The 72,089-nt window shown below is 32.5% G+C and overlaps 5 protein-coding genes, 1 long non-coding RNA gene and 1 other non-coding gene across 7 annotated transcripts; 5 read left to right on the top strand and 2 right to left on the bottom strand.

The window, feature by feature from the left end:
* Nucleotides 1-2,962: 2,962 nt before the first annotated feature.
* On the bottom strand, nt 2,963-4,002 carry LOC115714492 (extensin). Its single transcript, XM_030643213.2, has one exon. It carries the CDS (start codon nt 3,577-3,579, stop codon nt 3,187-3,189), a length of 393 nt encoding a protein of 130 aa, XP_030499073.2. The 5' UTR covers nt 3,580-4,002; the 3' UTR covers nt 2,963-3,186.
* A 3,221-nt stretch (nt 4,003-7,223) lies between these two features.
* Nucleotides 7,224-10,517, top strand: LOC133036718 (uncharacterized). Its single transcript, XR_009687297.1, has 3 exons — nt 7,224-7,644; nt 7,754-7,866; nt 10,170-10,517. It is a non-coding gene; the product is annotated as an uncharacterized LOC133036718 (long non-coding RNA).
* Nucleotides 10,518-27,755: 17,238 nt separating this feature from the next.
* On the top strand, nt 27,756-29,006 carry LOC133036873 (uncharacterized). Its single transcript, XM_061113638.1, has one exon. The coding sequence runs from the start codon at nt 27,756-27,758 to the stop codon at nt 29,004-29,006; it is 1,251 nt and encodes a 416-aa protein (XP_060969621.1).
* Nucleotides 29,007-29,083: 77 nt separating this feature from the next.
* On the top strand, nt 29,084-31,133 carry LOC115720063 (uncharacterized). Its single transcript, XM_061113637.1, has 4 exons — nt 29,084-29,757; nt 29,856-30,236; nt 30,316-30,421; nt 30,507-31,133. The coding sequence occupies exons 1-4, from the start codon at nt 29,084-29,086 to the stop codon at nt 31,131-31,133; spliced, it is 1,788 nt and encodes a 595-aa protein (XP_060969620.1).
* Nucleotides 31,003-32,081, top strand: LOC115720064 (uncharacterized). Its single transcript, XM_030649227.2, has 3 exons — nt 31,003-31,154; nt 31,248-31,606; nt 31,689-32,081. The coding sequence occupies exons 2-3, from the start codon at nt 31,259-31,261 to the stop codon at nt 31,758-31,760; spliced, it is 420 nt and encodes a 139-aa protein (XP_030505087.2). The 5' UTR covers nt 31,003-31,154; nt 31,248-31,258; the 3' UTR covers nt 31,761-32,081.
* A 24,159-nt stretch (nt 32,082-56,240) lies between these two features.
* LOC133036872 (uncharacterized) lies at nt 56,241-56,651 on the bottom strand. Its single transcript, XM_061113636.1, has one exon. It carries the CDS (start codon nt 56,649-56,651, stop codon nt 56,241-56,243), a length of 411 nt encoding a protein of 136 aa, XP_060969619.1.
* Nucleotides 56,652-60,723: 4,072 nt separating this feature from the next.
* On the top strand, nt 60,724-60,830 carry LOC115696048 (small nucleolar RNA R71). The gene has a single exon (XR_004007648.2). It is a non-coding gene; the product is annotated as a small nucleolar RNA R71 (small nucleolar RNA).
* Nucleotides 60,831-72,089: the final 11,259 nt, after the last annotated feature.

Raw genomic sequence — 72,089 nt, 5'->3', positions numbered from 1 at the left:
TTTGGCTAAGCTTAACTCTTGCTGAAATAAATTGCTAGGTGTCACTTTCTTAGGGCAGCCACCTATCCTTCAATAAAGGAAATGACTAAAATGCCCTCCTACTTAAAACTTAAGTGCTTCACCAACCTAGGGGTAAAATGGTCAAATCCCATAACACCACTCAAACCCGATAATTTATTTTCTCTAAAATATTTTCAACTAAGAAATAAAGTTCTAAACTTACCCATGTGATCAATCTAGCCATCCATCGCATTTTCCGTTGTCGCCAGACAAAAATTACAAAAATAACATATTTCACATATAAGCTAAATAATACCTCCAGAGTTTAATAAAATCTCCGGAATTGAGAAATTATAACTCTAATATCTATTTCTAAGTATTGGGGTCCACATTTAAAATTAATTCACAGATAATAATAAAATAATAAAAATTAGTGCTAATTGCCTTTACTAATCCATATTACTAGAGCGGTCATTACAAGCCACCATTAGCAGGTCCTCTTCTTAAGTAGAATTTCGAAGCCTTGCTAATGGTGTTGCTAAAGTAACTTGGGTCCAGTCTCTGCTTCATGAATTGCACATTCCTCAAGCTGCTATTCCCTCTGTGTGGTGCGATAACCAGAGCACAGTTCTTCTTGCTGCTAATCATGTTCTTCATGCTCGTCTAAAGCACATAGAGGTTGATCTATACTTTGTTCGAGATAAAGTTCTACAGCAGCATATTCATGTCAAACATGTTCCAGTTACTACTCAAATTCCTGACTGCCTAACTAAGTCAATCTCGAGCACCAAGTTTTCAGAGCTTAGAACCAAACTGTGTGTTGTTTCTAAAACCACAATCAGTTGGAAAGGGGCTATCAAGGGAGTAGATTAGTTACAACAGTTAGTTAACACTGTTAACTAAACTACACTTACTTTTCTGTTAGAGTTAGTTGAGTTATTGTTGATTATTCATTGTATATATATACCTCTTTGTAACTCAACTTGATTAATCAATAATAACAGAACACTCTATTCTTTCTTCTCTTTCTCTTCTTGAAACATCACAGGAGAATAATTCCATAAAATGCATGAAATTAAGATGTAACATTATAGATGAACACTTTTGTTAGCGAGCTAGTTGAAATAATACTGTATGGCAGTCCTCGTTTGATTATATTTTATGTATGAATATATATATATATATATATATATATATATATATATATACAAAGTTAAAATGCTGATCTCAATCTGCTAGTTTTCTTTTTCATTCTTCTTCTTTTATAAGGAAATACGCTTTGGAAAGTGGTTATCAATTTAGTATATATTTACATTATAGGTTGTCCCTTTTTCTTATCTTTTCAATTACACCAAATTATTGGTTGACAAATCATATACATCTTCTAGTGGACCATCCTTTTGGCGTGGTCAGTAATCCAGAACTCTAACTAATAATAACTATGGGGTGTTTGGTAGGCAGCATGGAGGTTTGGGTTCGTAAAAATGGGTGTGTAAAATCAAATATAGGTTCGATATACATTTTATAGACTATGATTAAGTGAGACCCCCATTTTTTAATTTATTTTTGAGGTAATCTCAATCGTTTTGAATACTTCAATTTGAGATTGTCATAATTTCAAATCCTCTCAACTAAAACTCAAGTAATATTCTTACACCAAATACTTTATTATAATTGTATAATAGACGTGTAAGATTAATCCATCATCCATCAAATACATTATCTGTGAAAAAAATCCAAAAAGTAAAACAAAATGAAGAATCAAGTTAGGTTGTGCTGAGTAGTCGCCTAGAACCATCTTCTTCTTCTCATATATTTTTTTTTCCAAAATCCTACGTGTCCCACTAGTTACAGTATTTTATATAATTTTATGATCATGGATTGAAAAAAATAAATCAAAAAAGAAAAAAGGAAAAGTAATAAGAGGTAATCTAGTTGTAGTGGGGACCTTTTTTATAGGTTTGGTGAAACCGAAGATGATCATCTTAGGCACTGACATCTGACACCGTATCATTATGGAATTAGCTCTGAAATCAAGATCAGGTGCTTTGGTTCGAATGATCTTCAATTTTTGGCCTTGGTGGTACAATCTCTCAGATCACAAAGTAGCCATGTGGGTACACTACACCTTTTATGTAACTGGGGTCACTTATTAAAACGTGTCACTCCCTTTTATATTATTGAAGAGCCAAATTTTTTATATTGAATTCATAAATGGGACCCCATTGAATCTTTATAACCATCTTCTTTTTGTACTTCTTTTTTTTTTTTTCTTGTTTCTCCTTTCCCTATTAAACTGCGATTGAACAGTTGTACAGTCTCGTTGTGTCGCAATTTGTAATTAGAAGCACTTATCTTTACAGCAAATATTAATTGACGCATCTTTTATATGTGTACATATATATCAAAATATAAATTGATAGTGTTAGTTTTTTTGAAATGAAAATTGGTAAAGATTAAGAAAAAGATATTGTTTAGGCTTGTAGTTGATAGAAATTACTTGATATAATTATCATGGCCCATTGGCCCTGTTATATTAGCTAGTGCACCATCGAATGTAGAAGTGATTAGTGGCAACAAACGTGTACAAATGTGATCGTCTCTTTTTCACGTCACTTACTAATAAGAGTGGAATGGGTCCATATATAATAATAGAATAACAATAGACTTTTAATTAAGACGTTAGTGGACACAAAATGTTAACACATTTAGTCATCAATATGTCATAGCTAACTAGATAGGAACCCAATATAATATAATGTATACAATACATATTAATGTTCCATACCATAAATTTTCACTCATTTTATCTTTTTGCAATAAGCTGAAATCCCCAAAATCCGAATTAGAACAATTTTCTTTTTTCTTTTCGTTACAATAACAACAAAATTATTAAAGGTAACAAAAAGTACTAAAAAAGTTAGATCCACTCCACATCTTTATCCACATAAAAGAAAGAAAGTTCGATACGAATTCCGATTAGATTGATCATTAACAAGATAAAATTGAGAAAGAAAAGTTCATTCACGAACAATTGATGATCAAATAAAACAAGTCCCCCCAATATAAGAACTTTTTTTCTTTAATAATTGGGTACAAAATTTCTCTTCTTCTATTTTGAATCGTGATCTTATTATCCCATGATCCCTTAACATCTACAATTTGTTATTTTTTTTTCTTCTGTTTTTACCATAAAGCTAGAACAGCCAACAATCCACTACCAATCAAAACTGGTAACCTTGCCTCAATTAAACTAATACTCTTACCAGCATCATTGGTGTAGTCCGGATCGATTGGATAAAGCTCTCCTGGAGGACCAGTTATGTACAGCAACGAAGCCGGCGGTGGAGGACAGTATGGGGTTGCCGGAGAGGGCGGCTTCTTTGGCGACGGTGGTGGTGATGGAGGAGGAGGGGACGGTGGAGGTGGCGGCGGGTATTGGGTGCAGGGAGTGCACTTTTCATCCCCTGCTGGAACAGTAGTTGGGGTTTCATCAAGCTTCCGTGATTCCAATCCATTGACCATATGAAGAGCTGAAACAGCTGATATTACTAGCATGATTTTAATGAGACGATCCATTTTTTTGATGGGTTTTTGGGCAAAGGACTTTTGGTTTTGGTTTTGCTTTTTTCAAAGTGAGGACTTTTTTTTTCTGTTTTGTGGGGTGAGAGCTATATAGCTTTGAATATAATGAAAGAAAACTATGGAAAGTGTTTATATTGATGAGTGCGGTTCTTCTACGTTATTTAGGTGCATGGGAACTGTAAATGACTAAAAAGGGTTTGTGGGTTCGGGTGATTTTAGGCAGCTTGATGAGTTGTAATGGAAAAATATTTTTGAGTGAAAGAGTAAGGAGACGTATTCTTATGGTCTTTTGTGTGGTAGTATAGGTAAAGTAGTACTTGTGTAATGGACTAATATAATATTGTGTCTTTATAATCAAGGGAATCTCCTTGGCAATGCATGTGGATGGTCCAAATAGCGGGACCCCATTCTCTATTTACACTACATTATAAATGAATATCTACACAAATTATGCATTAATCATTGTACAATTTAGTGTCTAATTATATAATTTATTTTATTGGCCCTTTTCTCTGATAATTATTTAGGCAGCCCCATAGATTAATATCTTTATGTTATTCGCTTCATTTTTATATATCTTTGTTTCTTAATTTTTTTTTTTTCAGTTTGATTATTTGATTATTTAGGATTTGTTAGTTTCAAATTAACTCATGTTTTTTTTAATATTTGATCTTTTTTAGGAGAATTACCCCCTATATTATTTTAATTCCTTTTTAAAATTTACGATTTGGGTTGCTCCAGAGTCTGGTGGCTTCTATATAGGTTGTTATACGAATTTTGGTTGAGATTTAAGTTGTTCTGTTAATTGCTATAAATTTTTTTATGTGAAATTCCGTAAAAATGTAAAAATAAAAACTATTTTAAAATGTTAAAATGAAAAAACTACTTTCTTTTATTTATTTATTTATCTTTTTAGAGAAAAAAAAAAACAAGCACCAATTTAAAGAGAAAGAGAAAACATCTCTTTCATTTAATAAAATTCATTACCTATCCTAAAGGCACAACAATAAAGTTACGACTAACAAGTGAGATGTTTCAGGAAAGCTAGCTAGAAAATAAAATTTTAATATTTAAAAAAAAAAAACACTTTGAGCCCATCTTAATCGTACCAACAATGCAAAAAGTTGCGCTTGAAAAATTGATCCTTAGACAAAAACCACAAAATAAACAAATTTAGTGACTTCATAATAAAATATTGAAATAAGTAATATTAAAATTATGGAAAGTAAATTAATAATATATTAAATTTTTAAGAAATATAATTAATAAAATTTATATTCTTGAAGTTTTAGTATTCGGAAATAACAAAATGAGTCAAATAAAAATACATTTATAAAGGATAAATATATAAAATTTAATTTACACGCTATTTAATAATAACATTAAATGACAATTTTTATTTAAATATTGAAAAACAATACAAAATATTATTTTATGAAGAAAAATTTATTTATGATATCTTTGTAGTGGAGACTGTAACTGCAATTTTATACCATTCTCGAAATGAACTCAAAACAAACTTAAACAAGCAACCATACAGCAAAAACTATTATATATGGTAACAAACAAAATACATCGAAGACTAAACCAAACTATCGCACATGGAACAAAACAAACCATACATATTGAGGAAACTAATGACAGTTATGACTAAATGTGTGTTAGTTAAAGGTTGTTATAAGTTTAGTTGTGTAGTAAGTTAGGTTGTTAGATTCTAGTTCTTGCTCTGTATGGGGGTCTTATATATATACCTCTAAATTGTACACTTTAATGTAAGAAAAACTATTTACAGAAAATTACTGGTCTCTTCTTTTGTTTCTTTCTTTCAATTTCTCTTAGTTAGAAAGATCAACTTTTTATTAGAGCTTTTTGAAGTCCCAAGATAATAGAGCTTGCTTCAACTTGTCATACCAAGCTCTTGGGGCTTGCTTAAGTCCATACACGGCTTTATTTAACTTGCACACATGATTAATTAGGATATTTAGGGATTTTCAAATCCTTTTGGTTAAACCATGTAGACTGTTTCTTTCAAGTGACCATTTCGTCCAGCAACAGATCTCAACCTTTCCACTTTCACCAGTCATCTGGAAATACTGCTAGTGTGTCTGAGTCTATAAATCAATGTCATCATAAATATTGTACTAAAAATCAACTAATTGTAAATCTCTGGCATAAAAGATTAAGCCACCCCAATAAAGTTATGTTGAATAAAATCTTACATCATTTACATGTTGCTACTACTGATCCTTACTTTTGTCATGCATGTCAATATGGAAACTCCATCAAATACATTTTCTCGTCTCAACATAAATCCACATCACTATTTGAAATCATTCACACAAACCTGAAGGGTACAAATATTTTCTACACTTTCTTGATGACTGCACAAAGTACACATGGATATTTCCTTTAAAAGCCAAATCTTACTCACCACTACAACATTCTTACAATTCAACTCTTATGTTGAAAGACAATTCTCAACTAAAATCAAGTCTGTCCAGTCAGATTGGGGAGGTGAATATCGCCCTCTTGCACCCATTCTTAACAAGCTTGGCATTGTGTTTAGACAACCTTGTCCTCACACCCACAAACAACAAGGAAGAGTTGAAAGAAAGCATAGACATGTGATTGAAACGGGTCTCACCTCACTTTGCTTGCACAAGCCCAACTACCTCTCACTTATTGGTGGGATGCATTCACTGCTGCAACCTATTTGATGAATAGACTTCCTGTTCAAAAAAAAAAATTATGCAACTCCCTTTGAACGGTTGTTCTTTAAGAAACATGACTATAACTTTCTAAAGGTGTTTAGTTGTGCTTGCTTTTCCCTTCTAAGACCATATCAAACTCAAATGTTCAATTTCAAAAAAAGTACATGCATATTTTTTGGGCTACAACCCTTCCCACAAAGGGTACAAGTGCCTTCATCTATCTGGCCGCATCTACATAACTGGTAGTGTGTCCTTTGATGAAAATAATTTTCCTTACTCAAAATTATTCTCACCATCTCAGAAACCATAACAAAACTCTTCTCCACCTTGTCTGTATCTACCTTTTTCGACATTACCACAACCACTCACTCGAGTACATCCTCCAATTCAACACTCTAATAATTCTAAAACTCACATAATGACACCAGTTCGTGTTGGAAATTATTTTACCAGGATCTTAGATCTACTCACAAGTATGTTGATTAACACCCTAAATATGAACTTTCTAAAACGATGAAATAAACACATATAAAGTTTAGGAAACCTTACATTGGGTGCAGCGGAACATAATGACTCCTTCCGTTCAGATATCTAGCCCTTGATTCCTTTCTGTAGCAGAGCATTATCAATATCTGAACCTGGATCTCTTTCTCTGAATCATTGATGCTGAAACTCCTTCTTGCTGAAAGTCTTTCTTCACGATCTTCCTCACTATGATTGAGGTATCACTTGTTGTGTGTGGGCACTACTCTTACACTAAGAATTTCGAAATCTCAATGAGGAAGAGAGAGAGAGTGGGTTCGGCCAAAGATAGGGAGAGAGAAGGCTCAGTTTTTTCTGAATGAAAAAGTAGAAAATTTAAGTGTAAATTTCCTGAAGCCTTCACTATCTATTTATCACTACAACAAAAGGCTAAATTCGCGACAGTCTCAAAAACGCTTTTTTTTGGGGCCCGTCGCTAAAAAATTTATGTAAGTGTTAAAAACCGTCGCCTATAATTTATTATAGGCGACGGTTTTTAACACTCGTATAAATTAGGCGACGGTTTGTAAATGTAGAGAAAAAATTTGAAAAAAAAAATAATACACTATTCGCGACAGTTTAGAACTGTTGGGCAAACCGCGATCAGTACTTTGCCCGACGGTTCAAAACCGTCGGGGAAGGGGAAGCCCCTTTATAATAAAACTCTCATCTCTCATCAATACAAATTCATATCACGCTCACCCTCTCTCTCACGCCCCAAACCCTCTCGTTCTTCGCCTCCAGCCACCGTTTCAGATCGTTGTTCATCATCGACGAGCCCCAAACCCTCTCATTCTTCGCCCCGCGAGCAGCAAGTTTCTCTCCGGTAAAACTCTCTCTCTTTCTCTCTTTCTCCATTTTTTCTTTCTTTTCTCTCCCGAGCCCCCCATCTCTGGTTTCCCTCTCAATTTGTCGCTGCTGCTCCGCCCATCCAGGCTAGTTCCAGTCCCAAACTTTCGTTGTTCGGTCGAGATTGAAGGCCTCGTACAAGATCAGAACAACCCATATCCCATCGGGTTCAGAGGCCTACTCTGCTCCTTCCTTCTAGGTATGTTCTTCATCTCCATGATATTCAGTTTTTTCTTCTTTTTATTTTTGTTATTGATGAATTGTTTCACCAAAACATACATAGTTTCTTACGAAATTTTACTTTGGTCGAAACCTGTTTATAAAATTTTAGGGTTTATATCCATTTTATGATTTACTTGATTACAAAGAGAATTCAAAAGAGGATAAAATTTATAAGATGATACGTTGTATTCAGAGCCTATCTCAGTGGTGATGGGAATCAATACCCTCTTTATTTAGAAGGAACTATTTGTATATTTGGTGTTTATATATGGACAACTTTGTATATATCAAGGTATATCCAAATTATAATGGCTTTTCTATGGATGATATACAGTCAGAAAATAATGGTGGATTAATGAAGCCAGAGAATATATATATATATGTATATGTATATTTTACTTTATCTTTATATCAGAAAAAAGACAAGAGATTTTGAATGAAAATGTTTAATAAAGTTTACAGGAGAACGATCAGAGATAGAGCATCTTCTTTGTTTCTTTTATAATTATTATTTTTGCATATATATGTATGAATAAAAGGAAAATTGTAATAGTTTAAAACACTTTTGACGATGGGAACAAGAACATGTACTGAAGAATGAAATACTATTTACTCTCTGCTAGCTAATATAGCTATATATAGAGAGAAGAGGCGACAATTCCTATCACCACATTTAGTCATATGTTGGTCATTTGTTTGTATGTATATATCTTTGGCCTCTCTTGTGTAATTTGGCATCGTTTTTTTTTTATCTCAGTTTAGGTGTTTCTTATAATATTAAGCTATAAAAAAATAATAAAGAATAATATAAAATGAATAATTATTTATTAATTTATTCATAGAATTTCAAATGGTATCTAGTAGGCATATAATGTAAATTTATTAATTAGAGAATAGATATGAGATACATATTTGGTTCTATGTTACATATCCTAGGAACTATTTTTATGCTCTCCACTCTTGACATCTTGTGACATCTTTGTTGTTTGAATATTTAGATTTGGATTTGCATTTGCATTAGAATTCAATGACTTTGGAGCTAAGGTTATAATAAAGAACTTGTTCATAAGCATTCTCTTATAAATTTGATACATATGGTCTTGTTTATAAGCATTCTGAGGCTCTATGTTCATTTTATTGTTTAGGTAAGAAGCTTTTTTTTAATATAAAGGCTCGTTTTGTGATAATTGATATAAAAGTTTATTGAATTACAATTAATTTTTGATTCAACTCTCCTATTCACATGGATGAGTTTGACTTAGTGAAGCTAAGAGTTGAAGTGGAACAAATGAGGCTTTCATCATATTGACTGAGAGAAGAGTTGTGCAATGGTCACATCTTACTGTCACCATAGGAAAGCCATACCAATAGCATGGTATTTGGGCCTATCTTCCTTTGAAATGATATTTGGCCAAAGAGTTTACTTCTTTTTTTTTTTTTTTTTTGCACTGCTATAGGAATGTCATACCATAGCCCCCTGTTTAGCTAAGTTGGCATAACTTTACAAGACACTAGTCTAGTGGCCAGGGATCTCCTCTGCATTTGGGCTTGATGCTATTTCAATTTGTGTATTTTTTAATCTTATGAGTTAATGAAATTTTTCAAAATAAAATATTAATAATTAAAAAAACTTTACTGCAATGTTTGCATGGGAATGTCATATTTAAGTCTTAATCAATAACTAGTGCTGTATTGTCATAATTGGTTGGCTATTTTATATTCGATTCCTCTTGTTTTAAATCTGAATGAGAATGTAGAGAAAATAATTTATAAACAAGCTATGTGCCTAATTCAAGTTTGGTCTTGGTGCATTGTATAGGATTTGGTTGATGATTGCTTAGTTTATAATAGTTATTAAGAGAAAGGGTCCTTTTGTTTTATGTTGTTCTTCTGCCAAATTAAGAGAATTCTTAGTTTTTTTTTTTCTTAGGCTGGAAATGGGAATTTCATAGTTAATCTCCTTTCCCCCTCTGAAGCACATAGCTCCTGACAGTCAAGCTAATTTGTGTAATTAAAATGTTACACAATTTAAGTATTTTTATGCTCCAGTCTTGGCATGATTCTAGAAGGGTGCATTAAATGGGTAAAGAGGCATCTTAGAATTTATTTTTCTTGAAACAGAGTTAGTAAAATTGACATCATATGATTATAAATAGAAATAGAAATATGTGTTGGCTAAGCTGAAAGATCCATAAAAAAAAAAATACAAGGAGCACTAGAGATTTATAGCCACATATATATTACTAATTAATATATAATTTCTTCTATTTTGTTTTGCAGGGTAAGAGCAATCTGTATTCAATCAACGAGATGAATCTTCCGCGTGATCAGTGGATTAAATACGTCCGAGCACAGGCAAGGCGACAAGGGCTATTATGATGATTAGTGTTTAGTTTTTTGTTTATACTTTACACTATAACCAGCTACAATCATATAACTAAAGATTAATTAATATTTTTACTTTATGTTTGAGTAAGTAGTTTGTATATATTTTAATTTTTGTTCATTTTCAATTTATGTTTATACTTTATTTTAACTAATTTGTGACAATGTATAAATTAGTAAAAATTAATTAATGCAGGAGAAAAAAGTAGAATTTTTTTTTATTTTTTTCCCTTTTTTTTTGCAACTTAATGACGGGCAAAAACCGTCGTAGAAAAATACGAAATTTAAAATTAATCTAAAAATTTTACAATAAACGACGGTTTAAAACCGTTCTTATACCACTATAGGTGACTGTTTAAAACTGTGGCCTATAGTATAGGCCACGGTTTTAAACTGTAGCCTATACTATAGGCTACGGTTTTAAACTGTCGCCAATAGTGTTCATTATAGGCGACGGTTTTAAACTGTGGCCTATACTATTTGCCCGACAGTTTTCGACCGTCGTCTATTCTACCCAGTATCCGCGACGCTCGTATAGGCGACGGTTTTATGGACTGTCGGGAATTCTTTGGCCGACAGTGTCAAACTGACGGGAATTTCGAGTTTTTTAGTAGTGTATAGCATTCCACTAGGGTTAGGTTTGAATTATTTGGCATTAAAATAATGAAAAAATCAGTTTGAATTTCCTACAAAAGTGGCCGGCCCTATACTAGTGGATTTGGGCCTCACTTTTTGCAATTTTGCAGTTTTACTTTTTCAGCATCTGATTTTCACAAAAACGCCAATTTTCTAATTCAACCATTTAAATGCCAATTCTAACTATTTAATAACTATAAATAATTATTAAATAATATTGTCATTTATCATATTTATTAATTGAACCATACAAAGTATCATAATTAACAAATATGCCCCTATAACTCTTTCTTTACAATTTCGCCCTTAATTAGTGAAAAATTCACAAATAGACATTGTCTAAATTGAGAATTATAATTGATTAATCAAAACCAATTATATGAGTCTTACAAGCAATATTATCTCAACTAGTGCGGGGACCATGGGTCTATATAACCGAGCTTCCAATAAGTAGATCAAGAATTTATTACTAAAATTCACTAACTTATTAATTCTTCGTTGAATCCACGCATAGAACTTAGAATTGCACTCTCAGTTATATAGAATGCTCTATATGTTTCACCATATAGACACATCATTAGTTATCCATTGTTATAATCCTAATTTGATCACTGATCCTCTATATGAATGATCTACACTATAAAGGGATTAAATTACCGTTACACCCTACAATGTATTTATTCCTTAAAACACTTGACCCCGTATAAATGATATTTCAGCTTATGTGAAATGAGTACTTCACCATTTATGTTCGTTTGGTCAAGCTCGAAGGAGATCATCCTTTGCTTACTATTCGCCAGATAGAAGCTATAGATTCCATGTTTATGCTAGCGCTCCCACTCAATTGCACTACCGTGTTCCCAAAATGTATGTATCACCCTGACCTAAAAGTAGGCTTAACTAACAAATCAAAGAACAAGAATAGCCTCTCGAGATTGAGCCTAATCATATCAGGATTAAGATCATTTGATCTAGGATCAACTAGGCGATATTGACTTGAATAGATATTACGGTAAGTTTAATAAATCTAAGTCAAAGTTCAATATCGGTCCCTTCCGATGCATACTCCATGCATCCAACCTGAGGTTTACTTTAACCAATGCTCTGGAAAGAACATAGCACTTCTCCAAATGCAAGTAAACTCTGTTGTAGATTATCATATCAGTAAAACCCTCTATCTGATAAATCTAGGAAACTTTATTCACATAGTCATGTTTACTTTCCAATGTGTTGACGACACAATAAACAGGATCAAGTATGTGAAAAGGGTTTCAGACGAATTTATACATTATATACATATAATCATGAAATAAATCATGTGAACCATGCAACATTAAATGTTATTTCTGATCTATATTAATAAGTAAATCTGATTATATTGAAATGAGTTTTATTTAGGGCATAAAACCCAACAAACTCCCACTTGCACTAATATAAAACAAAAAGTGCGTTTCAAATAATCTCAACACCTCGATATATAAATCAAGTGTAGTAGTAGTAAACTCCTCGTAATAGGATCTGAAAGGTTGAATTAACCACTACCTTTCTCCACCATTAGTCTTCCTTTAGTCACAAAATCATTGATAATGTGAAATTCCTCTCTATATGTCTACTCTCTTGGGATACTGGATTCTATATCTTTGGCAACTACTTTTGGGTTAATAAGGAAATTAACACTAGTAGTTAAGGCAATTTGGAATGATGCCAAAAATGTATAGAACTTTCCTTAGACTGAATAAGTACCTTTCCTGCAACTTTAACATTCAGTCCCTTTCTGGTAGACCTAGAGACTTCAGATTGGTTTTTACACTTCTCCAAAATCACTATTCCACCTCCAGAGTAACCACCATCTTATCAGAAAGATTTTCTAGCACAAAGGCAAATTTCGAAATCTGATGTGGTGTAGTCTAAGAGTTTTAAACACACCCTTATAGACTAACATATAGTTCCTCTTCTTAATCTTAAGATTTACTTGATTGTCTTCCAATGTTCTTCTCCTAGATTAATCTGATACTTACTCATTACTCCCACTCAACGGCGAAGTGTACTAAGGCATACAAAAGCATATCTAAGACCTCTCACTGTTGATTTAAGAAATTCTTTCATGGCTTTATCTTTTCTGGAATAGTTGAGACTTTTCCTTAGATAAATAAAATCTATGCCTAGAAGTCGAGAAGCTTCTATAGATTGCCATTTGAAAGAAAATGCTTCAACATCTTACTAAAGTAAGTTGCTTGCATTAGAGTAAGTAATTACCAGGTATACCACAAACCATAGGTTTAGATAAACTGAAACCTATAATACTAGGAACAAGAAGTTTTGTTAAGTCCATAGAATAGACTTATTAACTAAAATTTCCTTTTATGTCCGTGTAATAGAAAACTTTAGGTTATTCCATGTGAATGGATTAAACCATAGTTCTATTGGCTTTTCTTCTTAGTTTCTTATCTTGACAATCCATTACTTGTTTAAACTCACAATGGATTTTAATCACTAGTGTCTCCCAAGTCATAAGAAGGTGAGTTCCTAGAAACTCTCCCACTACGACAAGGTACCGTGAATTATGTCGAAGAAAACTAAATGGTATTGATCTCTTCAGTTGTGACAAGACAACTGAGGCAGTGAGATCATCATATGTCAAATAAGAAGATAAAACACTTTTGGAATCAAGAAATAAATATCTCCTTTATTTTCAGACTTAGTCATTATCTTAGAAAAGTAGTATTTGTTTGAACAAATACTTTCTTATTTATTGACTATGGGATAGTCCACCCCTAATCACTTAGAATAGCTAACAAACCATGGTTAACAGTTCTAGCTTTTCTTAAGATTTTGATTAGGTCATCCATGAATCTAGTAATGATTTACATTAAGTATACAACCATTACATCATTCTAAAATTGTATTATCATCGAAGGAATTAGGCAACGAATAGTAACTAATCATCAACATGCAACTCAAAAATTCTGGGGAGGTAAGTTTGGATATAATTCAAAAATCAATTTAACGATCTTTGAACTGCATATCTACTAACTATTTCTCCACCCCTATCAGTTCGCAAGATCTTTAACCACTTACCTTAATGGTTTTAACCATTGCTAGAAATTAATGAAATTTTTCAAACATTTCAAATTTCTTTGCATAAGGTATAATCTAGAGTGATCGTTTTAAGAATACAGCGAAAAACTCATATCCACCCCTGAATGTACATCCATCTGCGAATGAGATGAACTACTTTCAGTGGATATAGGCATATTAACTCTTTGCAGAGATTGATCTTGTCAAATCCACTATGAACAAGATACAAATGCCATAGATTAAAAAAAAATGTGGTAGTGTCTTTTGATGACTTAGGTTTATAAAAGAATTCTTAGAATAGTGCAAGTGGATCCACAGTCACGAGAATACCTAACTCATATTCCATACAGTTTGAATCCATTAATAAAAGATGGATATTAAACACTTGAGAAAGTGTAACTGTATTGTATCTGGAATTAGAAATATAAGAAAATTTCTATTTGGAATCTAAAATTAAAGTCAAAAACTTAAAATTTATACCAAATATAATGAGTAATTTTATCTTGGACCACCACTACTAATTTAATTCTAAGTCTGATTTGCCCATACAAGCAGGAGATTTCTAAGATTGAGGATTTATATCAATTGGGAATAGAATTTCGGGATTATAATCATATGCGTCATTTAATTTCTTAAGAGAAAATATAGAATGACATGAAATGATTTATAGACCATTCATCCAATGATATGTTTTGAAGCTAATTCGAAATGAATAAGCTAAGAGGAATTAGGATAATTTCGTTTATAAATAAGAATCCAACGATGCTTCGATTAGCCAAAGACAAAGTAATCTTATTTATGTAATCTTCTTGTTTCATATTGTAAAAATACTAGTCTAAGGTGTCATCAATTGATGAACAACTAGATGTTGCATATACAATATTTATCTTTCGAGATCTTACACTATTATGTATGTCTAATGGTGAAAATCCATTAGGAATTTATCTCATTAGATAAACAAACATCTTAGACCAACAATGAAGATTCGAAATTAAACTAGAATTTAATAACAGAAATTAACATGGTTCAATATAAATTCATACACAATTCAAAAATTATTAAACATATAGCAAGTAGGAATGACCAGTGAAAATACTAAAACATACAATCCTAAATAATTTCCAAGGTTTTCAATAAACTGATAGTGTCCCGGTAGGCGAGAGTCAAAGTATCATTCATTGAATAGAGTTGTCAGCTCATCTAAAATAGAAACCATTCTAGCAACCTTTTATTCGATCAAAATAAGAATCCAACGTTGTCCCGGTAGGCGAGAGTCAAGGTTATTCTTATTTTATGAGCTTCCACCATTGTTTCATGTTTCATAAGTTTACCTCTAAGTAGTCACCGTAGGGGAGAGTCTAATAGAGACGAAAACTTACAAAACACTTATCAAATGAGATTTTACGGTGTTAAATGCGTTCAACGAATAACCATCCATAGGGGGACGAAGTCTAACGTCTCGAGGTTATATTGAAAACATTTAACTTTTGTAAGACCAACAATGGAGATAGAATATCTTAATAATAATCAAGCTCATTATTTAAAATGAGTTGTATTTTCTTTGATTCTCTTTATTTAATCTATTTATTTTAAATATATATTTATTTAAAATTTCCAATTTAGAATGAAAAATTCTAAATATAAATTTTAATTTAATATTTATAAATTTTACTTAGATGGATATGAAAATAACATGAATTATTTCCATCTTAGTAATAATTTCCAATAAATATTTAGAAAAATATTCAATTTAAGTTGTTACAAAATTAATTAAATTAATTTACAACTCAAATTTAATTTTCTATAAATGTATATTGCATTTCGAAAAATTAAAGTATTCACGGACACAATTTTCGAAAATGCATATTAAAATAAAAAAAAAATCCTGGAAAAATTATTCTAATTTAATGTTGGCCCAAAATTAATTAATAAAATTAATTTACAACAAAAAATATAATTTTCCTATTTAATTAAATATATAAGAAAAATTACAAATATTTAAGTATGATGATGAAAATCAACTTAAATATTAATTTTCTATTTAATTAAATACACTAGAAAAATACTTCAAGCAAAAATATCATCTATCTACATTTTCCTTTGACTAATTAATTCAATTTCTAATTTTATACTTTAATTCAATTTATTTTAAATTAATCAATAAATGAAAAAATCATTGATTTAAGTTGATCCAAGAATTAATTAAAATAAATAATTAATTTACAACTTAATCTATTTTTCAAGATGAAATTCGAAATTCCAGCATTTAAGAAATGCAATTTCGAAAATTGATTAATAAAATAAAGAAAAATATATTTTACTTCATTTATTTTAATTAATCATTAAATGAAAAAATCATTGATTTAAGTTGGTCCAAAATTAAAATAAATAATTTACAACTTTAATCTATTTTTCAAATAAAATTCGAAATTCCAACATTTAAGAAACGCAATTTCGAAATTTGATTAATAAAATAAAAAAAATATATTTTGAAAATTATTTAAATTTAGTTGAAAAAATAAATTTCAACTAAAAATAATTTTCTATTTAATTAAGTGTCATGAAAAAGAAATATTTAAGTATCATGATGAAAATCAACTTAGATATTTAATTTTCAAATTAATTAATTGTATTAAATTCAAGAAATAAATTTTTAAGTGTAAAGAAGGCTTAATTATTAATCTCTAGTTTAATACTAGGAAAAAATATACTTAAAATAAATTGTACCAAAATTAATTATTTAAATAATTAATTTCAGAATGTATAATATTTTCCTATTTAATATTAGAAAAAATAAGTAGTCTAGAAATAACTATCTAGAAAATATCTTATTTGACTAAGTATCTTTTCCACAAAATTTGAAAAAATATCTAATTTAAGTTGTACTAGAAAAAATTTAGAACTTAAATATTTTCAATTTTAAATTTAATTAAATATCAAAAATTAAGTTGTAACCACTTAATTCAAAAAATATTCCATTTTAAGTTAATATTCGAAAAGATATTAACTTAAAAAATATCTAAAGAATCTTAATAACCAATGCCTAAAATTCCTCAACTTAATTTTGAAATTTTAAATCCAAAAGGTATTCAAATTTAAGTTGGTTAGTTGTAGATAACTAAATATCAACTTAAATAGGAATATTTAATGAAAAATTTAAATTAAGCTTCAGAAAGAATCTAGATAGTTATAATTCTATATTTAATTAAATACAAGAAAATACATATAGTTTAGCTTAGAATAAAAAATTCTTTAAACTATAATTTTCTTAAATTAATTTCAAAATAAATGAAATTAAGTATGTTGCTAATCAATTTTATTTGGTTAAACTAGTTTAATTAACCTAGTACAGTTATTCAAATTAGGCAAATGGGCCTTCACAATTTGGGTGGTTCATGTGAGGGGGTGCTGGGTTCAGTATGTCGTACCCACTACTATGGCTCCCAACTCTCACACAAGGCCTAAAAGAGAGGAATTTAACCTTAAAATGAACAACTGTTATTAATTGACTAAGCCCAAAAACTAAATGGGCCTAAATAAAATCTATCAAGAATATGACATTTTATTTAGCAACATTAACCTATATGCATCTATAATGAAATTAAACACATAGGCTCACACAGGCACACTTTGGATCATGTTGCTAGGTCATACACAGATGAAAGAAGATTGTAAATATACCTATTACAAATTATTAACTTGACTAAGGGAGCCATGAGTTAAAATCAGATCATTGGATCTGTCAACAAGTTAACCATGGCTATTTGCAATCAAGCAATAATAGGTTTTGAAAACTTACACATAAGCTAAAACACATACTCCTCCAACAAGGTTAACTGGATAGTTGGATGTAGGATTTATTTAATTTTAAATTAAATAATTAATTTCGAAAATAATTAATTAAATAAAAATTAATTTTCGAATTTTTTTTTAAAAAAATTTGAAAAAATTCGAAATTTTTAAAAAAAATTAAATTTAAAATTAAGCCTACAATTTTAAAAAAATAGGTTTCAACCAACCTAAATATCATTTCAAAATTTGCTAATTACTTTTAAAAATTTAAATGTTATTTTATAAATAAAAATTAAATAAAAAATTAAAAAAGATATATGAATATCTTTTTCAGATTTTAAATGTAATTTAAATAAATAAAATAACAAAATTTAAAAGTTAGCAAAATATCTTACATCTTTTTAAAATTACATGATTATAGTTATCTTATTTTAAATTTAAATAAGGTCAAATTATTTAAAAAAAAAATTAAATTTAAAATATTTAAAATCTGACCTTAAATTTAAAAATAAAATAAGATATAATCAAATTTAAAAATAAGATAGATTATGAAGCAAAAAAGATAGATACTAACTATTTTCAAATTCAAATTACACTAATATCTTGAATTAAATTTAAAAAATATTAAATTAATTCATAATGATAATTAGAATTGAATTAGGAATAGTAATAGTATAAATACAGAACTACACAAAAAAATTGGAAGTTAATTCCATGAAAAAGCATGAAAAAACGAAGAAAAACGAAAAAAATTGTGAGCTGTACGGACAGTTTTCGCGATCGCAGGAAAATTTCAGCACAACTCCGTTTTTTTCGAATCTTAAAAAAATCATAACTAATTCAAATTAAATCGAAATTGAGTTCTGTAAAAAAGTAACTTGCTTAATTTTTTCCATACTATCCAATAAAAATAATTCCAGAAACAGATATTCAATTATTTTTAACGATAATTCACAAACACCAATCAATCATCAAATAACACTCAATACAACATGATACCATCCAAAAATAAACAAACAATCGTTTTAAAGTCCAAATTTCTTGCAAGTAAATCAATTACCATGGCTCTGAGGTCAGTTTTTGGAAATTATTTTACCAGGATCTTAGATCTACTCACAAGTATGTTGATTAACACCCTAAATATGAACTTTCTAAAACGATGATATAAACACATATAAAGTTTAGGAAACCTTACATTGGGTGGAGCGGAACATAATGACTCCTTCCGTTCAGATATCTAGCCCTTGATTCCTTTCTGTAGCAGAGCATTATCAATATCTGAACCTGGATCTCTTTCTCTGAATCTTTGATCCTGAAACTCCTTCTTGCTGAAAGTCTTTCTTCACGATCTTCCTCACTATGATTGAGGTATCACTTGCTGTGTGTGGGCACTACTCTTACACTAAGAATTTCGAAATCTCAATGAGGAAGAGAGAGAGAGTGGGTTCGGCCAAAGATAGGGAGAGAGAAGGCTCAGTTTTTTCTGAATGAAAAAGTAGAAAATTTAAGTGTAAATTTCCTGAAGCCTTCACTATCTATTTATAGCATTCAACTAGGGTTAGGTTTGAATTATTTGGCATTAAAATAATGAAAAAATTAGTTTAAATTTCCTACAAAAGTGGCCGACCCTATACTAGTGTATTTGGGCCTCACTTTTTGTAATTTTGCAGTTTTACCTTTTCTGCATCTGATTTTCTCAAAAACGCCAATTTTCTAATTCAACCATTTAAATGTCAATTCTAACTATTTAATAACTATAAATAATTATTAAATAATATTGTCATTTATCATATTTATTAATTGAACCATACAAAGTATCATAATTAACAAATAGGAAAATTTACATCTCAGTACATTTATTTCATTTATTTTACAAAAATGTGATTAGTTCAATTTTATACTAAAGTGTACCGTTTTGAGTACCGTTTTAAATTTAATTATTGAAAGGTTGACTGAGATGTGTGTAGCGTGTGCTGACGTCATCATCACATCCATCACGTCTTCTTTTTTGCAGGCTTCAACTGTTCACACGCGCCCATTTTTGCAGCTCTTATTCAAATTGCTATCAGTTATTAAGTATTAGAAAAGATTTATATTCCATATTTTCTTTTATTTTTATATATTAATTATTAATTTTATATGGTTTTGAACAAGCTGAAGAGAAGGATGACGTCAGCGACAGTTGGATGGGACGTGCGTCAGGAGGTGCAGAGCACATGATCACGATTTTCCAAATTTTCCATAATTTTTTTAATACCTCCTTCTGTAAACCTCCTTCTGTAAACCTCCTTCTGTAAACATATTTTGCAAAGCTGCCTCTTATAAATTTTAATATTTTTTGTTGCTTTCATATCAAGTTAGATGTTCACAATTAATATATTTTTAAAGCTGATATGTTTACAATTATTAATAGTGTTTATAATTTCTTTTTATTTTCAAACTAGATATTGAATATATTCATGATATTGGTTTACAAAACTGATATACAAAAGAGACATAGATCATATACAAAGTAATTCATATAGAAAACATACTATTAGTTATGCTAATAAATCTATTAGTTTATTTTTGCATATTAAAACAAATTTTATTTTTCTTTTGTATATTGGAACAACAATTTATTTCATTTCATATAGCCTACATTATGTTAATAAACCTACTAGTTATTATTTGTTGGAGGAATAATATTTTATTTTTTTCAATACAGAGTAAACTATAATCAAACATAATGATATACGCCAAGAAACACATTAGTCTAATTTTCGTGTATATTAGAACAACAATTCATTTTTTGTTTTAAACACAATGTGTGAATATAAAATAACAAACTAATTAGTCTATTTTTTTTTTGAAGTTGAGACATCAAATCTGGTTGTATACAAAGTACATTAATGTAACATGTCTTATATAGTAAACCTGAATAACAATATATGCACTTGTCAAAGATTTGAATATGATGAAATTCCTTGCTCATAAGTTTATTTGGCATATATGCGTATACTCATACATGCCTAATAAACTTATTAGTTTATTTTGACATATTGAAATATATTTTCATTCTTTGTTTACATAGTAGCATTTTCATATAGCCTATCATCAGATATGCTAATAAATCTATTAGTTTATTTTAGCATATTGAAACAAATTTTTATTTTTCTTTTCGTATATTGGAATCCTAATTCAGTTCATTTCTTATAGTCTACCATTATATATGTCAATAAACTTAGTAGATTCTATTTGTTGGAACAACAATTTATTTTTTTTCAATAAATAGTAAACTATAATCAAACATACGTCAATAAACTTATTAGTTTATTTTGATGTCGAAGTTGACGTACTTCTTCTTCCTCGAAGCAACGATCTCTGGTTTTTGTTTTTTTTTTTGTTGTGATGAACAGATAGGTTTATTGGACGATTGAATTGTAGATCGATTTAGAGAGATGATGATTTTCTTGTTGTATACAACAACGTATTTGAGAGATATGATGATCGATTCTCCAATTTTCAGATCTGTCGAGGTCTCCGTCAATGGTGTTTTCTCGTTCAAGTTTGGTTTGGTTTCTTTCCGTTTTAATCAGGTTAACCACGCGCAGGGATGGTCGAGAAAAGTGGAGTTGTGGGCGCGTCTCCTTCATCGCCGGTGGTTCCAAAATAATCCCAGCTAATAACGGTATGGTGATGACGTGTCACGGTATATGGATGGATTGTTTTTATATAAGGTTGTTTTTGTAATATTAATGTATATAATGTATATATATATAAAAATTTCCCTAACAAATATGCCCATATAACTCTTTCATTACAATTTCGCCCTTACTTAGTGAAAAATTCACAAATAGACATAATCTAAATTAAAAATTATAATTGATTAATCAAAACCAATTATATGAGTCTTACAAGCAATATTATCTCAACTAGTGCGGGGACCATGGGTCTATATAACTGAACTTCCAATAAGTAGATCAAGAATTTATTACTAAAATTCACTAACTTATTAATTATTCGTTGAATCTACGCAGAGAACTTAGAATTGCACTCTCAGTTATATAGAATGCTCTATATGTTCCACCATATAGACACATCATTAGTTATCCATTGTTATAATCCTAATTTGATCACTGATCCTCTATATGAATGATCTACACTGTAAAGGGATTAAATTACCGGTACACCCTACAATGTATTTATTCCTTAAAACACTTGACCCCGTATAAATGATATTTCAGCTTATGTGAAATGAGTACTCCACCATTTATGTTCGTTTGGTCAAGCTCGAAGGAGATCATCCTTTGCTTACTATTCGCCAGATAGAAGCTATAGATTCCATGTTTATGCTAGCGCTCCCACTCAATTGCACTACCGTGTTCCCAAAATGTACGTATCACCCTGACCTAAAAGTAGGCTTAACTAACAAATCAAAGAACACGAATAGCCTCTCGAGATTGAGCCTCATCATATCAGGATTAAGATCATTTGATCTAGGATCAACTAGGCGATATTGACTTGAATAGATATTACGGTAAGTTTAATAAATCTAAGTCAAAGTTCAATATCGGTCCCTTCCGATGCATACTCCATGCATCCAACCTGAGGTTTACTTTAACCAATGCTCTGGAAAGAACATAGCACTTCTCTAAATGCAAGTAAACTCTGTTGTAGATTATCATATCAGTAAAACCCTATGTCTGATAAATCTAGGAAACTTTATTCACATAGTCATGTTTACTTTCCAATGTGTTGACGGCACAATAAATAGGATCAAGTATGTGAAAAGGGTTTCAGACGAATTTATACATTATATACATATAATCATGAAATAAATCATGTGAACCATGCAACATTAAATGTTATTTCTAATCTATATTAATAAGTAAATCTCATTATATTGAAATGAGTTTTATTTAGGGCATAAAACCCAACAGTTCGTTCATCCAGCATTGTTGTCAGTTGATGCAATCACCAACTATATATTGCTCACTGTAAGCGAGTATTGAGGTATGTTAAGGGTACTTTTAATAGAGGTCTCATTTTCAAGCCAGCATGTCGAATAATATTTGAGGGATTTTCAGATGATAATTCGGCATATGATATTCATGATCAAAAATCTGTAACCGGGATTTGTGTTAAGCTTGGCGGAAATCTAGTGTCATGGGGTTCTCGAAAACAATGAGTTGTATCACGTTCCAGTATAAAAAGTGAGTATCAGTCTCTTTCTACTACAGATACAGAGATTGCGTGGATAACTTCTGTGCTACAAGAACTAGGAATCAAACTATATAGAAAACCAAAAATATAGTGTGATAATCAGGGTGGTCAGATACATTGAAAGGTAGAACAGTTAATTTGTCCCTATTCAGTGTGGATCATCTATGGAGGATCTTTGACTATTAGGATTGTAACAATGGATAATCATAACGCATCTATATCGTGGTACATATAGAGCGTTCAATATAATTGAGAGTGCTATTCAATTAAAAATCTATAGTGGCGCAAGGCGGAATTAATAAGTTAGGGAATTTACTTAGTGAATTCTAGATCTACTTATTGAAAGCTCGGTTATATAAGCACATGGTCCCCTCACTAGTTGAGATAATACTGCTTGCAAACTTAGTTAATTGATTTTAATTAATAAATTATAATTCTAAAATTAAATTATGTCTTATTTATGAATTTTCACTAAGCAAGGGCTTAATTGTGAAGAAAAGAGATTATGGGGTCAATTTGTTAAATAAGAGACTTTGTATGGTCTAATTAATAAATAATATAAATGATAATTTTATTTAGTAATTAATTATAATTATTAAATAAAAAGTTTTTGTCATTTATAATTGGAAAATATAATATTGTTGAAAGAAGAATAAGTGGTTGAAAAAATGGCAAAATTGTAACTAGAGATTGGCACTTTAAGCGGTCGGCCCTAGTATTTATTTTCCCCAATATTTTATTCTTTTTCTAATCCATATAATTCAGTCCTAAGCCCTAGTTGAAACACTATAAAAGGAACATGATGCTCTCATCTCATCCTCTTGTCAACTTGACTATTTAACCAACCTAGATGAGAAAGTTCCTTCCTTAGTGATTTCAGTCTCCTTCATTGTTCTTATATATTCAAAACCTTGATTGAAAGAGTACCATGCCCACACATAGCAAGTCAAGTACTCAATCATAGTGAGTAAGACGGTGGTAACCTAACCCGAAGGAGAGAAAGATATCCAGGTTCAAATCTTGATAATGCTCTGCTACAGAAAGGAATCAAGGGCTAGAGATCTTGAACGGAATGAGTCATATTATTCAGCTGCAATCAATGTAAGGTTTTCTTAAACTCTTATGTGTTTATTTTATTGTTTTAGAAAATTCATATTTAGAATGTTAATCAGCATACTTGTTAGTAAATCTAGATCTTGGTAAAATATTCCCAATAGTTATATCTTAAAATGAGGGAAATGAAATTTAAGATAGGGAAAGCAACAATTTGAAATTTAAGATGCGGAAAATGACATTTCAGATCTGAAATGCATATAATTAAAGCATGAGAATTTCCACAGTCAAATCGTCGCCTATAGTATAGCCGACAGTTTTAAACCGTTGGCAATTTTCACTACCACAAAATTCACTATTCACGTCGGTCAACGAGACTGTTCATCGCGTTGACCGACGTGAATAGTACTATATTTAATATATTCGTCATTTTTAAAAAAAATTCGTTATAAACAAATAGCGTCGGTTCTATCTTTGTCACTAATTACCCAACCGACGGTAAAAGTCAAAGAAATTAAAAAAATTCGTTCATTATTAGCGTCGTTTTAAAAGCCTCACTTAAGCTTTGTGTGGCCTTTTAAAACCGACGCTATAAAAGATTGTGAGTGTGAGAAAACGACGCAAATTCTCATATTGTTCACTTACAAACAGTCGAATGACACTATATCATTTTCGAGCTCTCTTTTCCCTCTCTATCAGCTCTCTTTCCCTCTCTTTCTCTCTTGCGATTTCGGTCTGAAGGTCTCTCTCTTTCCCCTCTCTTTCTCTCTTGTGATTTTGAATGTCTGAAGCTCTCTGAACTGAGATTTCAAACCGGCCATAGAGACTTTCGTTTTCGATCGAACAGGGCCTGGATGCGATTCTGAAGGTCTGGCGATTTTGCTCACCGTTGTCTCCTCTCCCACCTCTGTAAGTCTCTCTCATTCCATCTCTTTCTCTCTTGCTTTCTGTGAACTATAATCTATCTCTCTCTCTCAGTCTCTCGTTTTTATCATCAAAAAATAATTTATCATTTTATATCATTGCTAGCTTCTGATTTGGGGGTTTTTTATTTGAATGTTATAAATTTAGATTGAGAGATTTACATTGCTAGCTTCTGGTAATTAGATGTCTGTTTCATTCTTTAGGAAGATAAGAATGTTGTTACATTAATAGATAAAAGTGGAGAAGAGTATAAAACTGCGTTTGTGGTGTTTTTTTTGGCTGCAAAAAAGAACAAGAATTTCTTCTTCTTTTTTCATCCTAAAGAAGAAGGGGTCAAAGAATTTAGACTACAAAAATCCAGAACATCAAATGAATTTGTTGTTCTTCTTGCTACAAATATGCTACATCTTAAGTTTGAAAGAAAATTTGAAGACATAAAACTTAGTATTGGATACAAACTGTTCATTTCGGTCCTTCATTATCGAACTCCTCTTCTCCTTCTGAAGATTCTTCTTTCTTATTCTTTTCCCCATCTGCATTGGTGATGCTCTTCTTCTTCCTTTTCCTTTGCTTTTTCTTCTGACGTTTTAAACGTCTTTTTGTTGTTCGTTCTTCAGCAGCTTTCAAACGTTTCTATTTGTTTTGTATCGGTCGGAGGACTGCTGAACTCGACTTCATTAACAGGTACTGGTTCGTTCCTTGTGGCTTTATCTATTTCATTTATTTTTCCCTTTTCAATTTTTTTTATTTTAAATTTCTAATCTGCTTGTTTCTATGGTTTCTCAATGATTTTATACTGTAATTTTATCAATTTGTGTTTATAATCGTGTCCAATGGTTCTTTAGGAACAAACAAACTAATGACTAATCAACTATATATATTTCATTGTAAAAGAAGAAAAAAAAACATTTGGATTATATCTTTTATCTCCTTTCATGGGTCCTTTGGCTACCCTGAAACCAATAAATGAGGGCAAAGTACCTTCATCTTTTGTTATGGTACACTCAACCTGAAATGAAGAAAATAAAAATACTCTCTTGGATTTTTCAAAATCAAAGAGTTTAATTGATTTGAATTCTGCCTCTTCTTTTCTTCGTTGGTAATCTACATCCATCCGAGCAAGCCTGTCTTGCTCTTTCCGTCTCATTTGTCGATACCAAATTTGAGCAGAGTCTTTTGGTTTAGGAAAGCAATATAACTCTTAGAGCTAATTGCCTAACGGCTACATATCAATTTGAAGATTGATGCATAGCACACCCAGCAATTATAGCGCTTTTTTTTTCCATGAATAAGCAACCTTGAATGGCAGCTAATTCATTGTTAACACAAGTTTGTGAGTACCATACTTCTCTTTTGGTCTCGTCGGCCAACATCAATTATTTGCAAGCTGGTGACACATGCCATTGCTAGGTTGCAAGACCAAGAAGAAACATAACAGCAAGCGCCAAAGGCCTTTATATAACAGAAAAAACTACTAAAATCCTTATATGATTGTGTATCAATAGTGTAAAACACATTTACTTTTCTTCAATAGCTTTATCCAAACTAACCCAAAAGGGATAGCTCGAATGGTGAAACATGCGGTTTGGTCCATTGAGCACTTGCTATAGTTTTTTGGTTCCAAATTATGGTTAGACAGGGTAGGGATAGAGAATTGGGAACAAAAGATTATTTATATATATATATTGATTTTGGGAGAAGAAAATAAAGTAGCAAAAAATTGGAAAACAAACCAAAGAATTAGTGGATGGAAAAGCAATATATATATATAATTTGCATCTCTTTAGTTCCTCTTTTTGTTTGATGATTTGTTGAGCTTTGAACATAAAAGACGACATTTCTAAAAGTTAGACTTAAGGTAAAACAATGGTTTAAACTTTGAAGTCTATAAAAGACAATGACAATGAGAAAATTATTGTAATTTGGGAGGACCCATTTTATTTTTGGGTAACTTTTTGTTTTTAATTTTTTTTGAAGACAACATGATATTAAAGGCTATTACCAAAATAATTGTTTCTAACATTATCATTAAATTATGCATATCTGTTATTGCACTAATTTTTTGGTTTGTTTTTAAAGGGCGCCATGTGTTTCCATAACTGACAAATTAATGATAAAATTATATGGAATGTCTAATATAGAAATGGCATGGGAAGTTGTAAGTTCATATGATAGTTATGAATTAAGGTATCCTTTACTATTTTGATATAAATCATCCATGATTGCTTCCATTTGTGAAGCTTTGCATATTTATTATTATAGTGAAATTGGCATTTAATCATCCATTTATTGAGGGAAATATATGGCTTTATGTAATTTTTTTTGCAAATTTAATTGTCTAATATGCTGATTTCTCTTTCATTTTGTTAGATCCTTGGTATAAAACTATTCTTTGAAGAAATTGCTTGAACGCTAGCTTGGAATTGGTAAGCTACTCAAACTTTATTTCTTTATATTTTATAAATCCTAGAAGAGTTTGAATATCCTAGATATTCATCCATAGTGAAGTAAGTTCTGGAATTGCATGACTGCGGTCGGATGGGTGGTAATATTTAACTGTTAATTATAGTTTTGTTTGTTTGTATTATTGTGGATGTTTTAATAGATTAGTTGCATGTTTAAAATTTTCGGGAACGTCCGAATTATAGATGTTATGCTGCCGAAATTTCGGTAGAAATTTTAGTAGGATTAGTATTTTATTGAATTAATTAGGTTAAGTTGATATAGAATTATTTTATTGTATTAATTAGGTTAATTAAATTTTTGTTTTGTTGTTTTGTTAGAAGTTTCGAAATGGATAGAGATTGGATGAGTGCGAATAGGTTAACGGTAAAATATAGGGAAGGTGTTGATTTCTTTTTGGAGTTTTCTGCAAAGAATGCGGATAATCCTGATTTGGTTCATTGCCCATGTCTCAAATGTGGTAACATGGAGCGTATGAAAATTGCCCAAATAAGAGAACATTTGTTTAAGAACGGTATAGACAGGAGTTATAAGGTTTGGTATCACCACGGAGAAAAAATTAGAAGATCGGGCGAGGGACCCTCTAGAAAGGATAAGATTGTTAATAATGTGGAGTATGAAGATGATCACATCGCAGAGATGATTAACGAAGCAGAGTTTGAATCTCAAGTTCGTCCTGAAACATTTCAAACTATGTTAGAAGATGCTGAAAAGCAGATTTACCCTAATTGTACTAGGTTTACTAAATTATCGACGCTTATTAGGCTATACAATTTGAAAGCAAAACACGGGTGGAGTGATAAGAGTTTGACTGAGTTACTAGCTTTCTTAGGAGAATTATTACCCGAAGGTAATGAGGTGCCTTTGTCTTTCTATGAGGCAAAAAAGACATTGTGTTCGTTAGGCTTGCAATATGAAAAGATACATGCATGTCCTAACGATTGCATCCTATATCGAAAGAGATTTGTGGATGAGGTATCATGTCCAACGTGCGGTGAGTCCAGGTGGCAAAAGAAAAAGAATTCTAATGAGGTAAAGAAGGGTGTTCCTGCAAAAGTATTGTGGTACTTACCACCCATACCTCGTTTGGTTCGGTTTTTTCGAAATGCCGACCATGCTAAAAATTTGACTTGGCATGCCAGTGATAGAGTGAAAGATGGTATGATGAGACATCCAGCTGACTCTCCCGCTTGGAAAACAATTGATGCTAGATGGCCTGATTTTGCCAATGAGCCTAGGAATATCCGTCTTGGTCTCTCTGCAGACGGTATCAATCCACATACTTCCCTTAGCAGTAAGTATAGTTGTTGGCCAATCTTGCTTGTGATATATAATTTGCCACCGTGGCTTGTTATGAAGAGAAAGTTCACTATGTTGACATTGATGATATCAGGCCCTTCACAACCTGGCAATGATATTGATGTATACTTAGCTCCTCTTATTGATGATTTAAGTAAATTGTGGTATGACGGTGTTAATGCATATGATGCCTATAGGAATGAAGCATTCAATCTTAGGGCCATGTTATTGTGGACAATCAATGATTTTCCTGCTTTCGGGAATCTTTACGCTACGATGTGAAAGGTTATAATGCATGTCCTATCTGTGAAGAGAAAACATGCTCTCGCTATTTAACACATTCGAGAAAAATTTGTTATATGGGACACCGAAAGTTTTTGCCACCCGAACATGTATTTCGGACCTGGAAAAAGGCATTTGACGGTAAGCAAGAATTTGAAATGCCTCCCCCACCTTTAAGCGGAAGACAATTGGTAGAAAAATTGAATAAAATTCAATTCAATCTTGGAAAGCGAAAGTCAAAATCGAAGAAAAGAAAAGGAGGTAAGGGTGTCACAAATGAACCTCAGGGACCGTGGAAGAAAAAATCAATATTTTTTGAGCTTGAGTATTGGGAGCATTTGGTTTTACGTCACAATTTAGATGTGATGCATATTGAGAAAAATGTCTCAGATAGCTTAATTAATACCTTGTTTAATATTCCTGGTCGGAGTAAAGATGGAATTAAATCCCGTCTAGATTTGAAAGAGATGGGGATTAGAGGAAATTTACATCCAGAAATTATTGGTAAACGAACTTTTTTACCACCGGCGTGTTATGCCCTGACTAAGGAAGAAAAACGATCTTTCTGTACGTCATTGTCTCACGTTAAAGTACCCGAAGGGTATTCTTCAAATATCTCCAATTTGGTAGATATGGACAAATTAATTTTGTCCGGACTGAAGTCTCACGATCATCATATACTGATGCAACATATTCTGCCGGTGAGTATCCGTTCTGTTTTACCTAAGAAAGTTCGCTATGCCATCACCAGGTTATGTTTATTCTTTAAATCTCTTTGTTGCAAAGTGGTAGATGTGTCAAAGTTGGAAAATCTCCGATTAGAAATTGTTGAAGTGTTGTGTTATTTAGAACAATTTTTTCCTCCATCCTTTTTGACATAATGATCCACTTAACTGTTCATCTGGTGAGAGAGGTAAAAATGTGTGGGCCAGTGTATTTGAGATGGATGTACCCAATGGAACGGTACATGAAAATCCTAAAGGGTTATGTAAGAAACAGAAGCAGGCCAGAGGGTTCAATTGTTGAATCCTACATCGTTGAAGAGGCTGTAGAATTTTGTTCAGACTTCTTGTCAAATGTAGCAACTGTTGGGTCGTGTCTTCCTAGATTTGATAATGAAATTAGTAAAGGGGGTCGGGGTGTTTCTGTTTGCGACGTAAGTCGAGCTGATCGAGAGGAAGCACACCGACTCGTTTTGCAAAATGTTGATGAGGTTCAACCGTACATTGAGTAAGTTTAATTTAATTTTTAATATTCAATTCAAATTAAAAGTGTACTAATAAGAATAATGTTTAACTACATCTTGAAGGAAACATTTTGATTGGATCAAGACTACTTATCCTAGTAAGTCGAGGAACCACAAATGGGTGCAAGATGAACATTATCGAAATTTTAGTACATGGTTGAAAGAAAAGGTATTATGCAATACCGAGTGATTTGAAATTGGTATGTTTTTCATAATCATTTCATGTAACTACTAATTAATTTGATTTATGCTAGGTGATTGTGGAAATGAGTGACTCCCCGAACAATGTATCTCAGTTGCTACTTTCGATATCGCATTTTCCTTCATTTACTGTACTAAAGTATCAATCATACTACATAAATAGTACTCAATTTAACACGAAAGATCGTGATGCTTCTAGAAAAACACAAAATAGTGGTGTCATGATTGTTGCTAGTGCTATCCAAGTAGCTAGTTCAAAAGACAAAAACCCTATTGAATGTGATATGACCTTTTATGGTGTAATCAAAGAAATTTGGGAATTAGATTACATTAGCTTTCGAATCCCTGTTTTTCTTTGTGATTGGGTGAGGAGTGATAATGGAGTTAAAGAAGATGAGTTTGGATTCAAGCTAGTGGACTTGAATCGAGTAGGACACAAGTCTGATCGATTTATAATGGCATCCCAGGCAAAACAAGTATTTTATATGAGTGACCCAATAGATGGTCGATGGTCAATTGTTCTAACAACACAACAAAAAGATTATGATTACCAAGAGTCTGGTGGAGATTTATATCTCAATGATAAAACTTTTGAAATCAATCCACCACCAATTGATGTCGCCATTCAGGACGAAATCATTTCTTCTCGGGAAGACGGTGAAGGATTATGGATTGAGTAAACTATCAATCTATAAATATTGGTGTGTTTTGTTTTATATTATTTTATATTTTTTTGCGCCTAATCTAAATTTCTGTGTTAATTTAATGTATTATTATTTTGCTTTAATGTGTAGGTACATTGACTATGGATGACCCCGGTGACTATGATGATGATTTTGCCCTTTGGGGACAATCCATTGGTGGTGAATCTGAATCTGATCCAGCTGCACCAGAACTGGAACCTGACCCTGATTCACAACCAAAGAAGAAAAATGGTAGGGGGGCATATAAGGGTCTGAAGCATATAAAGAATAGGAGTGAAGGAATACTTCTCGAAGTCGAGTACAACCAATGGGGCCAGTGCATTGGGGACACTGCAAATGAACTGGTTAGCCAGATTGGCTTGTATGCAAGACGAAATCTTCCACTGTCATACAATGATTGGAGAAAAGTTCCAATGGAATTTAAAAATCTATTATGGGAGTACATCAAGGTAATGCTAATACCTAAGATTAATTTGCATATGTAGTCGAATATTTTTTGCCCATTCTAACTATTATTGCTAATTTTTGCAGTCAATGTTCAAGTTAGGCCCAGAAGCTAAGCATTCTACCTTAAAAACTGCTGGACGAAGATGGAAAGACTGAAAAGCATTCCTAACAAGGAACCTAATTTTCAAATACAAAGATAAAGTTCCAGCAATGCTCGATCGTCCTCCAGATGCTTATGCTTCATGTTACAAGCCCGAAGATTGGAAAGAATTTGTTGCCAAAAGATGTAGTCCCGAATGGGCAAAAAAGAGAAAGAAAATGCAAGATATCAGGAGTCAAAATACATACAATCACCATGCGGGCCGAGGTGGTGTTAAGAAAGTTGAAGAAAAGTTGGAGAAAGAGTTGGGCCACCAGCTTACTATATATGACAGGGCAGACTTGTGGATTAGAATACACACGAACAAAAACGGCGAGCTCGATGGCCACCTTTCCGGGAGGTCGCTGACCGGATTGTAAGTTCCATTTATCATATATGTGCTTGATCAAATACTTAAACACTTTTATGTTGTTCAAATTCTTACAAATTTTACTTTATTGAATGTAGGCTGAGATACGAAAGCAAGTTGAGGAGGGGACAATATTAGTAGAAGGCTCAAAAGACATACTCACTCTAGCCTTGGGAACAGAAGAGCATGGAGGACGTGTTAGAGGAATGGGGGGTGGTGTCACACAGACACAGTTTTTCAAAACCCCGCGTCCTAAAAGAAAGAGAGTCGATGACAATGATCGTATGAGTGAGGTGGAGAAGCGACTTGAAGAGTCAGAGGAACATCGTCGTAGACAAGACGAATTATTAAATAAACTCCTCCAAATAGTCCAAAGCCAAAGTGGTGTTGCGGGAACCTCACATGCATCTGGTTCAGGTGTTGGGGGAGCATCCAACGAACCAGCTTTTGCTGCTGTTACCTCAGTTCTAGGAGCAACACCTACTGCCAGGGCCTCTGCTCCACCAACTGGCAGGGCCTCTACTCCACCAAATGCCAGGGCCTCTGCTCCACCAGCTCCCAAGGCCTCTGCTCCACCAGCTCCCAAGGCCACTATTACAACACCTCCACTTGTTGCCCCACCAGCCACACCTTGTGCAGCTGCTCCACCAGCACCATCTCCGGTTACTTCTGATAATGTATTATTTACTTGCTTTTTAAAATAATTTTCATTATGCATGTTAAATTTTTATATCATAATTATTTAAGTTCTTTTTAAAATAAATTTTGTTTGTCTCTTGTTTTGTTTGCAAATGAAGAGATTGAGGTGTGATATGTACGTGATTGATCCCAAAGAAAAAGAACCGGTCTTAGTTGCATCAGGTTATGTGAAACTTGAAAAGGCAGACAAAGAAGGGAATATTATAATACATGGAGTTAAAAAGAAGTTTGATGATTTCAAACGTGTCTTTATTGAGAAGGTGGTTGAAGAAAATGCCATTCTACCATGCCCTATAGAACATGAAGGCTTCGACACAGTTGGTTTAGCTGTAAACAATTTTGTAGCTTGGCCAAAGAACCTAATCAACATACATCCAGATGATTTAGCGTAGGTACATCATTTTTTTCCTTTTCAAGTATATTTTCTTGAATAATGAGTAGGTTGAACTCAAATAGTTATTTGGCCATGATCTATTCAAAGCTAGTTTTGTAAGTATCTTAAGACTTTAACCTCGGGAGAAAACAAATCTATTATGATTTATGACTTTATGTTTTCTAAACTCTTGGATGCTAATAATTTCTTACAAAAACCTTAAAATTGCATCTTAGGCTGTCAATATTATTATATTTTGAAATTGTAATTAATTGTTTGATGTAGATGAAAGGAAAGAAGAAAGTTTCAAGAGATCATTTGGCTCCACCGACTCAGCCACCGATAAACCCAAAGGGGCCTAATAAACAGTCTGTCAAACGGTACATTCCCCCTGCAAAGACACAATTATTGTCTGGACTTTCAGAGATTGTGAAGAATTGGCCTACTAAGAAATCAAAGAGATACTATATTAAACCGGAAGTGTTCAGAGGAGAAGGCCAAGAGTGTTGGATCAGCGCTGATGAGGTGGAAGATGTGTGCGAGCTCCATATGATTGGAAATACTGTTATGTCTCTTTGGTGCAGGTATAATAGTTAATAACTAAGTTAATATCTAAGTTAAAAATTATATATACAACTGTTTATTAATAATCTGTTTTAATTTAGTTATTTGCAAGAACACACACTTAATCTTGGTGGGTTGAGGAATACATATGCATTTAATAATCCTGCTTCAGTATCAACTGAAGCTAGTAAACTCAAACAACGTTCAGAGAATCTATGTCAGCGAATGATGGGTATGCAACCTGAACAATGGTTGATATGTCCGTGGAATTCAGGGTAAGTATGTTTTTATATTAATAAATGTAACAAACTAATGGATCGATTAGTGAGTTGACTGAATTAACATGTTTTGTTCTGTAGTGATCACTGGTTGACAATTATGATTCATGCCAATACTCAAAGTGTTGCATATCTTGACTCGACGAATGACTTTATCCGAACTGATATTATGAAATGTATCCAAAAGTAAGTTATAATTTTTTAAATTTAGATTATGTTACAAATCAATTCATTAATTAATTTCTTTTTTGTTTAGTGCTGTGGACATGTACAGGATCGAAAAAAATATACGAAACAAGGGTCCAGTAAAAATCAACCAATACACGTGTCGACAAGAAATTTGGATGGAATACAATGTGGTTATTATGTTATGAAGATTATTCAGAGTTTCATGACGGTTGTTAATCCTGCAAGTTTTTTGAAAAATCATGTAAACATGAATAACTACTCTTCTCTATTTAGTTTGTATTTTAATTATATATACTTTTAATATGTTGATTAATGTTTTTTGATCTTTTATTTTACAGTTAAAGTTAGACGCTCCCTATAGTAACGAGGAGATCAATGCCGTACGGCATGAGTTGGCCGAATTTGTGAAGCCATTGATTATAGATTAAGTACTTAAGGTTACTACACTTTTGATATAATACATGAGTAACAAGTTTTATGATTATTGTTATCTTTTGCATATATTATTAGTTTATATTTAGTTTACGATATACATGGAATTTAAGTTTTAGAATCGATTTTATTAACAATTTTGGTATTGTGTGATTAGTTAATAGAATCGATTACTAATTTAATATAAGTTTTAAAAATGTTATTTAAATTTTTTTTTGTATTATGTATTTACTATTATATAGAGTTATTCTAAAATTTGATAATGCAGGTGGGGAAAATTGCATGAAAAGTTTGCAATTTTCCCTTACTTATATTTGTGCTTCATTTTATAAGTGACGCAATAGGTAAAAAAAAAAAAGTTTTTTCGTAATAGATATAACATTTTTAAACCGACGGAATAAGTTTTTTGTGACAGTTTTAAAATGCCATGACACATTGAGCGTCACTTTTTAACCGACGCTTAAAATAAAATAGAAAAGTAATTTTTTAGCGTCGGTTTTCAAATGACGAAAATTGTATTTTGCGTCTTTTTAAAAACGACGCAAATAAAACACTATTTACGTCTACGGATTACACGTCGGTTCTGTAGACCGACGCAAAATCTTTATATGTCACTTATAAAACGATGAAAATACCCCTTTTTGTAGTAGTGTTTCTTTTACAAATACATGGGAGTTTTTAAGGCACGTTTAAAAATCGTCATCTATACCTTCCAATAGTTTAAAACCGCCAGGAGTATGATACTCCCGACGGTTTTAAATACTCACTTAATTGTTTTAGTAACGGTTTCCCAAAAAAAGCGTTTTGAACCGCTGCGAATATTTTTTTTTTGTAGTGTAGTGTACCTTCTATCAAAGTCTCTGCTACAATAAATTGTCAGAATATTTTCACAATCAATTCTAAAAATTAAATCGGATTTAGTAATTAAATTTGACCATAATTAAAAAATTTTAATTAATTAGTAAATTAAATTTGACCATATAAAAAAAATTCTGATAAAAGATATATGATAACAATTTCACTTAAAAAAAAAAAGTACATGATAACAAGCTGTTATACACATTATATGAGAAGTTCTACCCCAAAAAAGACTTATAAGAGAATTGTGGTTTAATTATAGACAGCGCCGCTTATATCAATGGAGGAAAATACAGCTTCGACTCACAAATAAAGCTTTTGTTATGCACATGATGATCCACCCATCTTTCATACGGACTTCTAATAAACATAGCGCACATGAGTGTGTTGTATGTACCACAAAATATCGATTGGCAATAATAACATAAAGTATAGATAATAATATTATAATTATTTGATTAATTTTCAATAATAATTCAAAAAATATAAAAATTGAAAGAGAGTGCCATGTGGACAACTTTGTCACATAATTTAGAAACAATACTACAACCATTACAATGAGCAAAACAAAGAAATGTTGACTCATACAAGTGAAAGTCTAATAAAGTTCCAGCTATAAACGTAACTTATATATAATCATCATCAATAATTGTACTTTCGATTAGTATTAGCTAGTAAAGCGTACGTAGACCATTTTGGAGAAGTTTTGATTTTTTATACTTTTAATAAGTATATATATAATATATAAAGATGTAAATGTAAATATTAATACATGTAGTTTGAACTTAATTGTTGAAAAGAAATACAGCGGAGCAGAAGGGAAGGGACAAAAGTTAGAATAAAGGAATCCACAGGCGTGGTTGATTGAGTGGAACACAAGAGAAGAGATTATACTATAAAGATTAATGGGACACCGTCCCATTTCGTGTGTAGCTAACTTTCCCAGCTATTTATTTCAATTCATACTGGTCAACCTCTCCAATTATTAATGACCAATTATTCAATCTCAAGTTCTCAACCCAACTAATAGTGATCTATTACAAAAATAAATAAATGAATAAATAAAATCTCAAGTATTGATCTTGGAAGCTTCGTTCCTTAAAAATAATTACATATTTATATACCTTTTGTACAGTACTGACAGTATTGTTAATTGAAAGAATTTGGTTCTGTAGTGGAGCTAGTGAAGTAATGATTAGGTAAATAGGTCCAAAAACATGTTTCTACCACGCATTAATTAAATATAACCAAAAGAAATTGTATAAGAAAGCCTAAAGTGGAGATTATATTCAATTCATTATGATTTTTGTTTCAAAAGTTTTCAAATATGTGACTTATTTTAATGACGATTCAAATATATGGCTTTAAATCCACAGTATATACGTCAACAAATAAGAATCGTAGCCTTATATATAATGAATGTAAAATTTAGAGTGCGTTTGGATATATGGTTGTAATTATATATGAATTCTTAATATTTTATTTGGCAAAATAGTTAGTAATTATATGGGAACACTACTACAATGTAAGCCTTTAGCTTCCCTTTTTTCAACCTAATTTATAAAAAGGGAAGCTAAAGGGGGTGAAAATATCTGCATTGACATTTAGAGGCGGTTTTTTGGTAAAAACCGTAGGTATAGAATGTATATATATCTATGCCGTCGGTTGGGGTTGAGGAAAATTAAGGTTTTTTTATATAACCCTATGGCGTCGGTTATTAGGTATTAACCGACGCCATAGGTGCCACCTTTATTCAACACGTGGCACCTATGGCGTCGGTTAATACCTAATAACCGACGCCATAGGGTTATATATCAGACCCTTTCTGCTTCGTCTTCCTCACTTCCTCATTTCACACCTTGTTGAACACCAAGAACAGCCACCCATAGCAGCCCCAAACCCACGAAAAAACCCTCGCCAACCACCACTAAAACAACCTCATTCTCCCTCATTTCTTAACCATTTTACCCCATTTTTGTCTTAAAATCTTCTATTTTCTATACCTAAACCCATAGTGTAAAAAAGTTTAGTTTTTTTCCCCTCTATATACCAAACCGAACCTATTATAAAGAAAGGTGGTGGGTATAACTCCGGTTACTGATTTTAGCGGAGAAAACATTGAGTCTCAACGTCCATTAAGGTATAAATATGCTTTCTATATATTTTATTTATGTACATTGGTATTATTTCGTTTTTGTAAATTTTTTTAGAATTTTTTTATTTTATTAATATTATATTGTGTGTGTTCTAGAGGTGGTCGGATTTTTGTAGCATTTTATCGCCGGATTTCGTTTATAAGGTAAATATTTATTAACTTGATATATAATATATATGTATATATTTTGTGTTTTATTATTGAATATGTGTTTATATATATCTTGTGTGTATATACTATTTGTGTATTTTGTGTATTTGTATTGTATATATATTTGTTGTGAATGAGAATGAGAGGTAGTAGGAATTTAATTAGTTTAAAGATAAAGTTTTTAAAATAATGGTAGTGTGAATATATAATTGATTATATATGTATATATATATATTTATATGTTATTTTTAGAAAAATTAACCATGGAAATTAGCTAGTAACTAGCTAGTAACTTGCTACTTTGTTTAATAACTAGTAAGTAATTTAATAATTAAAATTTTAAATTAGTTGTATATTGCATTATGTTATAGGTTGTGTGGTAATATTTGAGGGTCGACATATTTCGGTGTTGATCGGATTTGCAATAGGTATATCCATCCGCTAACCTTTTGTTAGTATAATTAATTATCAATGCATGCTTAGTTGAGTTTGAATATCTTAAATATTCATCCGTAGTGAAGTAGGTTCTGCGAATACATGTACTGCGGTCGGATGGGTGGATAAATTTTGTATTGTTTATGTTAGTTTCTTTGTTCTGTATTGTTATATTTGTTTTGTTTGTTACTTTAGGCACTTTTAAAATTTTTGGGAACGTTCAATTACAGCCGTTATGCTGCCAAAATTTTGGTAGAATTTGGATCAAATTTTATTATAAAAAACATAAATGTTAAAGGAAAAGTACATAACATAAATAACTAGGTTATTACTCGCTAGTTCTAAGAAATTAGGTGACATAACACATTTATATTTGACTCAAAACATGTTCGTGTTAGTAGGTCTTTATATTTGACTCAAAACATGTTCGTGAAATTAGGTGACATTTGTTTTGTTTGTTACTTTAGGCACTTGTCTTGTATAATCTAATTGATGTATAATCTAATTGATGTGTCTATGCATTTATTATACTTAGTAGGTCTTTATATTTGACTCAAAACATGTTCGTGTTAGTAGGTCTTTATATTTGACTCAAAACATGTTCGTGAAATTAGGTGACATTTGTTTTGTTTGTTACTTTAGGCACTTGTCTTGTATAATCTAATTGATGTGTCTATGCATTTATTATACTTAGTAGGTCTTTATATTTGACTCAAAACATGTTCGTGTTAGTAGGTCTTTATATTTGACTCAAAACATGTTCGTGAAATTAGGTGACATTTGTTTTGTTTGTTACTTTAGGCACTTGTCTTGTATAATCTCATTGATGTGTCTATGCATTTATTATACTTAGTAGGTCTTTATATTTGACTCAAAACATGTTCGTGTTAGTAGCAAGATTATCAATGTCAAAGTTCATATTTGAAAGGTTCTCAAATTTTGTTTATTAATGGTGTTAGGAAAATGTTATTAATAGGTTTAATTTTTTTGGAAACGTTCAATTATAGTCGTTATGCTGCCGAAATTTTGGTAGAATTAGGATAATATTTGATTTTAGTTTCTCTTAAACTTGGTTGTTAGGATTTTATCGGAAGTGACTTTATCGGAAGTCAAGTAGTACATAATTTTTGGTATAAGGTATGTTTTCTTTAACTTACTTTTATAAGAATATTTTTTATATATATTTAAATAATCCTTAAATACTTAGAGTAATTTTCGAATAATATTAATACATAGGATAGATATTGTTCAGTGTTAAGAATAAATAATCCTTAAAATTATAAAATAATAATAATATACTAGAAAAATACAAACCCATATTATAAAATTTAAATGTATAAAAATATTAAATTACATTAAAATTAAAATATTACACATTATTTTATTATTCAATATACTAATTATTATACAAAACATAACTTAAAAAATTATAAAAATAATAATAATATACTAGAAAAATACAAACCCATATTATAAAATTTAAATGTATAAAAATATTAAAGTAATAAAAAATAAAATATTACATATTATTTTATTATTCAATAAACTAATTATTATACAAAACATAACTTAAAAAATTATAAAAATAATAATAATATACTAGAAAAATACAAACCCACATTATAAAATTTAAATGTATAAAAAATATTAAATTACATTAAAATTAAAATATTACACATTATTTTATTATTCAATATACTAATTATTATACAAAACATAACTTAAAAAATTATAAAAATAATAATAATATACTAGAAAAATACAAACCCATATTATAAAATTTAAATGTATAAAAATATTAAAGTACATAAAAATTAAAATATTACACATTATTTTATTATTCAATAAACTAATTATTATACAAAACATAACTTAAAAAATTATAAAAATAATAATAATATACTAGAAAAATACAAACCCATGTTATATAAAATTTAAATGTATAAAAATATTAAATTACATTAAAATTAAAATATTACACATTATTTTATTATTCAATATACTAATTATTATACAAAACATAACTTAAAAAATTATAAAAATAATAATAATATACTAGAAAAATACAAACCCATATTATAAAATTTAAATGTATAAAAATATTAAAGTAATAAAAAATAAAATATTACATATTATTTTATTATTCAATAAACTAATTATTATACAAAACATAACTTAAAAAATTATAAAAATAATAATAATATACTAGAAAAATACAAACCCACATTATAAAATTTAAATGTATAAAAAATATTAAATTACATTAAAATTAAAATATTACACACTATTTTATTATTCAATATACTAATTATTATACAAAACATAACTTAAAAAATTATAAAAATAATAATAATATACTAGAAAAATACAAACCCATATTATAAAATTTAAATGTATAAAAATATTAAAGTACATAAAAATTAAAATATTACACATTATTTTATTATTCAATAAACTAATTATTATACAAAACATAACTTAAAAAATTATAAAAATAATAATAATATACTAGAAAAATACAAACCCATGTTATATAAAATTTAAATGTATAAAAATATTAAATTACATTAAAATTAAAATATTACACATTATTTTATTATTCAATATACTAATTATTATATAAAACATAACTTAAAAAATTATAAAAATGATACTAAAATACTAGAATACAAACACATATTATAAAATATAAAATATTAATAAAAAAAGTACCTAATATACAAACACTTAGAGCAATGTAAATTTGTATTTATTTAACTTTTTAATTTAATTTTATTTATGCTTTAATTTAATTTAATTAATAATACAAAAATAAATTTAGATTTTTAATAAATGTAAAAAAAATATATTAATTAAAGCTGAAAAAAAATTTTAGGAAACCCCTATGGAGTCGGTTATTTTATAAAAACCGACGCCATATGTACCCCTATGGCGTCGGTTCATATAAACCTTTTAGCGTCGCCCTGATCAGTGTCGGTAGCGAATTTCGCGAAAACCGACGCTGAAAGGGCTTAAAAACCGCCTCTAAAGGGGGTTTTTGTAGTAGTGGAAAATAATATTTTTTTAATAGCTAATATTTAATATGGAAAGTTTTTAGTAATTACACAGTGTAATTACATTCAATTCTCATGGGAGGCAATGAGAATTTGAGAGTCTAATTAGAACCCCTCAATTACTTTCAATTACACAGTTATAGTGTAATTACTTACATGGTCAGACAAATATGTCAAATTGTATAATTACGTTTAATTACACACAAATTCAATTACATTGTGGCTTTCTAAAATCACCCCTATTACTTATTAATATTATTATTTTTATTCAAAGCAAAAGCTTCATAATATAAAATGTTATATTATAAGACTCTGTAAACTTTAGGTTTATATGAAAGTGAAAAAAGAGAAAAAGAAAATAACTTGAGCAAATCTAAAATGTTAGATATATTATGACATTTTTATAAAGTAATAATTTTTGTAAAAATCGTATTCCTATCATTTCGTTTTCCCCATGTTAAAATGACGAAAGAGACATCCACATGGGCTCAAACAACCGGTGAAAATTATCTTGGTGGCCCATATATTTGAGCAGGCCTATCTTCATAGATGCATGGGCTATTTACAAAAAATAAGAAAAAAAAAATAAAAGTTTTTTTATAAATATGATATTTTGTATAAAAAATTTAAAATATTAGAAAAATTATTATAAATAAAAATAAATGCCCTAAAAAACTATAAGATTGTGATTCATTTTTCTAACATATAAAATAGTTAGTTATTTAGACAAAACATTGTAACTATAAAAGCTTATTTTAAAAAAAAAACATGTAAAAACTAAAATAATAGCAATATAATTTTAGTAAGGCAATAAATTAATAAAATAATTTCTTCCATATAATAAAAATTATTTTTTTAATAAAAAAACTAACTGTACAAATACCAAAACTTATATAAATTTTACATGTTTTTTATAAGCTTAAAAGCTTGATCATCAACCCACTAAAAAAACTAATAAAAACATAATACTAATATTAAAATTAGTTACAAACTTCTCAGAAACTCTAATACTAGACCATCAACCAACTACCAAAATATTCATTATCTACTAAAACATAATATTAGCCGCAAAAGAAGTAGAAAATAGAAGGAGAGTATATACGCTAGGGTTGTTATCTTAATGAAAAAAAATAATCCCGTTACAGATACCGAAAATTGTACATAAATTTTACATGCTTGTATTCTAGATATTATATAGAATATTGAATATAAATACAATACCAAAATAAAACTAGTTACAAACTTTTTAAAAGCTCCAAGACTTAACCATCAACGTACTACACTACCCAAAATAATCATTATCCGCGAAAATAAAATATTAGCCACAAAAAAAAGTAAAAAATAATATTCGCTGAAGTTGTTATCGTCGTCTATTAATTATCAAAAAAGGTATTAGAGTTGACTTCATTACACGAAAGTCACTGAAGTTAGGCATTAGAGTTGTCACTGGTGTTAGAATTTGACACACTGAAACTAGTTACAATAATCAACTAGTTAAAACTATAACTGAGAAACAAATTATTTAAATGAACAAAATTAAAATTAGAATATTAGAGTCAGTTATGTAAAACAATAAATATAATAACTAAATTGGAAAACCAAATACCAATACAATCTAAAACAATCAAAAAGATAAATTGAAACATAGAAACTAGTTTATTTTAAAAGAAACTAACAATAGAGTGGGACATTCTAGAGGAGATGTTACAAGCTTTTGACTTCCCGGCAAGCTTCATCAAACTAATCATGGTATGTATTCCCACTCCAAGATTAAGTATTCTTCTTAATGGATCATTACATGGCTTTTTTGAAGCAAAGAGGAGTCTAAGACAAGGAGATCCTTTGTCCCCTCTCTTATTTGTTTTGGGTATGGAATACTTTTCCCGAATCATGGTTAAGATTGGAAAAAAGAATGACTTTCAATTTCATGAAGGATGCAAGGTTCTTCAATTGAATCACTTGAGCTTCGCAGATGATGTATTACTCTTTTATCATGGGGATTTCAAATCCATCTGTTTCTTACTTCAAGGTCTCAAGTTGTTTGCGAACACTTTGGGACTTCAACCAAGTGATTCCAAATCAACTTTTTACTTTAGCGGGATGGATGTTTTGAAATCCAAAAGAGTGTTAAGCGCTTCGGGTTTTACCAGGAGCAAACTACCATTTAGATATCTTGGCATTCCCATTGCTGCCAGGAAACTTTCAAGTACTGAATCTGAAATTTCGATAGAAAGATGACGAAAAGAATCAGCATTTGGAGCTTAAGAAACATCTTATTTGCGGGTAGTGTTACCTTGATTAATTCTGTATTGATCTCTATTCACACATACTGGACGCAGATCATGATTCTATCTAAAAAGCTCTTGAAAAAAGTTAATGTTGTGTGTTGGGCATTCCTATGGAAAGGCAATTTAGAATGTGCATGCCTAGGTTATGTCGCATGGGGAAAAATATGCAAGCCAAAAAAAGAAGGGGGGCTCGGCTTTAGGAAGATTATAACTTGGAACATAGCTGTCGTTGAGAAATATGTATGGGCAATCTCATCCAAACAAGAAAATCTATGGGTGAGATGGATACATAGCGTGTTCCTAAAAGGAAGAGATCGGTGGGATTACAAAGTCCCACCCTCGGGGTGTTGGTATTTGAAGCATATTGTGGCTGTCAAGGATCATCTCAAAGGCATCAACTTTCAGCCACTTATAACAGGTACATACAACATTAATAAAGTCTATCAAATGCTTGTTGAAAACTAACCAAAGGTTCATTAGGCGGATGTTGTTTGGAATAGACTCAATGTACCGAAGCATAGTTTTATTCTATGGCTTTTGGTGCTAAAGCGTCTCCAAACAAAGACTAGACTGAAAAAGTTTAATGTTGTGATGGATACAAAATGTGTAATATGTGAGAAGTATGAGGAATAGATTGAACACTTATTTTTTGAGTGTACTTTTAGCTTGAAATGTCTAACAGAAATAAAAAATTGGCTAGCATGGAGTACAAGAGCAGGTAGCATTTCACATCTCTTCAGGTGGTTGGCTCGATCAAAGCTCTCAAAAGAGCCGAAGGAGGGTGATGGCTGCTGCCATTACAGCATCGATCTACCCATTATGGAAAAACCGAAATGAAAGCTGCTGGAATTCAAAGTGTTATACAAAAGAGTGAAAATGATGATAAATATAGAATTAGATTATTTTTGACAAAAAAAGTTAGTAAGGAGAATAAGAGTTGGATTGAATTGTTGTAAATAAATTGGTTTTTTAAACCAAAGATGGATAGGTTGTAAAGATATTTGATGCAATACAAATTTCTCTGATTTATCAAAAAAAAAAAAAAAACTAAATAACAATTAAATTAGAGAAATTAGTTACATTAGATAAATTACTAAAACCAGTTATGTTAAACAACCAATTAAAAAGTGACACAAAAATACTAGTTACATAAAGCAAGCAAATTACATAAATCTGACACAGTAAAACCAATTTCGTAAAATAACAAAAGAAAGAATGAAACTTAAACCTCAATTACGTAAAACAACAATTAAACATGAAAACCAGTTATCTAGTATAACAAACTAAAAAAATAAAACATACATAAGAAGATAATTTTTTTTTTTAAAAAAAATATATGCTTCTATTAATACATACCAAAGATGAACCCTTAAAATTTAGCCAGATTTACTTTTTTGTACTTGTGATTAACCTTCTTAAGAATTTTTAATTTTAGTTAGAGGAAGTTTCTTCTCAAAGATAGCACTTGAATCGTTAGCAACATCTTTCATTGCATCCTTATTGGAGGAATCAAATTCCATCTGAACAAAAAATAAAAATAAATCGAAACCAGTTTCATCTTACAACAACAATGAACATTCGAAAAATCAAACAAAATCAGTTTGGTTACACAATAAAAATGAAAATTATGAAAACAAAGCATAAATGAGAAATATTAAAGATAACTGAAACTAGTTTCTTCAGTTAACCAAATAGAGAATGCACACACTCACACACAATAAAATACAGAAATACAAAAAGAATACTCTACAGATACAATAAAAATATCATACAATGCACAACAATAATCTCAAATAAAATATAAGTGTGAAAACAAGTTTTGAACCTAGAAACAAAATAATAAAAAGAAACTTAAAATTAAAATATACAATAACATCATAAAACAGGGCAACCCCATTACAAAACCCTTAAGACCTGTGAAACTAATTTCAAAACCATTAAAACCTGTTAAACCAATTTCAAATAGATGCGAACCTTGCAATACTAGTTTTAAACCTGTGAACCACGTGAAATAATTAAATGAATAAGTGTACGAGACTGATGATTTCATGTTTTCATTACAAACAAAAGATTAGATAAATATTATTTTATGTGCCAAAGCCAATGATATTATTGCTTCAGCTCTAAAAATGGTTATTAAAAAATAGTTTTACCCTGTATTTTTCATCATTGGATAAACTAATTATTTCATCAAAAGTAGTAGAAAAAAATTGTTTCAACAATAACATAATAAAGACAATGCAAAAAAAAAAAAAATAATCAAAAAATATTACAAACTTTAAAAACCAGTTTCAAATGTATAAATTCTATATGAATATCTAATAACTAAACTTCTAACTATATTCTTTATTTTAACATTCAATCTTTCATTTGCTTTTAAAAAATTAGAGTTAATTTAAGCATACAAAATGGGATAAAGATAATAAAAGGAATCAGAAAACTAATTTCGTCATGAACATAATAATAAAAAAAATACAATGCAAAAGATATAATCTAAAAATGACACACACTTTAAAATAAGTTTCTAACATATAAATTTATATGAATACTTAATACACCAATTCTAACTTCATACTCTCCTTTGATATTTAATCTCTTATTTGCTTGAGCAAAAGTCATAGTTGATTTGAGCATTCAATATGAGGTAAATATCACCAAGGGAATCACAAAATAAATCAAGTTTCATAAAAAACAAGTAATATAAAAACGATACCAACTTTAAAAATTAATTTCATAAACATTAAAATAAACCAATTATTTCAATAAAAGCAACAAAAAAAAAGCTAGTTTATCATCATCATACTAAAAAAACACAATGCAAAATTTTTTTATCTAAAAATGATACAAACTTAAAAAATTAATTTCATCAGCATTAATAGAAGTAGAAGAAAGAAAAAACAGTTTCATCAACAAGATGATGAAAAGAAAATTATAATCTAAAAACAATGCTAACTTTAAAATTCAGTTTCATTAACAATCAACAAACTAATTATTTCATTAAAAGAGGTAGAAAAAAAATCAGTTTCATCAACAGTGAAAAAGCTAATTTCATTTAAAGAGGTAGAAAAAAATCAGTTTCATCAACAACATAATGCAAAATACACAATGCCTAATAACTAAATTTTAAAACGATACTAATTTTAAAATCCAGTTTTGAACATATAAATTTTATATCATACCTAGCTAGTAACCAAACTTCTAACTTCATTCTCTATTATGATTAATTTTTTATTTTGGTTAACTTCATTCTCGAACATACAATATGGAGCAAAAAAATAAAGAGAATCAGAAACTAGAACCAAAAATAGACAAAAATACAATAGAAACTATAAAAAAAATAATAAAAAAAGAAGAGTGAGATAAATCATATATAAAAATAACAAAAATAGAGGTGGGTTAATATTATACATTCTAATAATCAAATGATACCCCAAAACAATACAAAACCCACTAAAAATTTAGAGTATAAAGAAAAGATAGAGAAACAAAGAGCCTAAAATGAAAATATAAAATAATAAAAAAAAAAGATTAAACCAATAAAGCTAGAAACAAAAACAATGAAATATAGGTTTGGATATTAGATTTACAAAAATGTGGCATATCAAATATCATAAAAAATCTTAAATGTGAGAAAAATACCATACTTTTGTAATTTTAGTATCAAATCTCATATTTCATGTAATTTTTACTAGATGCATTGCAAGGCCTAGGGCCGAATCTCTAAATACCAGACGACAAAAGTTTGTGTGTCGTCACGTAATAAAGAATAAGAAAAACGACACTGAAATTAAATACAAAATTACAAATAGCGTAAAAGAAAATGATAGAAAAATTTACATAATTAACCAAAAATTTAAAAAAAAATTACAAAAGTACTTCAACATGGAATTTTTTTTTTTATTTTTACATTTTGAATTTTTTTATTTAAAAAATTACCTCTTCAGCAAATATAATAAACCGTTTTTTTAGTCTTTTTTATGCTTGATTTATAGTTGTATTGTTGTGAGTTGGCCAAATATCAAAATCCCTAAACTACCCGTGCAGTACCTAACATAACCGATTTAACCAACTGTCAGCTATGACAGTTGGTGCTTGAGTCTTCATACTAGCTTTGCTATTTAAGGCTCTATTTGAATCATTTGGTGACTGTTTATTTTTCAAGAGAAACAAGATTGAGATAGAAAATGAATTACATGTTGTTTAGAGAATGAGAGAGATGAGTTGTGAGTGCCCTTGAGTGCTTGTAATGGTGTGATACATTGTTTGCCATCATCACCACAAGTGAGTTCAATTGCAGAAGCAAAACATCTCAAGTTGTGTAATTGGAACTGTTGTAATCTCTCATTAAATATCAGCTAATAAAGATTCTCTAAGGCCCTTGTTGTGGCTATTTTATTTAGCAGGGATGTAGGCAAGGTGATTCACCATTACCTTGCTCGAATCTCGTTAAGTTCATATGTTCTTTATGTGTGTTTAATGTTTTTGCTACTGGTTTATAATTGCTCTCATATTAGTGCATTGTCTTGAATTAGTTTCATTGATCATTATTGTGTTTATTGTGTTCTTCCCAAGGTGATCTTTCACAACAATTGGTATTAGAGCTCAGGTTTCTTGAAATAAGAACAAAATCAACAAAGTGATCTATGGCTTCCGCACACTTTGAAGTAGATAAGTTCAATGGAGCCAATGACTTTGGACTGTGGAGGATTAAAACGAAAGCAATTCTGGTTCATCAGGGTGTATACCAAGCCATTTACAAGGAAGAATTGAAGGAGTTAGGAGATGACATGAAGAAGATTAAAGAAATCGAACCAGAAGCACGTAGTGACATCCTGCTGAGTGTGGCTTGCTGCTCCACGGCACACCCACAATGGGGCCATTTTGTAACATGAGCATGCCTTGGTGCTTGATCATTAGTCAAGTCTTGCACCAAGCACCTCATTAGTGTGGGGAGCCTTTTGTTGTTTAGCTTTCTTTCATTGTATTTCCATTCAAATATGTATAGAGAGCTATAATCATGTATGTTCCTAAAAATCCCAATAAGCTCTTTAGGGGGGGTGACCTGGTGACTTATGAAGCACCTTGTCACCAGCATGATAGGGGCCCAACTGTGTACTTCCTTGCCGTATCAAGGCCATATAATAATAAAATGATGTTTATCCATGCTTCTTGTGTATGCTTCTATATGGTCTTTGTTATGCCTGTTTGTTGCCTTTGTTGGGCCATTGCGTGCCATTTGTCTATATGTTTGCTTGTTGGTTGTGTGAGATTGGTCCTTGGGGACGCTTTGTGTTTGCTTGCTCATGCTTCTTGTTTGCACTCAACATGTGCGAGACATGTATCGTGCCTAACCTTTGAAATTGTTTTCCTGTAAGCGCGTTTAGGCTGACTTGCTAGTTCAGCAAGTGCCGCACATTCCACCTACGTTGGAGTGTCCAAATAGGCGGCCCGTGACAGTTGGTATCAGAGCCAAGAGAAAGGGAAGCTTGGTAATACGACATAATGGTAAGCAATACCCAAAGAATTCTAGAGCTTGAGAAGCGCATGGGGGAACTAGATGGCCTAGACGAGAGGGTCAGGGATCTAACCTTCAACAATCAGAACTCAGGGCCAACAGCGACACAAAAAAAAGTTGCCACGTTGGCTCAAGACAATGCTAACTTGTTGGCTAGGGTAGTTGTGATCGAGAGGAGAGATGTTGCTGTTGGAATTATTTTACCAAGATCTTAGATCTACTCACAAGTATGTTGATTTAATAACCTAAATATGAACTTCTAAAACGATAGAAAATTAAACACATAAAAGTAAGAGAAATCTTACATTGGGTGCAGCGGAATATATGTCTCCTCCCACTCAGATCTCTAACCCTTGATTCCTTTCTGTCGCAGAGTACAATCAAGATCTGAGCCTGAATGTCCTTCTTTGTTGACTCTGAATTCTACACAGCCTTCCTCACTATGATTGAGGTATTCCTTGATGTGTGTGGGCACTACTCTATCACTTAGAGGATTTCGAAAAAAACAGAGAAGGTAGAGAGAGAGAGAGAGTGGCGGCTTCAAGATGATTTTGAGTGAAAGAAAATAATGTCGAAGTGTGTTAAAAAACTGAAGCCTTTACCTTCTATTTATAGAAGACCACATAAGGTTATGGTTGAATTACTTGGCATTAAAAAATGAAAAATAAATGGGAAAAGGGAAGCAAAGGTGGCCGGCCTAGCAATTGTTGAAATAAGCCTTCCACTTTTCCAACTTTCCTTTTCCATCATTCCTAGTTTCCCATTTTGTCAAAAACTGCCAATTCCCTTATTCAACCACATAAATGTCAAATCTAATTATTTAATAATTCTAATTGATTATCAAATAATATATTGTCATTTATTTATTAATAATAAAACTAATCAAAGTTTCCCAATTAATAAATATACCCTTCAAATTCTCTATTTACTATTTTACCCTTAATAAGTGATAAATTCTCAAATAGACATAGTCTAACTTGAGAATTATAATTGATTAATTAAAATCAATTAAATGAGTCTTAGAAGTAATATTGTCTCAACTAGTGAGGGGACCATGGGTCTATATATCCGAGCTTCCAATAAGTAGATCAAGAATTTACAACTTAAATTCACTGACTTATTAATTCTTCGTTGAATCCACGCATAGAACTTAGAATTGCACTCTCAGTTATATAGAACGCTCTATATATTCCACCATATAGACACGTCATTAGTTATCCATTGTTATAATCCTAATTTGATCAATGATCCTCTATATGGATATTTTACACTGTAAAGGGATTTAATTACCGTAACACCCTACAAGGTATTTTATCCGTGAAACACTTAACCCTGTATAAATGATATTTCAGCTAAGTGAAATGAGTAATCCACCATTTATTTTCGTTTGGTTAAGCTCGAAGAAAATCATCCTTTGCTATCTATTCACCAGATAGAAGCTATAGATTCCATATTTATGTTAGCGCTCCCACTCAATTGCACTACCGTGTTCCCAAAATGTACGTATCACCCTGACCCAAAAGTAGGCTTAACTAACAAATCAAAGAACACGAATAATACTCTTGAGATTGAACCTAATCATATCAGGATTTAGATCATTTGATCTAGGATCAACTAAGTGATATTGAATTGAATAGATATTACGGTAAGTTTAATAAATCTATTTCAAAGTTCAATATCGGTCCATTCCAATGCATACTCCATGCATCCAACCCGAGCTTTACTTTAACCAATATTCTGGAAAGAACATAGCATTTCTCCAAATGCAAGTAAACTCTGTTGTAGATTGTCATATCAGTAAAACCCAGTATTCTGATAAATCTAGGAATCTTTATTCACATAGTCATGTTTACTTTCAACTGTGTTGACAACACAATAAAAATGATCAAGTATGTGAAAAGGGTTTGAATGAACTTATAAATCAAAAAGACAAACAATTGATAAGGTGAACCAAAACATACACAAATGAATGAAAAATACTTCTGTTACTTGATTGATATTGAATAATCTGGATTACATTGAAATAGAGTTTTATTTAGGGCATAAAACCCAACAGTTGCTACCAGAACATCACGTGTGCCTCAGATGGTGGATCGCATCAGGGCATTAGAACAAGCAACAACAGACATGCAGGCTGCTATCACTGTGCTACAAAATGGGTAGGCTGCATGACAAGACTCCTTCAATGATTCTATAGAGGATTGTCATGTGTCTATCACAACCATTTGGGAAGAGTTAGTTGTTACGAATTTTATGTTTACTACGCAAGTATACGCAATCAAGTAGTATCTCACGCAAGTGAGGTCGAACCACAGGGAATTGGATTAAGTACTACTAAACTATACTTATGATTCCATTTGGTAAAATAATAATTTTGCAATTTAACAGTAAATAACTCAGAAAATTAAAAAGAAAATAAACAACGATTAATCAAGATGAGAGATTAGGGAGGTGAATCCTGTTGATAAGTTACCAATGTTAATACCTAATTGCTGTCCTTATCTTAATGTGAATGACATATTATAAATTAACCTAACTCTTTTCAGATCTTTTAGGTTCTAAATGTTATGTTCTCTAATTAACTTCTTAATTAAATCAACACAAAATTAGCATTAAGCAATAATCTATTTATCACTGAGGCTATGTAAATACTTTCGTTTCACATCAAAAGCTAGACTATCCAATTTTAGCATTCTCAATTCTCACTTCTCAGATTTTGAATTGAGATCATTAAACATGTAAAAGGTGATCAAGCTTGCACATGGAATTAAACACAAATATAGATAGTATTCACACACAAGATGAAGGAATGGCAATTATTTATTAACTAGGCATAAACTTAAACAACATTCATCATCATCCCTTAATGGGAAATTTAGTTCATCATAACTCTAAAAACATCCATGATTAATTCAGAAACAAAACTAAACATAAAAGAAGAAATTAAGGGTAAAAGAAAGAAACTAGAAGGTGATATTGCTCCGGGTCTTTAAGATAGCTTCCTCTCCACCTTCATCCACTTTTTAGGTCTTTTTCTCCTTAGCTTGACCTTCAGTGTCGTATTCCTTATATAGGGATGAGAGGTGTGCCTCCAATTTGAGAAAAAAATCAAAATTGGGTTAAATCTGCGATTTCCGTACCTAGTCGCGACTAGCATTTAAGCTGGTCGCGACTATAGGAAAAACTCAAAAAACTGAGTTTCTACCAATCCTCGAAGTCTCGACCAGGAAAAAGGGTCGCGACCTGGCTCTCTGGAGGTCGCGACTACTGACGCGTCTGGAGCTGAATTTTCCAATTTTTTTCCAGTTTGTCCCAGTTTTTCACCATTTGACTGAATTTGAACTTTAACACCCCGGGAACCTGAAACAATGAAAATCAAGCGTAAAATTGCTCCAAAAGACACCAATAGACGAGAAAATGCTAACTTTAAAGACCCGAAACATAGGCTAAATATAACCTAACAAAATTCCCCCAAACTAGATTCTTACTCGCCCCCGAGTAAGGTAAAAAAAAAAAAACTAACTACGCTATCAGATAATCAATACGCTGCTGACTCATGCTCTGTTTTCTTCCTTGTATAAACTAGAATTTCGATCTTACTAACTCTAACAATTAACTCAGATGCTCAATTCATAACACTATGTACAACTTCAAAAATTTATTCAAATGTGAAACATTGTTATAAAAGTTTTACTCTTTCCAACAGTTCCACAGCCCGATAACTCATAAGCTTGCATGCTTACCTTTCTCCACTAATGTTGACAGTATTCTTTGGAATCATTAGGTCTTTTCAAGGCTTAGGTAATATGGCTCAGATATTCAGGGATAGACAAAAGACAATTTTGGCTCAAGATATCATAAGCACACAAACAGAACCCACAAGCTTCTTACTTTTCTGTTTCTAAGATCCCATAATATTCCCGAATTTACCAAGATTGATAGAAGATATCTCTATTATTTTTCCAACATCACTGAATCTTTTTTTTCCAAACTTATTTTTACTTTTTATTGTTTTTTTTTTTTCATATTTCATTTGTTTTTCTTTTTTAGTGACATTGAGTTACACAATTTTTTTTTCTCTTCTCAATCTTACAAGTTTTTCTCCCTCTCACTATTTCCTCACACTAAATGTTTCTCCTCCCCCAAACTAATTATGTAGCTTATGATATCATGGATAACATGGTGAAGAAAAATTAATAGTGTGGTTGCAATTTTTCAAATCAATGGGTGAGAAACATAACAGGTTTAGGCTAAAAAGGTTAACTAGGGATACATATTATTACGGTAGGCTTGAAAGGCTCAAACTATCCAACAAATGCCTAAGTCATATTCCAATTGAACACTATCAAGGATTTCGTCTCAAAAGAATAAACATGCAAGTTCTAAACTATCCTGTCAATCTTACCACAAACCATAATAAAACAATTATAACAATTTTCACAGATTGAGTATTTGCAGATAAACACAGGTTTCTAAGCATCCAAACTAATCCAAAGAGTTAACAGAATCAAGGACACAGTTATTTTACAATTTCAGATCACATCACACTAATCAGCAGTATACAACTATCATCAAGCTTATTGCCATTCCTTAACTAAAACAAAAACTAAAACAGAAAATTAAAATGCAGAAATTAAAGTGTAGAATTTAAAATTTTTAAGTCTCTCCCCCAAACTAAAATGACATTGTCCCCAATGTATACAATAAAATGCAGAGAGAAGAGAATACCTGAGACCCTCTCAGAAAGGGTTGGGTGGTGGCGGCTGGTCATATGGGTAGAACCGAGGAGGTTGCGCCAAATAATTCGGGTCATCAATCCCGATGTTCATTCTGTTGATGAGAGAGTTAAGTTGCTGAACTTGTCCCTCATCATGGATACTCCTCTGCACCATGTATTGTTCCATGTGGTTGTTCTACTGAATTATATAACTCAGCTGTGCATGACTGTATTGTATCATGGGATTGATAGGCCCAGGCAATTGTAGGGGCTGCTCCTCTTCTTCTTCAACACTAGGCTCTCGTTGCCGCCTACGCCCTTGCGGTGCATCAGGTGGAGGCTGGCCATAGGGATGTGGCTCTTTCAGCCTGTTGACAAAGGCGATGTCCATCTTGCGAAGTGGCAACACCATGTTATCATACTCCAATTGGGGAACTTTATATGCCCCGCAGAGTTCTGTTATAACTCCCGCCAAACCAAAACCACCTCTCGTGGCTCCTTGTACGATCTGATCAATACTATGCCTGATGACTTGTCCAATGTTTATGTTGTACCCCTTCATTATGGCGTACACATATTTCAGGCGATCCATTTGGACATCGGAGAAGTGCTTATTTGGCACTAACCGAGCACTTACAAAGTACAGCCATGTTTTCGCCACAGGGTTCAATTAACACCGGTATAGGATGTTTGGCGACCCCTCTGTGCCATCGTTGTCGTGGAACCTCAACCCAACAAATCCCACCATCTCTGCCACATCCACCATATCAAACTGCTCTTCCTCCTCAATAATTCGAGGCGTTGTTCTTCCCTAGTGTAATCTTGGACAGAGAACATCACATTATAAGCATCAGCAGTAGCGGGAACCTTCTTTCCACGCACCTTTACTTCTCCATTTCAGCGGTTGGGCCAATTTGCAAGAAATTCACAGGCCATAGTAACATTAGCCCGTCCCCGAGCATCCACAAAGCTCCCCCACTTCATCCTCTCTATTTGAGCTCGAATTGTCTCAAACGTGGTTGACGTCTCAAAGGATTCTCGGGAATTCAATACCTTGATCTTCAATATAAGCCCTATTTTTAATTCTCATGAAACGATTTTGGGCCTCTATGTTACCAAACCGGGTTCTATCAAAATCCGTAGTTGGTGGGTTTGAAGACAAACCCTCCTCCACATTCCTAGATCTCTAGGCGCCATTGTTTTTTTTAGCAAAAATAGAATACTTTTTTTTCTTTTCTTTTCTTTTTCTTTTCTAAATAATGCTAAAAATATTGGACAGCACCTCCCCTTAATTTTTCTACTTCCCAAAAATTCAAAATCACTCAAATAATATTCCCAAATACTCAACACCACAATACAATACTAACAAACCCAATATCAACAATATTCTTGCACAACACACAATTACACCACCCAAAATCTAGAAAAAGTGAATCAAATTCCGTAAAGATTGAAGGAAGTGATACTTACAAACCCGAAGAAGCTTTACTCCACCTCCATTGTTGAATGTTATTGAAAGCATGAGGTTGAAGATGAAGACAATTGTAATTTTTTGGATTTGGGGTGTTATGGGTGATTTTTGGTATGGTTTTTGATGATATGTGTAGATTGATGAGTGAAATTGGGTTTTTGAATGGATTGGGTTTGAGAAATTAAAGAAAAGATGAAAAGATTGAAGATTGGTGAGAAAAATTTGAATTTTTGAGAGAAAAAGGGGTAGGGTTCGGCTGAGAGGAATTTGTAATTTGAATTTTTGGTGTAGGGTTGAATGGGGGGAAAATTGGGATTTATAGAAAAAATCGCGAGATGGTCGCGACTTGGCCCAAGGCTAGTCGCAACTAGCTTACGATTGAATTTAAGCCGTCTCTGGAAAAAGGGGAAGTCGCGACTTGGAAAATAGGTCGCGACTTGGGTTGACCCTAGTCGTGACTTCTGGAACCAAAAATTTCCCGAGGTTCTGTTAAAACCCCAGGTTGCGACCACGGTCACGACTACCAAAAAGGGTCGCGACCCAGGAACCGGTTGGTCGCGACAACTGGGCTCCAGTCTGAAAAAATAAAACTTTTTTTTTTTCACGTTTTTCACGATTCAACTGAAAAAAAAAATAATGTCTGGTACTAAGCTAAAAATTGAAAATACTAAAAATACTAAAGCATAGACTAAAAATATAATCAAAAAGTTTAAAAAAAAATAAAGAAAACACTTGGGCTGCCTCCCAGGAGCGCTGTCTTTATCGTCATATAGCCGGACGATGAGCTGTGTTCTTCATAGTGGCGCCAGAATCATGACGGACTTGGCTTGGTCAAATTGACCTCCCAAGTAGAGCTTTAAACGCTGTCCATTAACTTTGAAAGTTGCTGGACCATCACCTTTTAACTCCACCGCTCCATAAGGAAACACCTTGACTACTGTGAATGGTCCTTACCATCTTGACTTCAACTTTCCAGGAAACAGCTTTAACTTTGAATTGAATAGTAACACTTGCTGCCCAGCTTGAAACTCCTTCCTTACTAGACCTTGGTCATGCCACTTCTTAGTTCTCTCCTTGTAGATTTTTGCGTTCTCATAGGCTTCATTTTGAAACTCCTCTAGCTCATTCAACTGTAGCAGCCTTTTCTCCCCTGGAGCTTTTAATTCCATGTTAAGAGTCTTCATGGCCCAAAAAGCTTTATGCTCTAACTCCACCGGCAGATGACAAGCCTTTCCAAACACCAACCGATATGGAGACATGCCAATCGGTGTTTTGAAAGCAGTTCTGTATGCCCACAATGCATCATCTAATTTTCTTGACCAATCTTTCCTTGATCTTTGCACTGTTTTCTCTAGAATCATCTTGATCTCCCGATTAGAAATTTCAGCTTGGCCATTACTTTGGGGATGATATGGTAAAGCAGTTCAATGTCGGACACCATATCTTGAAAGGAGTGCTTCAAACTGTTTATTGCAGAAGTGACTCCCTTCATCGCTTACGATTACTCGAGGAGTATCAAACCGAGTAAAGATGTTCTTTTGTAAGAAGTGGAGAACTGTCTTACCATCATTCTGTGGTGTAGCTGCAGCTTCAACCCATTTAGATACATAGTCGACAGCCAATAGAATGTATTGATTGCTAAAAGATGAAGGAAAAGAACCCATGAAGTCTATCCCCCACACATCGAACAATTCCACTTCTAAAATTCCAGTTAAAGGCATCTCGTTTCTTCTTGAGATATTCCATGTCCGTTGACAACAATGACATGCGTGCACAAAGGTAGTAGCATCCTTGAATAGCGTTGGCCAAAAGAATCCACTTTGCAACATTTTAGCAGCAGTTCTGGTCCCACTGAAATGTCCTCCACATGGTAAAGCATGGCAATGATTTAGGATAGAATACATCTCCTCTTCAGGCACACATCTTCTAATTATCTGATCGGCGCAGTGCTTGTAGAGGATTGGCTCTTCCCAATAATAATGTTTCACTTCAGAAAAGAACTTCTTCAATTGTTGACGCGAAAGCTCAGGAGGAGTTATTTTTGCAGCCAAGAAATTGACATAGTCAGCATACCATGGTACCATCAGGTTTTCCCTCACACTAAAGAGTTTTTCATCAGGAAATTGCTCATTTATCTGTACCTCTTTCGTATTCTGACTTTCTTCCAGATCTAGTCTTAACAAGTGATCTGCTACCAGATTTTCAGTGCCCTTCTTATCTTTTATCTCTAAGTCAAACTCTTGAAGTAGAAGTACCCACCGAATCAGTCTCGGTTTTGCATCCTTCCTGGTCATAAGGTATTTGATCGTTGAATGATCTGTGTAAACAATAACCTTATTCCCAATCAGTTAGGGTCTGAATTTATCACAAGCAAACACAATTGCTAGCATTTCTTTTTCTATAATGGCATAATTTAATTGAGCATCATTCAGGGTTCTACTAGCATAGTAGATTGTGTGAAACACCCTGTCAACTCTTTGACCCAAGGCCGCTCCAATTGCATAATCACTTACGTCGCACATCAACTCAAAAGGCAACTCCCAATTTGGTGAAGTGGCTATTGGTGCTGAAATCAATTTTTCCTTTAGAACTTTGAACGCCTTTAAGCAATATTCTCCAAACTCAAATGGAACACCATTGACAAGTAAACTGGACACAGATTTTGAGATCTTTGAGAAGTCCTTGATAAATCTTCGGTAGAAGCCAGCATGTCCTAGGAAACTCCTCACTGCTTTTACAGAAACTAGAGGTGGCAAATTCTCTATTGTTGAAACCTTAGCCTTATCCACCTCAATTCCTGCTTTTGAGATTTTGTGCCCAAGAACAATTCCTTCTGTTACCATAAAGTGGCACTTCTCCTAGTTTAGCACCAAGTTAGACTTCTCGCACTTAGTTAGCACCTTTTCCAAATTTTCTAAACAATGATCGAAGGAGGAACCAAAGACCGAGAAATCATCCGTAAAGATTTCAATACAAGATTCAATCAAGTCTGAAAAGATAGCCATCATACACCTTTGAAAAGTAGCAGGGGCGTTACACAAACCGAATGGCATTCTTCTGAAAGCAAAGGTACCGTAGGGACATGTGAAAGTAGTCTTTTCCTGATCTTCAGGTGCTATAGCAATTTGGTGGTATCCAGAGTAGCCATCAAAAAAACAGTAATATTCTTGCCCCGCCAATCTGTCTAGCATTTGATCAATGAAGGGGAAAGGAAAGTGATCTTTTCGTGTTGCTTTATTGAGTTTCCTATAATCGATGCAAATCCTCCAACCAGTGACTCTTCTCGTAGGAATCAACTCATTCTTTTCATTCTTGATTACAGTGATTCCACCTTTCTTTGGAACCACTTGCACCGGGGTAAACCACTTACTATCTGAAATGGGATAAGCCACTCCAGCATCCAACCACTTGACTACTTCTTTTCTGACAACTTCCTTCACGGGTGGATTGAGTCTACGTTGTGCGTCGATTGTAGGTTTGGCATTGTCTTCCATTAGAATTCGGTGCATCACCGTTGAAGGACTGATTCCTTTGACATCACCAAGTGTCCAAGCGATGGCCTTGTTGTGAGCTCGGAGTACCCTCAGTAGTCTATCAGTTTCCACATCAGAAAGAGAAGTTGACACAATAACTGGCAGCTTTTTATCTTCAGTCAAAAACTCATACCTCAAGTGACTAGGAAGCACCTTCAATTAAAGTTCTAGAGGCTTTTCAGTAGATGGCATTAGGTTTTTTGGAACTGCTCCCAATTCCTCATAATACCTTATGTTCAAGGGCCCATAGGAGTCAAGCCACTTAACATAACCCATGACATCGTGTCCCTCTTGCTCCGTCAATTCATCTTCAGTTAAGCTCAGTTCAAGAGGATCATCTAGCAGCTTTTTCTCACTCACAATTTCATCAATCAAATCAATGAGGAAACAGTTATCACTTGCCTTTGGGTATGTCATAGCCTTTAGCACATTAAAGACCACTTCTTCTCCTTGGACTCTCAGCTTTAATTCACCCTTCTGAACATCGATCAAGGCTTGGCCAGTTGCCAGGAATGGTCTCCCAAGAATAATTGGAACATTGCTATCTTCTTCCATATCCAGAACAATGAAGTCAGCTGGAAAGATGAACTTGTCAACTTTAACTAACACATCCTCAATGACTCCTCTAGGATGAGCTAGTGATCGATCCGCCAATGGGAGAGTTACTGTGGTTGGCTTGGCTTCTCCCAACTGCAATCTTTTAAACACTGACAAAGGCATCAAGTTAATGCTGGCTCCCAAGACACATAGTGCATTTATTCCTTCAATTCTCCCAATAGTACAAGGAATAGTGAAACTCCCTGAATCTCTGAGTTTGGGAGGGAGTTTCTTCTATAGAATGGCGCTGCACTCTTCAGTTAGGGCCACTGTCTCATAATCCTACATCTTTCTCTTCTTTGACAGAATCTCCTTCATGAACTTCACATAACTTGGCATCTGCTCTAAAGCTTCAGCAAAGGGAATGTTAATGTGTAGTCTTTTGAAAACCTCTAGGAATTTGGTGAACTTCTTGTCTAGACTTGACTTTCTGAGTCTCTGGGGATAAGGTATTTTAACATGGTGATCAATGCTAATTGGTGGAGACTGTTGTGGTTGTGCTGGGCTATCAGTAGCCTTCTCTGCTGTTGGTGTTGGGGTTGGCATTGGTTGAGCTTTAATCACCTTATCTCCATCAGCTGGTTGTGGCAATTCAGGCCCATCATATTTCTTACCGCTTCTCAGAGTAATTGGTTTGCAGTTTTCTTTTAGGTTTACTTCAGTTGTGCTAGGCAAATTCCCTTGAGGACGGGTTGCTACCTAAGTTGCTAGTTGGCCCATCTGAGTCTGCAGGTCTTTAATTGAAGATCTAGTTTCAGTCATGAATTGTAGCAGTAAATCTATTTGCAAGCTAGAATTTCCACCAGAGGCTTGTTGCTGATTAAACTATTGGTTCTGTGTCTGGTTCTAATTTCGTTGCTGATAGAACCCACTGTTTCTTCGGTTACCACCCTAGTTGAACCCATAATTGTTGTTGTTATTCTGCGAAAAATTTCCAATGGCTTTAGCTTCATCCATTGGCAAATCATCCACATTTGCTTGACACTCTGAAAAGTGATGACTTCCTCCACATATCTCACAAACAACTTGGGCTTGTTTAGCTTGCCCTGCAATTAACATTGTCAATGCCTCAACCTGAGCTGTCAACTTTGTGATGGCATCAACCTCTAACACACCAGCTACCTTCTTAGTTTGACTCCTTTCAGTTGGCCACTGCTGATTGTTTAGAGCCATCTCCTCCAATAGATCATAACCCTCATTAGCACTCTTTCTCATAAAGGCTCCATCAGCTGCTGCATCTATTAGAGTTCTAGTGTTACCAACCAACCCGTTGTAGAAATTGTGGACCAGCATCCACTTCTCTATACCATGATGAGGGCACTTTCTGATCAGATCTTTAAACCTCTCCCAAGACTCATGGAGAGATTCATTATCTTGTTGGCAGAAGTTGTTGATTTCTCCTCTCAGCTTTGCAGACTTTGCTGGAGGAAAGAACTTTGACAAGAATTTCGTTGCCAGATCATTCCAGGTGGCACTAGAGTTGGGTGGCAAGGAGTTCAACCAACTCTTGGCTCGTTCTCTGAGCGAGAATGGGAACAGTCTCAGTCGAATGGCATCATCACTAACTCCATTAACTTTAAAAGTCTCACAAAGTTCCACGAAGTTAGAGAGATGCAGATTAGGATCTTCAAAAGGGAGGCCACCAAACTGAACTGAAGACTGCACCATTTGAAGTATGGCAGGTTTGATCTCAAAATTATTCACATCCACTGCCGGTGGCCTGATACATGACTGCACTCCCGTCAGAGTAGGGAGAATGTAATCTCTCAAGCTACGGCCATTAGCTTGATCTTCCACGACACCACCATTATTGCCGTTATTTGCAGCATTCGCATTCACATTAACAGCCATGATTTCTGTTGTTTCAGCAGTTGCTGAAACTCCTTCTTGCCTCTTGTTCCTTCAGTTTCTCCTACAAGTTTTCTCAATTTCAGGGTCGATGGGTAGTATAACTGCTTCCCCTTGGCGGCGCATGCACTCAAAATACCTGAAATAGATAAGAACAGTTTTGCAAGAGAAAGGTTAGATTTTCAGTAAGAGAAAATATACCAAAGTAGAAGTTAGTATAATTTTGTGTAATATTAATCTTTAAACAATTCCCCGGCAGCGGTGCCAAAAACTTGTTACGAATTTTATGTTTACTACGCAAGTATACGCAATGAAGTAGTATGTCACGCAAGTGAGGTCGAACCACAGGGAATTGGATTAAGTACTACTAAACTATACTTATGATTCTATTTGGTAAAATAATAATTTTGCAATTTAACAGTAAATAACTCAGAAAATTAAAAAGAAAATAAACAACGATTAATCAAGATGAGAGATTAGGGAATTGAATCCTGTTGATAAGTTACCAATGTTAATACCTAATTGCTGTCCTTATCTTAATGTGAATGACAGATTGTAAATTAACCTAACTCTTTTCAAATATTTTAGGTTCTAAATATTATGTTCTCTAATTAACTTCTTAATTAAATCAACACAAAATCAGCATTAAGCAATAATCTATTTGTCACTGAGGCTATGTAAATACTTTCGTTTCACATCAAAAGCTAGACTATCCAATTTTAGCATTCTCAATTCTCACTTTTCAGATTTTGAATTGAGATCATTAAACATGTAAGAGGTGATCAAGCTTGCACATGGCATTAAACACAAATATAGATAGTATTCACACACAAGATGAAGGAATGGCAATTATTTATTAACTAGGCATAAACTTAAACAACATTCATCATCCTCCCTTAATAGGAAATTTAGTTCATCATAACTCTAAAAACATCCATGATTAATTCAGAAACAAAACTAAACATAAAAGAAGAAATTAAGGGTAAAAGAAAGAAACTAGAAGGTGATATCGCTCCGGATCTTCAAGATAGCTTCCTCTCCACCTTCATCCACTTTTTAGGTCTTTTTCTGCTTAGCTTGACATTCAGGGTCATATTGCTTATATAGGGGTGAGAGGTGTGCCTCCAATTTGAGAAAAAATCAAAATTAGGTCAAATCTGCGATTTCCGTACCTAGTCGAGACTAGCATTTAAGCTGGTCGCAACTATAGGCAAAACTCGAAAAACCGAGTTTCTGCCAATCCTCGAAGTCGCAACCAGAGTCGCGACCAGGAAAAAGGGTCGCGTCCTGGCTCTTGGGAGGTCGCGACTACTGACGCGTCTGGAGCCGAATTTTCCAATTTTTTTCCAGTTTGTCCTAGTTTTTCACCATTTGACTGAATTTGAACTTTAACACCCCGCGAACCTGAAACAATGAAAATCAATCGTAAAACTGCTCCAAAAGACACCAATAGACGAGAAAATGCTAACTTTAAAGACCCGAAACATAGGCTAAATATAACCTAACATTAGCAGGAATGTCAACTAAGTTAAATCTTACCATGATAGCAGCAGAGCGTGCAAATATCGGGGGATATGGAAGTATGGAGTATGGCCGACCGAGAGCACCTACGCCCAAATGTTATGGAGGGGTGAGGGATGCGAAGGATCTCCAAAACTTTCTCTTTGGCATGAAGCAGTACTTTTAGGTCGTGCGGACCGACTCTGAAGAAGCAAAGGTAGCCTCAGCTACCATATATTTGTCTGGGGATGCCAAGTTGTGGTGGAGGACAAAGTATGAAGACATTCAGAGTTGTAAGTGGACCATTGAGACTTGGGAGGACCTCAAGAAAGAATTGAATGGCCAATTCCTATCAGAGAATGTCACCTACTTGGTTCGACACCAGCTGAGAGAGTTAAAGCAAGTTGGGACAGTCTGACACTATGTAAAGAAGTTCTCTAGATTGATGCTTGACATTAAGGACATGAATGAAGTCGACAGACTTGTCTACTTCCTCAAAGGACTCAAGCCGTGGGCTAAACAAGAGCTGCAAAGGTAGTGGGTGTCAGATTTCGCCACTACTCAAGCTGCAGCCGAGCGGCTGACTGATTACACCTCTGAGAATTTGCAGCCGAAGAAGACGAATCCCTAGACCAGCACCAACAATGCTGCGAGTAAAAAGTCAGGAAAGCAACGGACGAGTAAAAGTGGGGGAGGGGATAAGAGCACTCCTGAATCTAGCTCCTCCTCTAAAAGTTATGCTGCAATAGGGAAGAATCCCCTTAAGTGTTGGCTTTGTCAAGGCCCACATAGGGCAGCTTCTTGCCCCCACCAAGTTCAAGTTGAGTGCCATAAAGGCATCCATTGCTCAAGAGGAGCAAGGATGTGAGGAAGATGATGAAGATGAAGACTGCGCGTCCATGAGCGTCGTTCGATTGATGGCTGCTCTTAAGAAGCATGGCGCAGGAGGAAAGAAAGCCCTTGAGAAGGGATTGATGTTTGTGGAGGCCACTTTAAATGGTACGCAAGCCAAGAACGTGTTGATTGACACTGGCGCAACACACAACTTCATTTCCAAAATCAAAGCCAAGAGGGTGGGCCTAAAACTGGAGAAAGATGCGTGCCACATGAAAGCAGTCAATTCGAAGGCCGTGGCGACGATTGGAGTGGCCAGGAAAGTGAATGGCAAGATCGACGGATGGGAGGGCAACTTGATCTTGTAGCTGTTCGCATGGATGACTTCGATGTGGTATTGGGAATGGAGATTCTAGCAGAGAAGGGGGTCATTCCAATTCCAGCAACAGGGAATCTACTGATCATGGGTGAGAATCCTTCAGTGGTTCCCACTAAAGTGAGAGAGCCCCCAGAAGTCAAGCTACTATCAGCCCTGCAACTGAAGAGGGGCCTGAAGAAAAAGAGGGCAATATTTGTCATTGCTCCCGTCGTGTATGATACAAAAGTGGAGGAGTCTACTCTACCTGTAATTGAGCAGGAGTTAGATGAATTCAAAGATGTGATGCCGGAAGAACTCCCAAAAAGACTGCCTCCCAGGAGGGGAGTTGATCACCAAATAGAGCTTATGACGGGTGCAAAGGCCCTAGCTACACCAACATACCGATTGTCTCCCCCAGAACTTAAGGAGTTGAAGAGGCAGCTAACGCAGATGTTGGAGACAGGATTTATCAAGCCATCAAAGGAACCATTTGGTGCCCCCGTGTTGTTCCAAAAGAAGAATGACGGGACCTTGAGACTGTGCATAGACTACTGCGCCCTCAACAATGTGACTGTGCACAACAGATGCCCCATTCCCTTGAACGTTGATCTGTTTGACCAGCTAAGTGGAGCAAAATACTTCACGAAGTTGGACTTGAGATTAGGCTACTATTAGGTTAGGATCGCTGAAGGGGATGAACCAAAGACTACTTCTGTTACTCAATATGGGGCATTCGGGTTTTGCGTCATGTCGTTTGGATTAAAAAATGTGCCAACCATGTTCTGTACACTCATGAATGAAGTCTTCCATGAAGACTTAGACAAGTTTGTGGTGGTGTACCTAGATGATATCGTGGTCTACAACGTCACTTTAGAAGAGCATCGGGAAAACTTGGCTACGATGTTTCGGAAGTTGAGGAAAGAGGAGTTATATGTGAAGCGAGAGAAGTGCTTCTTTGCTCAAGAAAGTATCATGTTCCTGGATTATGTTTTGGAACACGGGAAGATCCGCATGGATTTGGAAAAGGTGCGGGCGATCCAAAAGTGGACGACCCCAGCCAATGTGAAAATAACGACGCTCATTTCTCGGTCTAGACAATTAATATAGACGATTTGTGGAGGGCTATTCGAGAAGAGTGACACCCTTGATAGAGTTGTTGAAGAACGGTGTTACATGGACGTGGTCTGGGAAGTGCGAAGAAGCTTTTCAAAGTCTGAAAGAAGCCATGATTAAAGATCTTGTATTAGCCCTGTCAGATGTATGCAAACCCTTTGAATTACAGATAGATGCGTCAGATTATTCTTTGGGAGGGGTACTCATGCAGAGGGCCACCCCGTGGCATTTGAGAGCCGCAAGCTTTCTGAAGCAGAAAGGCGGTACACAGCGCAGGAGAAAGAGCTCCTAGCAGTTATTCATTGTTTACTGACGTGGAGGCATTACTTGTTGGGGTCGAAGTTTGTGGTGAAGATGGACAACACTGTTGTTAGTCATTTCCTCACGCAGCCAAAACTGACTCCCAAGCAGGCCCGATGACAGGAATTCCTGGTAGAATTCGACTTCTACTTTGAGCACAAGGTAGGATGTGTCAATCAGGCAGCTGACGCCCTTAGTCGTAAAGCAGAGTTAGCAGCTCTAAAAGTGTTAGCGGGTATGTCAACTAGCTAAGTGGGTACACCGACTAAGGAGCGCATCAAGGAGAACCTGGAGAAGGACCTAGTTTTTGGTAGAAAAGGAAAGACAACTCAGTTTTTGGTAGAGGATGACCTCTTGTGGACCAAAGGTGGGCGTTTGTTTGTTCTGAAGGTAGGCAATCTAAGGAGGACAGTGCTAAGTGAATGTCATGACACGTTGTGGGCGGATCATCAAGGGTGGCATAGGACACATGTGTTGGGTTTTGTGCCCTAAATAAAACCCTTTACAATCTGATTAGTTATCAATATAAGAAATTTGAAGTGATTTATGTTTGCATGAATTTTACATGCTAATGGTTTAATATGTTTATTACATTTATACACAAAATCAGTTAAATCTAGATCATATGTTTATTCACAATTACAGTATTGTCAACACAGTGGAATGTGATTGTCATCATATGAATCAAAAGACTAAGTCCCTGTTTCATTAGTGTTTTGGATTTACACTAATGTGATAATCAGCGATGATGTGTACTTACACTTGGAGTAAGTGTTATGTTCTTTCCAGGACATTAGTAAAGTATACTAGTTTCGAATGTATGGAGTATACATTAGACTGGACCGATATTGCAACTTAGTTAAGATATTACAAACTTACCGTTATATCTTTCCAAGTGAATATCAATAGTTGATCTTAAGATTAAAAGAATCTAAATCCTGATATGCTTAGGCTCAACTCAGGAGTACTATTCATGTTCTTTGATTTATTAGTTAAGCCTACTTTTGGGTCAGGGTGATATGTATATTTTGGGAACATGATAGTATGATTGAGTGGGAGTGCTGAACATAAATATGGAATCTATAGCTTCTACTGGTGTATAGAAGTCAAGTGATGATTCTTTTCGAGCTTAGCTAAATAGAAGTAAATGGATGAGCTCTTGTTTAAGTGACTAATTCTTTTATCACTAAACATCATTTACAGGTAGCTAAGTGTTTTAAGGGGCAAAATACATTGAGGGGTGAGAACGGTAAAATTATCCCATCTCGATGTAAATCATCTATATAGAGGATCTTTGATCACAATAAGATTATAACAATGGTTAAATGAGATAGCATATCTATATCGTGGAACATATAATATGCTCTATATAAGTCTGAGAGTCCAATTCTAAGTTCTAACAGTGGATTCAACGAAGAATTAATAAGTATGAATTTACTTAGTAAATTCGGTTCACTTATTGGAAGCTCAACATATAGATCCATGGTCCCCATTCTAGTTGAGAACATACTGCTTGTAAGACTCAATAATTGATTTGTAATTAATCAATTATAATTCTAAAGTTAGACTATGTCTAATTTCTGAATTTTCACTAACCAGGGGCGAAATTGTAAAAAAAAGAGATTCTAGGTTTATTTATTTATTAATATACTTTATATGTCTAATTAATAATTAAATTAAATGAAAATATTATTTAATAATCTATTTTAGTTATTAAATAATTAGTTTTGGCATTTAAATTGGTTAGAATTAGAAAATTGGCGTTTTTGAGAAAATAGAAATAAAATTTGTGAAAACTGCAAAACCAAGTGGGGCCCATTACACACACCATGGCCGGCCACTTAAAGTGGATTTTCAAATTGATATTTTCATTATTTTAATGCCAAATAATTCCTAACCTAAACAAAGTAGTTGCCTATAAATAGAAAGTGATGGCTCAGTCAAATCACACATGTTTTTGAATAACCTTTTCTGTTAGAAAATTTCTCTTCAGAAAAACTGAGCCTTCCTTTTCTCTTCTTTGGCCGAAATCACTCTCTCTCTTTTCTTCTTCATAAATTTTGAACCTTAGTGATAGAGTAAGTGCCCACACACAGCAAGTGGTAACTCAATCATAGATTGGAAGACTGTGAAGGATCACACACAAAGAGAAGGACATTCGGGCTTAGATCTTGATAATACTCTGCGACAGAAAGGATACAAGGGTTAGAGATCTGAGTGGAAGGAGACATTAATTCCGCTACATCAATGTAAGGTTCTCTTAACTTTATATGTGTTTATTTATCGTTTTAGAAAGTTCATATTTAGGGTGTTAAACAACATACTTGTGAGTAGATCTAAGATCCTGGTAAAATAAATTCCAATAACTGGTATCAGAGCCATGGTAATTGATTTGCTTGCAAGAAATTTGGACTTTAAAACGATTGTTTGTTATTTGGATGGTTTCATGTTGTGCTGAGTGTTATATGATGATTGATTGATGTTTGTGAATTTTCATGAAAAATAATTGACATTTTGTTTCTGGAATTATTTTTATTGGATAGAATGGAAAAAATTAAGCAATTTAATTTTTTACAGAACTCAATTTCGATTTAATTTGAATTAGTTATGATTTTTTGAAGTTTCAGAAAAAAACAGGATCATGCATCAGAGCCACGCGCGCGGACAGCATGCATTCAGACAAGCTGCTCGACGAGCGCCTGTCTGAACGGCTCATCAGCGCGCAGAAATGCTGCAATCCCTCCCCTGCAACGAGGTTTCTCGGCAGTGCAACCCTTGAGCGCGCGCGGACATGTATGCACTGCATACTCTCCGTACAGCTCGCATTTTTTTCGTTTTTCTTCGATTTTTCATGCTTTTTCATGGATTTAACTTCCAATTTTTTGTGTAGTTTTGTATTTAGACATTTACTATTCCTATTTCAATTCTAATTATCATAATTAAATTAATTAATATTATATTAAATTTAATTCATGATATTAGTGTAATTCGAATTTGAAAATAGTAAATATCTATCTTTTGGCTTAATTATCTATCTTATTTTTAAATTTGATTATATCTTATCTTATTTTTAAATTTAAGGTGAGATATTAAATTTTTTAAATTATTTTTTTTAAAATAATTTGACCTTATTTAAATTTAAAATAAGACAACTATAATCATGATATTTTAAATAGATGTAAGATATTTTTTTAACTTTTAAATTTTGTTATTTTATTTATTTAAATTAAATCATAAAATTTGAAAAAGATATTTATTTATCTTTTTTAATTTTTTATTTAATATTTATTTATAAAATAACATTTAATTTTTAAAAAGTAGTTAGCAAATTTTGAAATGATATTTAGGTTAGTTGAAACCTAATTTTTGAAAATTGCAGGTTTAATTTTAAATATTATTTTATTATTAATTCGAAAATAAATATTTTTTATTATTTAATTATTTTTCGAAATTTAATTATTTAAAATTAAATAAATCCTACATTTAACTATCCAGCTAACCTTGTTGCAGGAGTATTTGTTTTAGCTTGTTTGTAAGTTTTTAAAACATATTTTTGCTTGATTGCAAATAGCCATGGTTAACTTGTTGACAGATCCAATGATCTGATTTTAACTCATGGTTCCCTTGGTCAAGTAAATAATTTGTAACATGTAAATTTTACAATCTTCTTTCATCTGTGTATGACCTAGCAACATGATAGGATCCATCCAAATGTGTTCCTATGTGAGCCTATATGTTTATTTTATTATATAGATGCATATAGGTTGTTGCTAAATAAAATGTCACACCATGATATATTTTATTTAGGTCCATTTAGTTATTGGACCTATTCAATTAATAACAGTTATTTATTTTGAAGGTTAAATTCCTCTCTTTTGGGCCTTGTGTGAGAGTTGGGAGCCATAGAAGTGGGTACGACATACTGAACCGAGCTCCCCCTCACATGAACTACCCCAATTGTGAAGGCCCATTTGCCTGATTTGAATAACTGTGATAGGTTAATTAAATTAGTTTAACCTAATAAAATTGAATTAGCAACATAATTAACTTTTAAAATCAGATCCAATGATCTGATTTTAACTCATGGTTCCCTTGGTCAAGTAAATAATTTGTAACAGGTAAATTTTACAATCTTCTTTCATCTGTGTATGACCTAGCAACATGATAGGATCCATCCAAATGTGTGCCTGTGTGAGCCTATATGTTTATTTTATTATATAGATGCATATAGGTTGTTGCTAAATAAAATGTCACACCATGATATATTTTATTTAGGTCCATTTAGTTATTGGACCTATTCAATTAATAACAGTTATTTATTTTGAAGGTTAAATTCCTCTCTTTTGGGCCTTGTGTGAGAGTTGGGAGCCATAGAAGTGGGTACGACATACTGAACCGAGCTCCCCCTCACATGAACTACCCCAATTGTGAAGGCCCATTTGCCTGATTTGAATAACTGTGATAGGTTAATTAAATTAGTTTAACCTAATAAAATTGAATTAGCAACATAATTAACTTTTAAAATCAGATCCAATGATCTGATTTTAACTCATGGTTCCCTTGGTCAAGTAAATAATTTGTAACAGGTGAATTTTACAATCTTCTTTCATCTGTGTATGACCTAGCAACATGATAGGATCCATCCAAATGTGTGCCTGTGTGAGCCTATATGTTTATTTTACTATATAGATGCATATAGGTTGTTGCTAAATAAAATGTCACACCATGATAGATTTTATTTAGGTCCATTTAGTTATTGGACCTATTCAATTAATAACAGTTATTTATTTTAAGGTTAAATTCCTCTCTTTTGGGCCTTATGTGAGAGTTGGGACCATAGAAGTGGGTACGACATACTGAACCGAGCACCCCCTCACATGAACTAACCCAATTGTGAAGGCCCATTTGCCTGATTTGAATAACTGTGCTAGGTTAATTAAATTAGTTTAACCTAATAAAATTGAATTAGCAACATAATTAACTTTTAAAATATATGAAAATTTATTTTCATTTTAATATTTTAAAGTTAATTTTAAGAAAAACACTTTAAGTTTTAGATATTATTTCTATACAAACTATTTGTATTTTTCTTGTATTTAATTAAATAAAGAATTTTAACTAACTAGATTCTTTCTAGAGCTTATTTAATTAAATATTCCTATTTAAGTTATAAATTAGTTATTTTAACTGATTTTTCATATCTAACTTAAATTTGAATATTTTATTTAAATTTAAAATTAAGTTGAGGAATTCTAGGCATTAGTTATTAAAGATTCTTAAGATATTTTTTAAGTTAGTTTTAAACTTAAAATGGAATATTTTTCAAATTAAGTGGTTACAACTTAATTTTTTTTGATATTTAATTAAATTTAAATTTGAAAATATTTAAATTCTAGATTTTTTCTATACAACTTAAATTAGATAGTTTTCAAATTTTTGTTGAAAAGATACTTAGTCAAATAAGATATTTTCTAGATAGTTATTTCTAGACTACTTATTATTTCTAATATTAAATAGGAAAATATTATACATTGTGAAATTAATTATTTAAATAATCAATTTTGGTACAATTTTATTTAAGTATTTTTTTTCCTAGTATTAAACTAGAGATTAATAATTAAGCCTTCTCTACACTTAATTATTTATTTCTTGAATTTAATACATTTAATAAAATTGAAAAATTAAATATCTAAGTTGATTTTCATCATGATACTTAAATATTTATTTTTCATGACACTTAATTAAATAGAAAATTATTTTTAGGTTGAAATTTAATTTTTCAACTTAAATTTAAATAATTTTTAAAATATATTTTTTCTTTATTTTATTAATCAGTTTCGAAGTTGCATTTTAGTTATGCAAGATGATTTTGAATTTATCTTGAAAAATAGATTAAGTTGTAAATTAATTCTTTATTTTAATTAATTATTGGACCAACTTAAATCGATGATTTTTTCATTTATTGATTAATTTTAAAATAAATGATTTAAAATATATTATTAGAAATTGAATTAATTAGTCAAAAGGAAAATCTAGATAGGTAAAGTATACTAGTTTCGAATGTATGGAGTATACATTGGACTGGACCGATATTGCAACTTAGTTAAGATATTATAAACTTACCTTCATATCTTTCCAAGTCAATATCAGTAGTTGATCTTAAGATTAAAAGAATCTAAATCCTGATATGCTTAGGCTCAACTCAGGAGTGCTATTCATGTTCTTTGATTTATTAGTTAAGCCTACTTTTGGGTCAGGGTGATACGTATATTTTGGGAACATGATAGTATGATTGAGTGGGAGTGCTGAACATAAATATGGAATCTATAGCTTCTACTGGTGTATAGAAGTTAAGTGATGATTCCCTTCGAGCTTAGCTAAATAGAAGTAAATGGATGAGCTCTTGTTTAAGTGACTAATTCTTAGATCACTAAACATCATTTATAGGTAGCTACGTGTTTTAAGGGGCAAAATACGTTGAGGGGTGAGAACGGTAAAATTATCCCATCTCGATGTAAATCATCTATATAGAGGATCTTTGATCACAATAAGATTATAACAATGGTTAAATGAGATAGCATATCTATATCGTGGAACATATAATATGCTCTATATAAGTCTGAGAGTGCAATTCTAAGTTCTAAGAGTGGATTCAACGAAGAATTAATAAGTAGGGATTTACCTAGTAAATTCGGTTCACTTATTGGAAGCTCAGC

The sequence above is a fragment of the Cannabis sativa genome, chromosome 4 (assembly GCF_029168945.1).
Source record: "Cannabis sativa cultivar Pink pepper isolate KNU-18-1 chromosome 4, ASM2916894v1, whole genome shotgun sequence".
NCBI classification, from domain to species: domain Eukaryota; kingdom Viridiplantae; phylum Streptophyta; class Magnoliopsida; order Rosales; family Cannabaceae; genus Cannabis; species Cannabis sativa.
The sequence above is the reverse complement of the archived record's forward strand: the minus strand, read 5'-3'. Positions and strand labels throughout refer to the sequence as shown.

Excerpts from the sequence above, each read along its gene's own strand:
- LOC115714492 (XM_030643213.2), bottom strand. The coding sequence starts at position 3,579 with ATGGATCGTCTCATTAAAATCATGCTAGTAATATCAGCTGTTTCAGCT.
- LOC133036873 (XM_061113638.1), top strand. The coding sequence starts at position 27,756 with ATGGATAGAGATTGGATGAGTGCGAATAGGTTAACGGTAAAATATAGG.
- LOC115720063 (XM_061113637.1), top strand. The coding sequence starts at position 29,084 with ATGGGACACCGAAAGTTTTTGCCACCCGAACATGTATTTCGGACCTGG. Across the intron at positions 30,237-30,315 it reads GAGGTTCAACCGTACATTGA|GAAACATTTTGATTGGATCA; the intron begins GTAAGTTTAATT and ends TACATCTTGAAG. Across the intron at positions 30,422-30,506 it reads GTACATGGTTGAAAGAAAAG|GTGATTGTGGAAATGAGTGA; the intron begins GTATTATGCAAT and ends GATTTATGCTAG.
- LOC115720064 (XM_030649227.2), top strand. The coding sequence starts at position 31,259 with ATGGATGACCCCGGTGACTATGATGATGATTTTGCCCTTTGGGGACAA. Across the intron at positions 31,607-31,688 it reads TATTATGGGAGTACATCAAG|TCAATGTTCAAGTTAGGCCC; the intron begins GTAATGCTAATA and ends TAATTTTTGCAG.
- LOC133036872 (XM_061113636.1), bottom strand. The coding sequence starts at position 56,651 with ATGATTCTAGAGAAAACAGTGCAAAGATCAAGGAAAGATTGGTCAAGA.